Raw genomic sequence first — 60,948 nt, 5'->3', positions numbered from 1 at the left:
TAATATTTAAGGGTATATAAAGGACCTTAACATAAGTATTATAATACATGCTTAATATCTAATAATTAAAATTGGACATCTGATAACATAGCTATTTGGTGACATGAAATGCCCGTTGTAGTACTTTTAATCCTCTCATTCCAAAGGAACCTGTGGAAGATGTTAGGACCCTGTATAAGAAGTATCTCCAAGCAGAGATCTCCAACAGGAAGCAAGAAATGGCATACAGGGCCTTAAAAATGTGGAAAGAGAGAGAGTTGTTGGACGGAAACTTGGCAGTAAGTGTGACATTCTGATTGAATTGTCATTCGGAATTTGCATAGCGCCACATGGCTGGGCTGGTGGAAACTATTTGTGTCTGAAACAACAACATTAAGTGTGAATTTGTTCTTACTACAGGCTGATCCTTGTAATACGTGTAATAAAGCATTATTTTTATAAACCTATGCGTTCCTAGCAATTTTTTAAAAAGCCACATTTGTGCTTCTAGCAATTATTTGTTTATATACATGATGTGTCCTATGTCTCCAGAATGCTGTCATAATGGATTTGGCTTTTCACCTTGCTGAAACCTCTGGCATAAAGCTGACTTCAATATTTTGGAGTCATGCACTGACCCTGGCCCCCTACTCATCACTTCATTAGAAGAGTGCTGCAGCTGCTGCAGGTCCTGAACTGAGTGTCAAATATGGTAGACTCTGCATCAGACTACAGTTATGGCAACAATAGCCATTGACATTACAATTTCAAATAGTAGGATAAAGCAAGTTGGCATCTGTACATTTCAGAATTTTTTTTTTTTCTTTTTTTTAATTGCTTACAAAATAAAACCAATTGACTAGCCAGACATTCTATTATTTAAAACAAAGTTTATTTTAAGTTTCATTATTAAATTATGATTTCCCCTAATTCAATAGGGTGCTGTCATAAGAAATAAGCAGCTGTGACTGAGACAGACTTTGTGTATCAGTATTGTTAAAGATCACTCGATTCAATCTGGTAATACATTGGAAATGCGTAAATCATAAAAATAGGCTAATAATTATTTTTGATTTGTATAAAGCTATGATCTAATCCTGTTTATATTAAATAAACCTAAACGGGGTTAATCTTTAGACCTGTTGTTTTTACATCCATTCTTTTTTTTTTTTTTTTTTTTTTTCTCCCCGTTCTTCAAAGCTCAACTAAGATTGAGTCAAATATGAATAATTAAATCCAGGTAACTCCACATATAGGACCCAAGAGGAAGATGGTCCAACCAAATCCTCTTATGTACATGGCACTGACATGGAGATAGTCAAATATGGCATTCATACAGACAAACAACATTACCCAAGAAGGGCCAGAGCTGGCTGTTTTAGGAGGGTCAGGTCCTTCAACACGTGTAATTAGGTAAAATATATATTATGATATCATGAATGTTGATAATTCGTATCACCAGCTGTGGGAATGGGTGTCAAAGAGGGATTTGTCATTTTACTTCCCAGGCCAATAATGTGGCCTCTTTTGTGGTGTGACCAGACTGATAAATATATTTTTTATTTTTATTTATTTTTGGACAAATCTTCCACAATCACAGAGTTTCATTAATCATAAACACAGGTCAATAACACTCAAATACATGATACACAAAATTAATGGTCATTTACAGATAGTCAAGAAAATATAAATTATAAACATGTCCTTTAGTGGTTAATGAATGACGGCACTTTTGCTCATGTCTCTGAAACTCGTTCTGGGAGCCAAACCAATGACAAGCATGTGCAATATGCTAAAACACAGGTGTGAAAATTGTGCATTAGGCCTTTTGGAGAAGAAATTATAAAGGACTGAATTTTGGCACCCATAACTTGTCTTGAATGTTTCTTTTTCTTAGAGGTACCAATATAATAATTCAATGTAGAGGTCTGTTAGGTGGTAAAGAAAAAGATGAAACTGGGATGAAGGCATTTTTGGCTACTCACCATGCCAAAGAACTGTATGTTTCTTGCAGTCTCATCAGTTGAGAGTGTTGCACTGCCCAGGCTATTTATCTCGTACGTTCTTCAGGCTATGTAGCTTGTAATGCTTTTCTGAAAACATTTTATTTTCCTTTTTCCAGTCAACAGGAGTCATGTTTGGTTGGTTTTACAAGCCAGCTTATCTTGCTTGCTGTGCAAGATTTGTGAGTGTCAGTCTGCAATATGTATGCCCCACAGCCCCTGTGCCCCTTATGACTGGAGATAAGAGTTGCAGCTGAATCATATATTTCCCCACAATTTAACATTCCAGTCTACAGACATGCTCTTTCGAACCATATTTGGTTTATGTAGTATTTAGTATATGCTGCAAAATTAATGTACTCAGAAATCTGTTCTTGAAGCTTTAAAATATATCTGCTATTTGAATCGCCAGCTTGAACCTATGAGAAAAATAGTGCAAATATGCACTCAGCATATACAAAAGTGGAAAACCTTACCTTGCTTTCATCAACATCTGTACATTTAAGTATCTTTGTGCAAAAAAAAGAAAAGATAAACCACTATCCTTTAACCCATGTGTTTTTTTTTTTTTTTTTTAAATCAATTAGTACTAATAAATGTGAAAAATGTATTTCTTGAAAACTGTTCATAGAGGTGATGTGATTTTTTTTTTTAATACATCAGTCAATGTCATGCATAGTTACAATAGATACAACACAAATGCAAATATCACAACTTTGCTAAAATCACATACAACCTTCATGGTTGCAACACAAAAAACATTACTTTATAGAAGCTGCTGGTCTCTGAGAGTTTATGCAGAAACACACACACCGTTCCTCTCTTTGTCTCTCAGACTCAAACACACCCATTCACACTGGGTAGAGATTTGGCTCTGGAACAACGGTGAACAATCTAGACAAGAGGTAAAATATCTAAAAATCAGTCTTGTCATCTATAAATATAAGATCCTTTCAGTGCAAGGTGTCCCTCTATTATCGTTAAAGGGCTATTGAGATATTGCCCTTTATGAATTTGATACTTATACTTTTTACAAGTCCCAGCTGTAAAGTACATTTTTGGCAGTTCTCAATAATTCCAACTTAACAACACAAAGATGACAAATATATGTTTCACTTCTTTTTCATTTTTAAAAAAAATTGCCTTCTATGCCATGACATTTTCCATCTCGAAATGTCCTTTCATAGGTACAACATGTCTTGATTACTGAATTCCTCTAAACAAACACATAGCAAACACCATGGCAAAGAGCTGATGAGAGAGAAAACAAACATAAAATTAGAGGAGAGTTTAATGCAAATACTCTATTAATATATATATATATATATATATATATATATAATTCTACATTAATTTGAATGGAATAGTGAGAATCCCACAATAATAGCAATGGTACAACTACTTTGTCCACTAGATGGCAATAATAATCCATAGTTCATACAGAGTGCACTGCAAGTTCTTATCCCATCAAACTCGGCTATTTATATTAAAAAGAAAGATCATAACCTTACTTCAATAGTCAGCACCACAATAGCAAGAGCTCCAGCCATATAGATGTACGTCTCGAAATAGTCCACTACCGCTGCATAACAGCCCTGTTTCAAAGGAGTATGTTTCAATATGCGAGAACAAAGTGCTGTCGCTTGAGTGGATATAGATATTTTAATCTATGGCACAAATTATGCACAATGAAGTCCTTTCATCAATCTATGTTGGGCCCACATACAAAGAGTTATTTAGTAAGTAGGCACATGTACTACACACTATTTTCACCAATACAAGCATTTACATCCTTTAATTTTACCTTTAGTTTCTGACTTTCTCTACCCATTTAAGATTTTTTGAATTACATTTAAATGGCACTCAGTAATCTTTTTTTATTTGTCGTCTTGGACTTAAACTGACACCTAGGGGATTGAATGCAGCATCTTTCAAACACAATAGTTTTCAGTTACCAATGCCATTGTAGAAATTCACTCTTCACAGTCAGCCATAATTAATTTAATACATAAATGAAAGTGTCCAATAACAGGGTGGGTACTAAGATAAAGCGATTAGTATTTGGCTGCTCATGTGATCCTAACATGGCAGCCCCCCTGAGACATCCCTCTCCATGTAGAATAAAAGAACTTTTATAAAGTTACTGATATGACTGGAGTATCTTGTGAGAGGTCATGATTTTTACATGTTTCAAAATTACTATTCATTTCTTTAGGAGTAAAACTTCTTAAATGAGGAAAAAATGACTGAGTGCACCTTTGTATCCCTTTCCATCCATCGTTTACAAACATTCATTAATTTGTGAGGATTGCTGACCTTGTTACGGATTGGCATGATTCCCTTGAGACACTCCTCTTTGCTCATCATCAAATCATTCCTCTGGCAACAGACCTCCGGCAACAGTCTGCTGGGGTTCAGCTTTCGGAAGAGGCTCTGATCATCAAAGTCCTCTGCACTGTTCACCCCACAACAATCAAACTATGGACACACCAATACACGTTGCATCCTGAATGTCATTAGTGTGTACTAAGCATATATAGTCTAGATAGAAAGAGTTATTATGTTATCATACTGTGGTCATAACGGCATTCCATGTGGAGGTAAAGACATCAGTGCTATTGCTGCCATGGTAATATGTCTTCAGTTCCTTGGTAAAGTAATCTCTGGTGAGCTGTTGATGTACATTTAGGCAAGAGTAATGAGAGCAGAGGTATATGACAGAGAGGTGGCTTGATTATATTCATCATTATTGACACTTACATGCTCACGGAATATGAAGGCTAGAATGGCAACCGCCAGCTCAGCCAGAAATATGATGAGTATGAGCATGAAGAACTGTGGATTAGAAAAAACAGGATTCTGAGATGAAGTTCAGAGATATTTGCATCTCTATCACATGTGAAATACACTACTTTCCAAAAATGTTAGTCATTTTTATATTTAAATCATTCTTTTTAAAGTACAAATTATCAGGAGATGAATTTGTGTGAAAAGTTGGACTGAGTTTTTTAGTATTTTGTATACCCTGTTTTCTTTTAAAGGAGTGTTCAGGGTTCAAACAAGTTTAGCTTTTGTGTTTAAGATAGCATTTGTGGCAAAACGTTGATTTCAACAAAAATGTATTTAAACTCATCCCTCATTTATATATGTAAAAAACAGCAAAAGTCACAGTTACAGTGAGTCACGTACAATGGAAATAAACGGATCCAGTCCATAAACATTAAAGGAGTCATGAAATGGAAAATCGAATTTTCATTGATATTAAGACAAGTAACTGTACTATAAAAGCATACTGTAAATTTCAGAACTCAAAACTTCCTCCCCAGTCTAAAAAGAGCATTTATAGTTCCCACTCTATTGAAACATCTCATTTTGAAAACTGTGCGTTCGTAACGTTACAAGACATTGCTCTGTTGTATTTACATACCCCACAACATGTGTCATCACACACTTGGCCCCACCCACTGGCGTTCAGTTTGTATCGTAAACAGAGAGGGAGAGAGACAGGCCTAGTGTGACCAACTATTCCTGAACACCAAAAGGGGACCCGTCTGGACTATTTTGAAGTTTTTTGTGCATTACACAGACATCTTTGACCATTGTCATGTTTATCGTGCTGCTTTTAAAGACGCGGTGTCAGTTACAACTCAGAAAAGGAGACTCCATTCGGCTTCATTCAGCTGCTCTGCGTCTTGCTGTTGTTGCGCCTATCTGTGCTATTTTTAATGGTTGGTGTATGTAAACAAGCACTAGCTGGACATCTTTGACCATTTGGATGTGTTTCTGGTGATCTGCGCCTCAGTGCACTATGTGTGAGCATCAAGTTTCACCATGCTATGGACTGTGTATGTGTGAATATCAGCGTGGACTGCTTGCTAAACAGTCATAATATGATTCAAGCTTTGCAAAGGAATTGTTACTGAAGAATGGGGCAGTTAGTCAGAGCCGTAGCCTAGCGGGCTGCACTCATGGCATGTGGTGCTGATGCATCACGGGTGACCCGAGTTAGAGTCCTGGCTCGTGAGGTCCTTTCCTGATCCCATTCCCACTCTTCTCCCCTGTCATTTCCTGTCTCTTCTCCACTAACTCTGTCATTAAAAAAAAAAAAAAGAACGGGGCAATTAAAAACAATTGGACTTGTCAGCAAAACCATGAGTAAACAGTTTAATTTAGTAATTTAATAACAGAATATTTAAAGTGTTATGATAGTTATGGTGATGAGTGTTAACAGTTGTGCTTCAGAGAAGTTTAATATATTTGGATGCAATGTGCTGGACGTACGTTGTGTGTAAACCCTGAAATTTAGTTTTATAATGTTGTGGAGAGCTTGTTTATTCTCTTCCGATTGAGATTCAAATATTGCTGTATTTGAGGGGCTGCACGATGTTAGCCAATCAGAACAGTGGTCATTTACACTGAAGTTTAAAGGAGCCGCTGAGGGCAAAACTGAGCGTTTGAGTCAGAGGGCCAGAAACATACTGAACTATGACAGTTTTGGTGCAAAAAACTTTACTGACATTATCAGTGAACCTCTGGGAAGATAACACTATTAAAAAAAAATTGCATTTCATGATCCCTTTAAAATACACACTGTTTCAAAACTATAGATACAAGACATGAACATTATACATGCTAAAATGATTTTAGTGTATTAAAACTGCTTAGCAACCTTTTCTGTGTAAAGGCTATATTACAACTTCGTTGTCAAGACAACGTAATGCCGCCAAACTCTGTAATCTGGTAAATGCTGCAGCGCGGGTAAATCCCTAATTTTGTCACACTAAAATCATGTTTAAAGGTACAATCCTGTATTTACGTCTTATGGCTATAATTTTGAAACAGTGTGTATTTTAACGTTCACCTCCATTGTAAGTGCCATATTGTGACTGCATTTTTTACTCTCTTGCTTTTTAAATAAAAGAGGCATGAGTAGAAGTAATTTTTTGTGGTAATCAACATTATGCCACAAATGTTGTCGATTTAGCTTAACTTGTATTAAACCAGGAATATTTCCTTTAATGGCAATAAGAACTCAAACTGCCGGACTTTATCCCAGCATGATTTGAGAATCTGCAATTTTGTGCATCTTGCACAAAAAAAGCATCTTGTGTGCTTCAACCGAAGGAAGGAAATCAGACCTTTTAATGTCAAAGAGTTAATGTGGTCAGTGAACGTGTTAACATGCACATTCTTACAACAATTATGCTTATTAAACCGACAACGTGTGTGGTCATATAAACGCTTTAAACGGCTTTCCTTTATCAGCGTGAGGTCATAAAGGGCTTAAGAATACACAGATGGATGGATTTCGCATTGCATGTAAACAACTTTACCAGCACTCATACAGGCTTATCCAATGTGCACAAGTGTTTCACGCATTTTTCAGTTTGACGTCAAAAGCAGAGTAACCCGATGATTTGCATGTATCATGTAAACGCGGTTTTCTTACGCATGTAAATGGGCTCACTGTCAAAATGTGCTTGTTTGATTTTTTTGACTTGTGAAGAATTCTAATTTAATGTTTAGACAAAAGGTTTATTTTTAAGAATGTTTTTAAATACTTCAGAATTCTAGAGCTTTGTTTATTTCCAGGTTTATGTTATATTCTGAATTCCAGATTGTGCTCTCATGCTTTTGGACCCCACTGTGCATGCAAAGTGTTACCAATGTTACTTTTAATTATTGTAACTTAGTAATAACACATATGCAATATACAATAATACAAATACAATAACATATCAATGTGAATGGTATCTATTGGTGCTTAAGAAAGAAAATCCCATACAAACAGTAGCAGACATTTGTTTTCCCGTATGGCTCCAAAGCAGCCCAGAAAGCCCAGTAGGAAGAGCAACCCGCCCATGATCAAAATTGCATAGACTCCAGTAAACAGTAGAGGGTTGGCTGCCACAATCTCCCGGAAACCTGTTGGATCCACCAGCACCCAGATACCCACCCCTAGCAGGAATGCACCTCCAAGCTAAAAGAGGAAAAGAGGGCTTAGTATAGATCCCTCAACAATATAAACACAAGATTTGTCTTTATTTATATGGCTTAATGAGGCTGTCAAACGGTTACTAATGTTCAGCCTCTGTCGTGTTTCTCCCAGTCATGAAAATGGAATTCTTCCGATAACATTACTCTTCTATGAAACTGCAAATTTCCTCACACCACTAGTGTGGCAAAGGAAGGTCATGAGGCTGCTAAGAAAACACCTTTGAGGAACAAAGTAAGTGCAATGTGGTTCAGAAGCAAAACCAAGGAACACTGGCACAAGATCAATGCATTTGTTCATCCTGTAACTTTAAGGTTTATTCAAAGTGTTGACTTGGATTGTTCTGAAGTTTCAGTCCTTTGAACTACGTATTTTCTTCTGAAAACAAGATTCTGCACCTGCATATCATCAGACATCACTTTTTCAAATTTCAAAGGAAATAGGAGATAAAACTTAACACACTTCCAAGCAAAGCAAATCATTACTTCATTGCTCCAGCTCAGACTGTATCTTCAAAGCATCATTTAATCACTCTCATGTTGTTCCAAACCTATTTTCTTTACTCTGTGGAACACAAAAGATGTTAGGTAATATTATACTTCCAGTCACCATTCACTTTCATTGCATATTTTCTCTATACAATGAGAGTAGAGAGTAGATTCAATTCAATTCGATATCGATTCATATGGGTAAATTTAACTTATAATGTGTCGTAGTGTGTCCTGGACAGGGTCAAGCGGAGGTGATAGGAAGGCACAAGATATGCAGGAAGTTGAGATACCAATAGATATGTGCACCTGTCAATGATGAGCATACACAAACAACAACTAAGTCCAGTGAAATGAGAGTACCTTGATATAACAGTGGGTTTTGAGGGGAAGTTGGACCAAACTGACATGAATGAGCAGTAAACAGACAGGTATGGGTAACAGAGAACATAAACAGTATATGAAAACATGATGTATGGGTAAATATAGACAGTCCAGATAGCCGGCACGTTCTGTATAGTGCGGCTGTGATGATGTCACGCAGAGCCCATCATCACATAAGGTCCATTTTGATTACACATTGAAGAAATATTCTCCCAGCTAATGCTGTTATTTATACAGGGGACCTTCTAACTAGGTACTTTACGAAAATGTTATTTGTACTAATTAGATTTTATTTATTTCAATCTCACTTTAGCTTTTTTTATATTTATAAATCCATGTATTCCATCAATAAATCTAAAATTATATTGCATATATTATATTTTGTTTAAAACATAATTTTTATTATTTAAAACTTTTTAAAGTTTATTTACACTGATTTGTTGAACATGTGCAAAAAAAATGGTACTGTCTCTTTAATAAAACCGGCTGTTCTGCAAAGAGTGCCAGTCACTGAGTGCATATTAATGAGGGAGGACTCTAATGTCTTCTTTACCTCATCTTATCTCAATGATGTTTTTTTATGGTTTTGTGTTTTTTATCAACAATTGGCTGTAAATAAAAGAAAGGATATTAAAAGAGACATTAGCCTATTTAATTACATGGATCTTGCCTTTGGACACACGGAACGAGTCAAACCAAAACTTTACTCTTAACATGCAGTAAAAGGATGCTGAACTTCTCCAATCTACTACTGGTAAGTGAAATCTGAACATTTACCAGCCAGTGGTTTTTCACAGACATTTTTGGTCGCAAAGCCCTAAATTTGGTCTCATTTGCACATATAGTAAAAGATCGATCTAGGGATTTAAGAATCAGTATTGAAATTGATCAAATGAAGATTACGATGCATTGGAAAATCAGTATTTTTACCCAGTCCTAAATGAAAGTCAGTAATGATTGAGGCTAACATTCTGCCTAACTTCTTATGTGTTCCATGGAAGAAAGAAAGTCATACAGGTTTGCAACAACATGAAAGTGAGTAAATGATGACAGAATTTTTATTTTGGATGAACTATTCCTTTAACCAGTCAGGGACAAATACAATCAGCATGATGTCATAGTTGAGTCTAGGTCTGCTTAGAGCATGTAGAACAATGGTCTAAACTGAGAATGTTCCATTAGAGAAAACAGGAGTGCGCATAAAGAAAGACACTCACAAAAATTAAGAAGTTGAAGATGAACATGAGGTACTTGATGCAATTGAGACAGTCCCCCTCCATCCTTGTGCCTCTTGCTGATGCCTCTCCCTGGCCCTGAAGACACATTGTGAAAAACATAGTCATTACTGCATAGTCACATGCTCCTTTACAAATAAGTTCATGAGTCAGAACCATGAGTTGAGAGTGACTGGCAAGTTTTTGTGCTTTTAAGTTCATTTAGCAAGATCATTTTGTGTCAGTTATTAATACATCAGTGTCAGCACTGACATGCACACTTTGACAGGCATATTATGTTGTTCAGGCAATCAGGATGAATAATGTTGCATTATGTAGTTAAAAGAGTGACTAGCAGTTCCAGTAATCATATGCTTGGAAATGTAGTCACAAAGTATATTAGATATGCAATGTGACTTCACAGAAACAGAATTCACAGCTTTTTTTCTCCATAAAACCATATTCCAACTGGCTTCACACTGACTGTTCATGCATATAACATGCTGACATGTACATGATGACTTGTTTATGAAAGGAAATACAGAGGAGTTTTGAGAACGACCAGCTTGGCTTCAAAACACCATCAGGACTGATGGAGCACATTTGCGCCTTTTTACACCAGGAGCAATACTCAGAAGGCTAAATAAATATGTCCTTTCAGCGCTTCAGACCGCAAGCTGTGTGTCACAATCCTTTGAATTCATCTAACCACTCTTTTCTACTAATTTGTTCCAGGTTTTTTTTGTTTCTTTTATTTTTTTATGCTTTGAACAACAAAACATGATTACAATTCAACATATATTTTTGTGCCAGGGGAGCAAGGAAAAAAAATAAATAAAACAATTAATTTGTTCCAGGTGTAAACAGCAGACTGGACTCAGTTCTATCACCTGTGTTTCAGTAATGACTGTACCTTTCTTTATAGAAACTGTTCAACCAAAAATGAAAAGTGTGTCATTATTTTCTCACCCTCATGTCTTTCCAAAACCATATGCCTCTCTTTCATATGCAGAAATTAAAAGGAGATATTTTAAAGGATGTCCAGTTTGCTGATTTCATCACAATAGCAGTTGATAGTGACCTCACTTTAAAGCTTAAAAAGCACCCAAAAGCAGACTGATGTCACAGTGAGATCGGAAAGGGTAGGTCGACCTTTCTTTAGCTAAACCCCCCCGTGGCCAAAGCGGTAAGTGTTTTTAGTGTATGGGTGTGTGGTAAGATGTTTGGTCACGAGACAAACAAGAACCAATAAGGTTTTATGTTACTGACGTGTCACCATATTGGATTTCAGCTCTGTATACATGCGTTGATCAGTGATTTTAATTAATTTGAGAGTGAATTACTTTAATTCCGATCAAACCAATGAGATTTCATGTTATTGATGTGTTGCCATATTTAATTTGGTCTCTGATTGCAGGATTGAATAACAACTTTAATTTTGGTCTGTTCATCATACAAGTGATCATATGCCTTCAGAAGACTTGGAATATGATGCACGAGTCACATGGACTACTTTTATGACACTTGTGGGTGCAATTTAAATCTTTAAGTGAGTGACTAACTGCTATTATACTGAATATATATTGGGGTTGGAACGATATGAGGGTGAGCACATAATGACAGAATTTTCATTTTTGGGTGAACTATCCCTTTAATTATGCAAATTTCCCTCTGCTCTGATATGAGACAATAAAGAAGGTGCACACTAAAACACTATTAGAAGGTGCTGCTAATACGGCATAAAGAGTAGTTAAATTAGATTCTGGTTGACAGGAATTAATGATAATTTTTATCCTGCCCTGTATTTATCCTCTTGTCCTCAGTATCCAGCTTTTCAGGTCTGTGTGATGATAAAGAATATTTGTTTGATGGTTTTCCTGTATGGAGCCTTTTTTAGAGTATTAAGGTTGATGGTAAGTGCTCCCTCTGTGTAAAGCTAAAATGTCCCTTGCTGACAATGCACTCTATATAATTACAGGCCATTAGGGGAATTTAGGTTAATGATGGTAGGGTTCTTCATTAGTGCATTGGGACCAGGTAGCTTTGACACTCTTACTGCCTCAAAAACTAGCCCATAGGATGAGGTAAAGCAGTAGTGCATTTAATAACAGATAGACCCTCAAATTTTCTGCTGTGACCAGCCAGTGAAGTGTCACAGCTAGCCTTCTGCAGCTGCGCTCCCGGCAAAAATAGCTCCAAATAGCTGGCCAATTTCACAGGAGGCAATGGTAGATAGCTGCAACTAATTCCACCTCTCTTTTTACAGAATGGTTCTGGCATAATTCAATAATCACTCAGCCAGCTTTTCCCAAGTAATTTCCTGTGCAACACTGAACCTCAGTCAGGTGTTATAAGAGGTGGAAGGAGCTCTCTGCTAAATTTGGTTAACCTGCAGATTGGCAAACAATTTTAATTGAGTGTGTGTGGTAAGGTAGGTGGTTGGAAATTTCAGTCTTCCAATTCACCCAAATATGAAAATTCTGTCATCATATACTCACCCTCATGTCATTCCAAACCTGTATGACTTTCTTTCTTCCATGGAACACAAAAGGAGATGTTAAGCAGAAAGACAGTCTCAGACAGCATTCACTTTAAAGAGAAGCCATGAAAGTGATTGGTGACTGAGATTAACACACTGCCTAATATCTCCTTTTGTGTTCTAAAGAAGAAATAAAGTCATACAGGACTGGAACAGCATTGTGTTATAAACAGAATTTTCATTTTTGGGGATTATCCATTTAAGACCATTAGCATCAAAAGGTTAGAGAACTCAGCATTCCAGTCCAACGTCCCATTACCTTAAAGCCACAGCTGCCTTTTTAACTAAGGTCTATGAACCTCATCACCATTAATAACTACAGTGAGTTTTATTACATGCTTATCTCTAATTAATGGGCCCTGAACAATTTCTGAGCTGCATAGTAGTTTGTATCTTTCCACTCTACTTAATTTATTTACTTTGGCAATTACTGCTGCTTTCCTTAAACCTCTCTAGCATCTCTATTGGGACCTCTTTAAATATGACCTTCTGTTAAAACTCCTCAAATATCTAAATATCTGTTTTCACAGTCTTGGGAATAGTTACTCTCTGTACACAGAATTCAAAAACAGCACCCCAAAAATCTTTGTTTTTCAGGACCTCTTGAACTGGAAAGGAGGAAAAACACTTCACTGTTGGAGCAGTAGAAGAGTCATAAGCCCTTTTCACACATGCAACCAGGTAAATTACAGGAAAAATGTTGGGTTGTCTTTACTGGTATGTGCTGTTCACACATACCATCAATATTGAAATTGGACTTGTATGATGGCAGGAGGCTCCCGTCTCGCCTGCCTCCATTGAAGCAGTTCCTCCCAGCCATCTCGGCCTGTGTGGCAGAAATGAGGCGATATTGGGTTAAGCCTTTTTCTCACTGAGTGCCGGTCAAAGGGTTCTCGAGGCTCGACATCCAGGGGATGGGGACATGGGGATGCTTATCACACCACTAGTGAGCAAAGGGGGTCAGGGTCCTCTCTCTGTTCAGACGGAGCGCTGGCACACATGCACAGTTTATCCTTGGGTTCTGAATAAATTAGAAAGGGGTTACAGGCTTCAATTCGCTGTAAAACCACCCTTTTCAATGGAGTGTTAATGTCAGCGGCACAAGAGGAGACGGCTCTGATTTTAGAGGTTGAAATGTCCTCTTTACTGAGCAAGGAAGTGATAAAAATGATACTGTTGGAAGAACGCCATCAGGGTTTTTATTCCCAGTATTTTGTCATTCCAAAAAGAGGGGGAGGTTTCTGTCCAATTGTAGATTTACAGATCCTCAACAAACATCTCAGAAAGAACAAGTTCAAAAAGCTCATGCTCAGAACTTTGTCTCATTCTATTTATCATGGTGACTGGTTTATGTCAATAGATCTCCAAGACACGTATTTTCACATAGACATCTTTCCTGCTCATAGGAAATATCTCAGGTTCGCTTATCAGGACAGAGCCTACGAGTATGTGAAAATTCCTTTCGGTCTTTCTCTAGCACCTCGGGTATTTACCAAATGTGTGGAATCGGCTTTGATCAGAGTGTCAGCTTATCTAGATGATCTACTCATTTGCGTGCCGTCTCAGCAGCAAGTGGAGAGAGATCCGAACACATTAGTGACACATTTGGAGAGATTGGGATTCAGAATAAACCAAGCAAAGAGTTGTCTTATTCCCTCGCAAGAGATAACCTATATGGGGCTCAGGCTGAACTCCATTCAGCTTCGAGCATTCCTTTCAAAGGAATGCATAGAGGCGTTTCGCACCTGTACCTCCCTGCTAGAGCACTGTGTTCGAGGGCAAAACAGTGAGAGGTGTTTGGACTCCCGCACTGAGGGAAAAGCACATAAATTTTCTGGAGTTGCTGACAGTATTTCTAGCTCTCAGACATTTTGTGTTTTTTTCTCAGGAATCACCACATTTTAATCAGGACAGACAACACAACGATGATAGCCTATATACAATCAGCAAGGGGGAGTTCGCTCACGCCAGCTTCACAGCTTGGCAGAGAAACTGATTGTGTGGAGCAACGCTGTCATTGCAAGCAACGCAAATATATATACAGTGTGTGTGAAAGTTTAAGCCTGATTTGCTTGCCAAATGTTGGCTATAGATGCAGCACACTTGAAATACGTCACAGATCAATGCAATAACTAGCAATCTATCTGAATCATCATGGTAAAAGGAGCGGCGGATGTTTGATTCTCCCATATATAGCCTCTCCATGATTTGAAATTAAGTGCCCATAACTGTCACGTAACAAACACTTTTTTTATGGGTAAAAAGAAAAGGAGACTTATATTATGGTCTTAAGCCGGTGTATACCTGCATGATGGATGAAGCTGAGCTACAATCACACTGTGTGCAATCGTACTGGGAATATTGCCACTGTTTTTTATATCAGCCTCCGTGTTGTTAACCTGTCACATTTATTTGGAGCGCACCACACACATGCAGCTGATCAGATAGGGAGCGGCATTAAGACAAGCGCTTTGAATTATTTTTCTCTTCCTTATTCAGACTTTGGTGGAATTACAATGTATCTAACTTTAGCGTTTGCAATATTTTTTTGCAAAATCTCGATTTCTTGATAAAAAATACAATTAAAAAAAATGTGTCAAAACGCAAATTCAAATTAATTGGAAAAATCTGAAAAAACGCCCATCACTATCCTCAAGTGACGAGCCTCATCTGGCAGAGATTCGGAGAGGCAGTCATAGATCTCTTCGCATCGCGAGAAGACACGCAATGTCCTCTGTTCTTCTCCCTGGTGGGCGATGATGCACCGTTGGGTGTGGATGCTCTAGCCCACCCATGGCCTCACACATTACTGTATGCGTTTCCCCCACTGTGTCTGATCAGACCGATGCTCTGGAGAATGAGGTAGTTCGGTCATTATCTTATTTTAATAGCTCCGAACTGGCCAGGGAGGCTGTGGATGGCAGAGATAGTGCAGCTGCTTTACAACCACCCCTGGCCTCTCCCGCAGCGCTGAGATCGTCTCTCTCATGAACACAGGGAAATCTTCCATCCCTCTCCTCAGAAATTGGCTCTCTGGGCCTTGCCTGTGAGAGGCTAAATTTAAACAACACTGGTTTGCTCCCGAGGGCAGTGTTAGCTCAGCGGTTAAGGCTCTGGGTTACTGATCAGAAGGTCAGGGGTTCAAGCCCCAGCACCGCCAAGATGCCACTGTTGGGCCCTTGAGCAAGGCCCTTAACCCTATCTGCTCCAGGGGCGCTGTATCATGGCTGACCCTGCACTCTGACCCCAGCCTAGCTGGGATATGTGAAAAAGAAGAATTTCACCGTATATGTGCAAAAAATGTATAATGTGTGATAAATAAAGAAAATTATAAATTAATTATTATGAGAGTGATTGAAACGATTCAGAGCACGAGTGAAGCCTTGACGTGTTCGTTATATGATCTCAAATGGGGAGTATTTGAATGATGGTGTGCAGACAGACATGTTATTCCATACTTGTGTTCGGTGACAGATGTATTGTGTTTTCTGCAAGACCTTTTAGATAAGAGTAGAGCCTTTTCTATGGTCAAAGTCTATTTGGCCGCTATATCAGCATGTCATGTGGGCAATGACTCTGGCACTATGGGCAAGCACCCACTGATACAGTATGTCGTTTTATGAGAGGCGCTCAGAGATTCTGCCACCATGGGATCTGTCTGTTGTCCTGAATGAACAGCTAGAGAGTATTACATTAAAGCTGCTCTCTTTAAAGACAGCTTAGTTACTTGCTCTCATGACTGCTAAATGAGTAAGTGAATTGCATGCTATGACGAGGAGGAGGGCGTGGCCAGGCCGTGAGGACGCACACCCAGCGCTGAATTGTCCTAATCAGCCGGGAGGGGGATAAAGACGAGCCAGAGGCGCGAGTTTGTGAGAGACACACGCGGCCACTGTGTGTGTGTGTATGTGTGTGTGTGTGTGTCTGTGTGTTTATGTTTGTTTAAGTTGATTTATGTAATTACAGTTATGTTGACTATTCTGCCGGTTCCCGCCTCCTCCTTGCCCATCTTGTGAATCCCGTTACATTGTTGCCAAAACCTGGGAAGGAGGAGGGATGCACTGTCGTGGAGTCCTCACCGCTGCTGTCCGCCGGGAAGCAGAGGAGCCGCTGCCGTCTGCCAGGGGACAGAGGAGTCGCTGCCGTCCACCAGGAGACGGAGAAACCGCTGCCATCCGTCAGGAAGCGGAGGAGCCATTACCGTCCACCAGGGGTCAAAGGACTCACTGCCGTTCGCCAGGGAAGGAGCGGCTTTTGTCCGCCAGGGGGCGGAGGAGTGGCTGAGGACCAGGCGACGGCATGTCTGGGGACCGGCAAGCGAGTTTTTCTCTCTCCTATCTCTGTCTCTCCCTCTCGCTCTTTCCCTCTCCCCTCTCCCTCCCCTCGTCTCATCCAGTGTTCCAGAGAGGCGGGGAAGACCTGCCCGCAGAAGGACGGCCGGAAGGGCAACACCTCCCCTCCAGGAAGGGAGGGGAGTACCTCAAGCCAGAGGTATTCCTGGCCTGAATTGGGCAGTGGAGGAGTGTGACGAGGAGGAGGGCGTGGCCCGGGTCGTGAGAACGCACGCCCGGTGCTGAATTGTCCTAATCAGCCGGGAGGGGGATAAAGACAAGCTGGAGGCACCAGTTTGAGAGAGAGAGAGAGACACATGCGGCCGCAGTGCGTGTGTCTGTGTTTATGTTTGTTTAAGTTGATTTTTGTCATTAAAGTTATATTGACTGTTCTGCCAGTTCCCGCCTCCCCTTTGCCCATCTTGTGAACCCCGTTACACATGCTTTAACAGTTCATACCTTGTGTATGTGGTTCATTCAAAAAGTAACCCTTAGACCAAACCCGGCATTTGTGCCCAAGGTGAGCGACTCCTCGAGCGTGTGCCAGTCATTGTTTGTGCACAGTATGTGCTTTGACAGCATATGTGCAAAAGATGAGAGCCCGAAGGGAGAGTAGTCAGCTCTTTATTTCATAGTCTGACTCTCTTATGGGTAAACCTATTTCTCGCCAGCGCATCTCTCATTGGGTGGTGGACGCGATTGTGCTATGCTATAATAGCTCTAATCGGCAACCTCCAGAGGGATTACGGGCTCACTGCACTAGGGGTATGGCCTGGGCACTGTTCAAGGGCATTTCAGTTCAAGAGATTTGTGCTGGGCGAGTTGGTCATCTCCCCACACATTTCCTAGGTTTTACAGAATGGATGTTACAGAGCCTTCAGTGGCTCACACTGTCCTTAAGGCAGGATGCAGCATACTATACAATAAGCACACACATATATACAGTAGGCTATATAGTAGCAGATCCACATTCTAATGTTTCAGATTTCATTTCTTGTATAACAAAGAAAATTATTCAGTTCAATTGTTAGGTTCTGTGTTTTCTCTGCTTGTGGTGTCTGCTTGCAGTTTGCACAGAGAAGAGAAATGTGGAGAATGAGGCAGCAACAGGTAGCTGTGGTTTATATTATTGAGGTGGGGCTCCTTAAAAGCTGCAGCGATTGGTCTGCCAGTCTTGACAGATGTTGTGTCATTGGTGCTTCCACAATCAGTCATACCTGGGGCATTCCCTTAGTGAGATACTTCACTTCATGTTATCAGAGAACTGGGGTTACGCAAGTAACCTAAAGTTTTGTCACATATAATCTTTGGATTAAGTCAATTTCTTTTGGATGTGAAATATAATGAAATTATTAAATAAATTATTAAATAAACATACTGTGACTAGTATTACACATATTATATAACTAGATTATCTGGCATAGGTATATTTATGTAAATATATGCCTTACGAAAAGAAGATGGCTCCCCTAGCTTAGTCTGGATCCTACCAGGGTTTCCTTCAACTTCTACCTTCACATTTCCAACACTGTCGCATATGAAATCGATATGTTGCTTCCGAATGTTCATGTACCCCTGAAATCGACCCCATTAGCCATTTCTGTCTGCCTTGTTGTCCAGTCATTCAATGACTTGACAATGACTTAGCAGCATTTTAGGAGGTTCCTCCTAGTAAGAAAACATTTTCTCCATGAATTGCATCCTAATTCAATCTATTGCAATAGTGATGCTATATATATATATATATATATATATATATATATATATATATATATATATACATACATACATATACATATATATATATATATATATATATATATATATATATATATATAGATAGATAGATAGATAGATAGATAGATACGTGTGTGTATCAGTCTACATGCATATAGTGTATGCATATATATATATATATATATAGATAGATAGATAGATAGTATATATATATATATATATATATATATATATATATATAGATAGATAGATAGATAGATAGATAGATAGATAGATAGATTGATAGTGTGTGTTCAGTCTATTGCAATAGTGATGCTATACATTATATATATATATATATATATATATATATATCGTGTGTGTGAAAGTTTAAGCCTGATTTGTGTGTGTGTGTGTGTGTGTGTGTGTGTGTGTGTGTGTGTGTGTGTGTGAAAGTTTAAGCCTGATTTAAATGTAGCCAAACTCCTTTATATTTTAAGTTAAAAATCCACTTTACAATTTTGCCTTCATAAACAGTGTTGATAGATAGTGCTTATAGATGTCAAACAACATGCTATACATTTGTGGAATTCTCCCCTTCATGAAACCAAGTTGTTAAGTTGATATTTTTGGCACATATCTCTGCACTGAGACTGACCTAGTAAAAATTGTATCTTACCCCCTTGGGAAGCACTGTTCTTTTCCAGACCTAAATCCGGCATCACACTTACAGACTCCAGTCGACTCGATTTTGGCTGAGGGTGTCACACTTGCAGACCGTTTTACAGAGATCTCACACTTTTCAATCTTAGACTGTGGTCAAATGGCTATTGCTGTTGCCTTTGATGATTAGTCACTTCAGTGAATAACTTCAAATGTATCTATGGCATGGTATTAAATACATTTATATACGATTTATAATGCATTGTTTTCTTGCTATGGCTCTCAATTGATAGGAGAGAGATAAGGCTCAATGCTCAACTGTGGCAGAGGAAAGATCCACATTAAAGAGCAGAAGCCAATGACTGATGTGTGAGGTGAGCTGAATGCTAAGCAGCCACATAAAGTGGATTTATAGTACTTATTACTCTTTAGACAGTTACTAAAGCCCTTGGGAAACCACTGTGTCTGAAATGCAATCTCACGTGGCATCAGCACATACATCATAACCTCAGTATTAATGAACTGCTCTCTGGTGCAGACCTAGAGAGTCAATGAATGCTCCTCTGTTTCTGAAAGGAGTATATAAATCAAAATTATCACTCAAAGGCAATAATTTATAATACAATCTGGTCTTTCAAGAGTTGTTTTTCATGAGAGAGCATTTTGGTAAACACATGCTATAACATATTACAATACCCAGACATTTTCAGAGCATGTATCAGTAAACACTGCTATTATTTATGCCTTTCCCTTTCCAGCCCAGCACATTCAATCATGCATGGCTCTCTGCATTCTAGAGCATGTGGTAGCTGAGGATGATATTTCTGTAGACATGCCAATCTAATTATGTCAGCACATCAATCTACCCAGGAGAGACGCTTACACCAGTGCTAGAGGCAATCGATGCATTTAGGCTGAGGACTGATCTTTGATTAGTTGCTACACCATCTTCTCACTCCCTCTCCTTGGAGATAAGGATTGTATTTTTTAAGCTCATGCCAAATACAAAGAAGAAACAGGGATACATTTAGCAGTTTAGATCTAGGCCAATTAATCATGTATACACTGAAATAAGTGGTAACCTGCAACTGGTACCTAAAGGATCTATTTCTTCTTGATCTAACCCATAAAAATACTCTCATTGGTGTTACCTAATTGGTCAGGTTGATTTAGTTAGAATTTGTTTAGATGTTACCACATGAAGCACATTTTAAAGTGAGGAGTCTCAAAACCACGCAAAAAGCAAAGCACACGAACATTAACATCCTCTGGGTGTTACCATAATTTTCCCAGCTCTAATTATTCTAAAAGGAAATGAGATTGTTCGACTTGGAGGGCAACAGAGTGTTGATATTGGAGAGTTTTTGAGATCTGGCTTATCTGTTAGACATGTAACTATGCTGTTTCTCAGGGCCTGGGTAGCTCAGCAAGTAAAGACGCTGACTACCACACCTGGAGTCACAAGGGTGGGTAGAGTCACTTTGGGTTAACCTCCTCGTGGTCACTATAATGTGGTTCTTGCTCTCAGTGGGGCATGTGGTAAGTTGTGTGTGGATGCCGTGGAGAATAGCGTGAAGCCTCCACACGCGCTATGTCTCCGTCGTAACGCGCTCAACAAGCCACATAATAAGATGCGCAGATTGACGGTCTCATACGTGGAGGCAACTGAGATTCGTCCTCTATGCTGTTTCTCGGTGGGGCCTGGGTATCTCAGCGAGTATTGACGCTGACTACCACCCCTGGAGTCGTGAGTTCGAATCCAGGGTGTGCTGAGTGACTCCAGCCAGGTCTCCTAAGCAACCAAATTGGCCCGGTTGCTAGGGAGGGTAGAGTCACATGGGGTAACCTCCTCGTGGTCGTGATTAATGGTTCTCACTCTCAATGGGGCACGTGGTAAGTTGTGCATGGATTGCGGAGAATAGCATGAGCCTCCACATGCTGTGAGTCTCTGCGGTGTCATGCGCAGCGAGCCATGTGATAAGATGCGCGAATTGACTCTCTCAGAAGCGGAGGCAACTGAGACTTGTCCTCCGCCACCCGGACTGAGGTGAGTAACAGTGCTACCACGTGGACCTAGTAAGTAGTGGGAATTGGGCATGCCAAATTGGGGAGAAAAGGGGAGAAAAAATAAATAAAAATAAAAAATAAAAAAAATATGCTGTTTCTCTGTCTCTGGAGGATACCAGTCACATTTTGAGAGCAGCCAGAGCAAAGCAAGACATCTGTCAGCCAGGAGACATCTATTACTTTCGATGACATGCTGAGAATGATACGAACATGTCAGGAGGTGCAGGTCTGTTTCCCTCAAATCAAAAAGAGGATGGTTGTCTCGAAAATGGAATGTCAGGTTTATTTCTGCAGCATCACTATTTCAGCAAAACTGCTGCTGTGAAATCTCAATGTACATCCTTTTCAGGAAGGAAATCCATGAACATGGTGGAATGGTTGAAAACCTTCCGCATTAGTTAAATCAGATGTCTATTAACACTGTGTTGTGATATGGTTTGATAAGCGGCACTACCGAGCCAGACTCAGGAAAAAAGAGCCAGGCTGGTGGGAAAAGTATTACATATACAGTATACAAAAACCCCATCAGAGAGTACAGCTACAGGAGGGGAGGCAGCACGAAACCCTCTTGCACAAAAACCCTTTACTCTTACGCCATCTGCACTAAACAGATACAATAACATGAATGAAGCAATACAGCAGAATACCGTGCTAAAACATTTCAGAGTGAGCCTCTGGTCTGAGAAAGTTTAGTACACTGGTTGAAAGTTCAGGCTGCAGCACCATCTTGCACTTACAAAGGAAGGAAGAGAAAAGAACTAGACAAAACAAGTGTTAACAATGGAAAATTTTCTGGCATGCAAATCCAGACGTACATTTTTGTTTATTCTTTTTCATTCTGAGAGCTGCTGAATGTAGTTAGAAGAAGCCACAATGTACTCTGTATGAGAACAATATATTTTTTCAGTGTGGGAATGTTCAAAATTACTGATAAGGGAAATAGATAAATTAAGACACTTGCTGCTGCACTTTCAAATGGAAAGTTCAGTCTGTTCTCTAATATTTGTACTTTTCTTTTTTGCTGAAGGTAACTGACAAATCTTGTAATGTATGCAAACTGTACAATATTTAATAGATATATAAAGATATACAGTACAGTACTAGGAAATATTGCATGTAAAAACTTCTGGTCCAAAAACATTTTAAATCATGAATAAATAAAAAATGTAATCTAAAATATCAGGAGAAGCATTTTTACATTATTTTGTCAATATGGACAAGCATTAGAGGGGGGAAAAAATTATTTTCCAATAAATTGTTGAGGGGATGGAAAGTTTACTAAATTATACTGGAAAACACTGCAAAAAACTAAATCACTATAATAACCAATGGAAGAAGGTTTTACAGAGATGAAAGCTTAGATGGGTGGTTACCACTAGCGGTTTGTGATAAACAAGCAGACTGCATTCCCAGGATTAAATGTGAGGTGAAAAGAACCAAGTGAATATAAAATTTCAAGCTGACAATGTTAAACTTAGTGACAAAGAGCCAACAGGTTGTGATGGCATGATTAAAAATTATCAAAAATCACCATACCATATGTACCTGTAAATGTCTCTCCCTTCCAGCTAATGCCAAATGTGACACTTTTCAGAAGTCTGCTTCACACTTCTTCTCTGAGGCTGTGGAAAAAAAAGATGTATAAAAAAAAAAGATGGTCATTGATTCTTTCATACGACATACTCTTTGGAGTCATTTGTCACTTATAATTATCATGCAAACTCTTTTATTGAGATCTCATTAAAAACACTTATTCCCTAAACTCTTGGCTCTCTTTTAACCACACCATTTGTTTGGAGTCTACGTGCTTGCAACCATCTTGTTTGCTTGACTTTTAGTGTGAACTGTTAGAGGTCTGCTCGGATCCTTTCTGCAGAAGCTAAAGCATCCAGTTGGGACAGAGGTCTCCTGCTTGACAATTATCTGAACACTGACCTTGAAATGATTGTTTGCAATTATCATAGAACAATGTGTGCACTCACAGAAAGAGGAATTTCTCAAGAGGCTCCCTCAGTAGTCAAAAGTTTACTCGGTTTAACCCTCAAGTCTGAGGGCGCTTCACACACACAATTCTTCTGAGAAATTAATATAATTAACGCACTGATTATCAGCCAGGATGCCACATAACTGAAAAAATATGTAACACTGTCGAGAAAACTCTATGTCAGCCTCTGGACTCAAGCACAGAGCATCAAGAACAGATTAGCAATTGTTGGGAGTTTGTATAGGGCATGCCTCTACGGGACTGAAATTTTCATCTGTTTCCATGGAAACAAACAAAGGTAAATGCAGTACCAATAAATGTCGCTGGAAACCGTCTGAGGTACACAGAGCCAACCAGATCACATAAAAGTGTTACAATGAAATGTTCAGGAGGACTGAAGCTGATCAGAGTGACAGAAAATCAGAATGTGACTTATTTGCATGAACACAGAATGCCTGCAATTACCTCATCTATTACCTTCTAGCTGTTTCTGCTTTGGTCAAAACCAGACAAAACAAAAAAATAAGCAAAATTAAAACAGCTATAGGCTACAGCGACCGGAAGTAAAATTATCAACCATCATAGCCAAGACATACAAAAATCACTAAGCAACAATATTGAGCACGGCATAACAGAGCAATCATTCATTCACGAATGAAAAGTCATTTACAACAGTGCAAGAAGGGTTGCTTTTATCATTAAGGCCCCGGCATACTTCGACAGACGAATGAGTGTGATGTCATTTAGAACACAATCTGGCCAAAATAAAGTTGTTGTTTTTTTTGTTCATTTTGGTGGTTCATAACAGCTCACCATTGCAAACTTTCAGGAAAACTTCATACTGGCTGCTAAACACCTTACTGCCATTGGTCTACATCATTGGTAGGTGTGGCCTTGAGCTCAATCAACACAGAGTTTGAAGAGTTATTAGCTAGCAGCTGCAAACTTACCTACATCTGTACAATCGTTTGAGTGAAGACATTTTCCGAGAATATGTCAGGCGATTTATTTTTTTTATTCGTCAACAAAAGGAATCAAATCTATTCAAATACTCTAAGTGCCCTTTCACTGTTGTTTGATATGCTGCTTCACTCATGTGCCATCTGCAGCCAAAAGCCAGTCACACATCTGCCCAAAGTAAGATATGCCTCTCTTATTATCATTCTTTTGTCTGTATTATGCCCATTAACACTGTTTTACACACCCATCTTTGCAGCACTATCAGTGTCATCACCAAATACTATCACCGAGGGTAACTGGCGCACATTATGGCGGCATATAGTGTGTTAGCGCATTAGCACCAGGAATGCAGAATGTAAACATGACAAATTCTACTCATAGAACGAGACATTTTAATGTCATATTAGTTAATGTTTCACTTGTAGTCTTGTGCATCCTCATATATATATGACCAAGGGCTCCACCTACCTTAAAGTCGACAGCTAATTCTGCTTACGTTCTTCAGTCAGTCAAAATCAGTCAACATCAACACACTGGCGTGTAGAGTTACTAGTGAGCTGGTGCAAATTTACCTACATCTGTACAATCGTTCACGTAGAGACATTGTACAAGAACATGTCATGTGATTTGTTTTTTGATTATTTAGTCAAATCTACTCAAATCTTCTCTCAAGTGCCCATTCACTCATGTGCCATCTGCAGCGAAAGCCATTCACATATCTGCCCAAAGTAAGATATGCCTCTCATATCATCATTGTTTTGTCTGTTTTTCCCCACTAACACTCTTCTATGCACCCACTTTGCAGTAGTGTCACCATAAATTACAATAACAGAGTTTAACTGGTACATATTATGACTGTGTATAGCGTGTTGTCAGCTCAGTAGCACCATGAATTCAGAATCTAAACATCCATCTTCTATAGCCATTTGTCCAATGCAGGGTCACAGGTAGCACTGGAGCCTATCCCAGCTGTCTCAGGCCAAAGGCAGGGAAACACCCTGGACAGGTGGCCAGTCATCACAGGGCAACACACACATTCACACTCTCACTCACACCTATGGGAAATTTAGGGTCTCCAATTAACTTAACCTTCATTTCTTTTTGGACTGTGAGGGAAACCAGAGCACCCAAAGGAAACCCACACAAGTACGGGGTACTTTCGTAACATGCAAACTCCACACAGAAAGGCCCAGTTGAGCCGAGACTAAAACACAGGACCTTCTTGCTGTGAGGCAACAGCGCTACCCACTGAGCCACCATGCCGCCAAACCTAAACATGACAAATAAAACATTTCTACTGCATATATATATTACTTTAAATCATCATAGAGTGGTTAAAACAGTTTCTTTTACTGACCTCATGTGAATTCTACTAATAAAACAAGGCATAAAGTCATTGATAACACATTTTATTGTCACATTAGTTAAGGCTTTACATGTCTTGAGCGTCCTCATATTTAAATGTACTGTACCTCTGTATGCCGTCCCACAGTGGTGTGATGGGTGTCTTATACCATTGCTCGGTTGTTTCTAACTTATTTGTACAGCCGAAAGAAGAACGAATAAGAACTTCTACGGAAGTATATCGAGGCCTCAAGTGGTTGTCTCTTCATCGGACGATGAAGGGGGTGTCAGAAGTTTATGGGTTGGCACAAGAAAATTCTAGGGGGGAAATAGGCCCCTCTAACACCCCCCCCCCCTTCTGATTGTCAACCTCACTGTAAAAACACCAGATATGGTAACACCAGGCATTTAAAAAAAGGCCATAGTATTACCATGGTTTTCAGGACATGTACCATACCTACCATGGTATTTGTAGTAACTTTGAAAGCCACGGCAAAAAAAAAAAAAACATGATATATCACTAAATAATCACTAAACAGAATATCTGGTCCTTGTATATACAGTACTTTCTATTTTATTGTTTTATCATTTCCTGTTATTATTCTATTTGTTATTCTATTCATTCTGCATGATTTTTTGTGTGATGTTATACTGTATTTTGTGTGTAACACCTGCACTTTATGTGTGTGTAACACCTGCACTTTACGTGTTTACTGTAACAAATACATTTCCCCTGTGGGGATTAATAAAGTATTTTCTAATCATCTGATACCTTCTCTACACCATGTTACCACTACAGTCCTTATTCGTAAGGGTTCACTCTTCCATGCAAGTCCCTCTGAGCTACACATGGTATAATGCAGATCAGGCATTGCACAAGCTCTGTTTCTGCTGTTTCAGAAGACAAGTATCAGGGGAAAACGTATGCATGAAATGAGCGCACTAAGAGCCAGGCTCTATACCCCTGAGACACAATTACGTGCAGTACCTTCAAAGAACAAGGCAAAACACAGAGCAGCCATGGTCTCTGGTGTCCGTTCCAGCAGGGCTGGGGCAAGAGGAATCAATCACAACCCATATCCTTCCACTTACTATGCACAAGGCTATTCTGCCACTATACCTGGTGTTCCTGTACACAACTAAATCTCACTCTTTGAGAAACACTTCCAACAGCTTTGCTGTAGCAATGTGCTAGACCTGGACTCAAGATGGCACCGAGTTTGGCTGCTGCGTTGCGAGCTCCGATACAACATGGTAGTGTTTTGTTTGTTTTGTTCACAATTCTTATGTTTTTTGTCTTGGATGTTGTCTGCCTTATTGTCTACGACAGACAAACACTTTTGGACATTGGTTCAGCAATTTCACACCGTAAACCGGACTTCAAATTCCTCAATGCTGACGCAAGCGGAGCCCTTTGTCTGGGCAGTCCGGACACGGAAACGCAGGAGGAAAAGGGGAAACAGAGCCGGCGTTCTCATCAGAGTAAGACGCCGCGCAAATCGACCCCCGATACCCAGTATTCTACTGGCAAATGTTCAGTCTCTGGATAACAAGCTCTGCGAGCTGAAAGCACGGATCTCTTTCCAACGAGAGACAAGGGACTGCTGCATTATCTGCCTTACGGAAACTTGGATGTCTGCGGAGATTCCAGACTCAGCCATTGAACCCGCGGAGTTCTCCGTGCACCGAGCGGACAGAGCGAAAGACCTCTCAGGTAAAAGCAGAGGTGGTGGTGTATGTTTTATGATCAACAAATCCTGGTGTGATCAGAGGAACGTACATTTTATCAAGTCTTTCTGCTCTCCTGATCTGGAATTTCTCATGCTTCTGTGTCGACCATTCTGGCTACCGAGGGAATTCACAGCGGTCATTATCACTGCTGTGTACATCCCGCCACAAGCCGACACAGACCGGGCACTCAAGGAACTGTATGGGAGTATAAGTGAGCAGGAAACCGCGCACCCTGAGGCCACGTTCATTGTGACCGGGGATTTTAATAAAGCCAGTTTCAAATCAGTCACACCAAAATACCACCAGCACATTAGTTTCAACACATGAGGGGACCGGGTTTTGGACCATTGCTACTCTCCCTACCGGGATGGCTACAAATCCCTCCCCCGCCCACCATTTGGCAAATCGGACCACTCTTCCATTCTGCTTCTGCACGCTTACAGGCAAAAACTGAAACAGGAAGCACCCACCCTCAGAACGATCCAGTGCTGGTCGGACCAATCAGACTCTACGCTACAGGACTATTTTGATCACACGGACTGGGAGATGTTCCGGTCCGCTTTACACTGATAGCATAATGTGTTTCATCAGAAAGTGCGTGGAGGATGTCGTTCCGACCAGAACAACACGGATCTATACGAACCAGAAGCCATGGATAAATAGCGATGTTCGCACGGCACTTAATCTGCGGACATCCGCTTTCAATTCCGGGAACGCGGAGGAGCATAAACAAGCCAGTTATGCCAGAACAGCAAAACGCCAGTACAGGAACAAGATTGAAAGACAGTTTAACATCACCAATTCTAGAAGCATGTGGCAGGGAATTAACATCACCATGGACTTTAAAGGGAATAAAAACTCCGCCATGAACACCGCTGCCTCTCTCCCGGATGAGCTAAATACTTTTTATGCTCATTTTGAGGGAAATAACACTGCCCTCACGGAGAGAGCTCTCGCGGCCGAAGATACAGAGGTTAGTTCACTCTCCGTCTCTGTAGCGAATGTAACCCGATCCTTCCGACGGGCGAATATCAGCAAAGCTGCGGGCCCAGACGGCATTCCAGGCCGCGTCATCAGAGCATGCGCGAACCAGCTGGCTGGTGTTTTTACAGACATTTTCAACCTTTCCCTCTCTTTGTCTGTAGTCCCCACATGCTTTAAAACATCCACAATTGTGCCTGTTCCAAAGCAATCAAAAATAACTTGCTTAAATAACTGGCGTCCTGTTGCTCTGACCCCCCTCATCAGCAAATGCTTTGAGAGACTAATCAGAGATTACATCTGCTCTGTGCTGCCTCTCTCTCTAGACCCATTGCAGTTTGCTTACCGCAACAACCGCTCCACTGATGATGCCATTGCATCTACAATACACACTGCTCTCTCCCACCTGGAAAAAAAGAACACTTTTGTGAGAATGCTGTTTGTAGACTACAGCTCAGCATTCAACACCATAGTGCCCTCCAAGCTAGATGAGAAACTCCGGGCTCTGGGCTTAAACAGCTCGCTGTGCAGCTGGATCCTGGACTTCCGGTCAAGCAGACGCCAGGTGGTTAGAATAGGCAGCAACATCTCCTCATCACTGACCCTCAACACTGGAGCCCCACAGGGATGTGTTCTCAGCCCACTCTTGTATTCCTTGTACACACATGACTGTGTGGCAACACATAGCTCCAATGCCATCAAGTTTGCTGATGACAAAACGGTGGTAGGTCTGATTACTGACAATGATGAAACAGCCTACAGTGAGGAGGTGCACACTCTCCCTCAATGTCAGTAAGACAAAGGAGCTTGTGGTGGACTTCAGAAGAAAAGACAGAGAACACAGTCCCATCACCATCAATGGAGCACCAGTGGAGAGAGTCAGCAGCTTCAAGTTCCTGGGTGTCCACATCACTGAGGAACTCACATGGTCCATCCACACTGAAGTCGTTGTGAAGAAGGCTCATCAGCGCCTCTTCTTCCTGAGACGTCTGAGGACGTTTGGAATGAACTGCCACATCCTCACACGGTTCTACACCTGCACTGTAGAGAGCATCCTGACTGGCTGCATCTCCGCCTGGTATGGCAATAGCACCGCCCACAACCGCAAAGCACTGCAAAGGGTGGTGCGAACTGCCAGACACATCATCGGAGGTGAGCTTCCCTCCCTCCAGGACATATATACCAGGTGGTGTGTGAAAAAATCTCAGAGGATCATCAGAGACTCCAGCCACCCGAGCCATGGGCTGTTCTCACTGCTACCATCAGGCAGGCGGTATCGCAGCATCAGGACCCGCACCAGCCGACTCCATGATAGCTTCTTCCCCCAAGCAATCAGACTTTTGAACTCTTGATCTCCCATGATCAAAATACATCAGCACTGCACTTTATTACTCTTACTCTTATATCTCACACCGGACTGTCATAAATTATATTATTATTATATTATATTCTCTCTGAACAACTTACTATCAACCGACAGCCTGAATGTCAATACAGTACAATACAACCTACTGTACATTCTATATATACTACTATATATATATACTACTATATATATATATATATATATATATATATATATATATATATATATATATATATATATATTTTTTTTTTTTTTAATAATGTGTATCTATATTGTGTGTATTGTATACTGTACAGTGTCTGTTATTATTTATATATTGTGTTGTGTGTAATTATGTGTATATTAGACTTTAAATTGTGTTGTGTTAATTTGACGTTATTGTAAATTGGTATATGTCTCATCACTGTCACGACTGCTATGTTGATCGGAACTGCACCCAAGAATTTCACACACCATTGCACTTGTGTATATGGCTGTGTGACAATAAAAGTGATTTGATTTGACCTCTGCATTTCTTTTTGACTCAATGATAGAACTGTAAACCATAAGTCCTCTCAGCTTTTTAATGTGTTTTTGGTGTGGGCTTATCCTGTGATCTTATTCCTCAAACTGCATGATTGAAATAGTTTTCAAACCTTTCTACCTCTAAGACATCCAGTTTAGTTTATAACCAGTTTGTTGGCTCATTACAGGCACACCTGCAAGGACACAATAGACACAATGCTTCTCTCTTAATCCCCCCAGACACAATACCCCTACGATGCTCTTGATATATAGCACTTTTAGATTACAATCAGTGATCCATTGATCTCCATCATCCAGTCAACAACATGTTTGATCAAATGTGAACTTTTGCTTGAGTTCATTAGTCTTTTTTTACATTTCAATAACAATGGCAGGCTCAATGATTCCTTCGACATAAAGTCATCGAATACTGCAACTGTTCAGTGTTGGTGGTATGCTTATAATAAAGATAAGGGATGGACATCCTGGGACTTTTTCCGGTGGGCCTTTCAACGGCAGTCGTTCTCTAGGACAGCACAGGGATCCCCCTAAATTTAATTAAATGAAGGTATTACAGCTGGAAAGTTTGTATGTGTTAGTCCTCCTGTAAGCAAAAGCTGATCTCTAGCAAATGTTGTATTTTGAATGCTGGTTCAAAACACGTGATGCGGGTGTGCAGGTGTTATTACAAAGCTTTTTGATTAGCTTAACCAACAAGATTTTATTAGTTAACCTGCCTTACTAGAACAGGCACACACTGGTCGACCAGGCTCACCAGAAAAGTATTGCTGTTGAACAACATGACTGTGCTGGTCAACCAGCTACACCAACAACAAACCACCACTAATCAGCATAAACCAGCCTAGACCAGCATGTCAACCTCATGCTGTTTAATCTGGTCCTTTCATCCCTAGTGGGTTGTGATTGAATGGTATAAGTTCTGGGGTGTTTTCTTGTACAAGTTCACCTGTGGAAACATCAACACCAGAGCTGAGTGGTCCAGCAAGCCCTCAGAGTGTAGGATTACCTTCCTGTACCGGCACATGGATATTCACACATGCATTACACACATATCACAAGGGTATGCACAATGCAAAACACAATGAAATGGTCAAAGGATTCAGAACAGCACTGAAGGAGAAAAAGTATGACAATTTTGTCATTCTTAGACTTTTTATTTTATAGTTCTTTTCCAAGTAACATCATGCAAGTATAAAAGATTGGCAGAACAAGCAACCATGAAACACCAGGACAAAGAGGAGATACACCTAAAGATACACCTAGATACATGCACATAAATGGACACCTCCACCTAAAGCACAGACAGCAGACACGCTCATGTCTGAGCGATTCCCATACCTATCTACTGCATGAACTGTAAAAAAGTCTGCAATCTGGGTCCGTCAGATTTCTAGTGATTACACCCAACACAATCAAGCCATCTGAGCCTCAAAATCATTACAAAGAGTTTCCCTTCAAACCAACATCAAGCTTAGGTTCCATCACTGCACAGTAGTACACAGTGAACAGCAGGTAAAGCAGCATGCCTAATGAACTGTGAAGTTCCTCAACCTTAATCCTCTCCTTTCGGCTTGTATTTGAACCGTATGTAGCTTGGATTTTTTTAATCACACAACACAGGTGTAGTCCACAAAGATTACCAGACTGGAATAAAAGATGACTACAGAAGACAAAAAAAAAAGAGGCATTTAATTTAATTGGAGAGATAAACAACAGGGTAATGCATACTGAGTGTGTTTACATGCACTTAAAAAGTCTGATTTCAGTCAGACTAAAGTAATAATTCTTCTTTTTAAAATGTAAATGCGTAAGTCCGACCAAAATCGTACCTGTCCAGTTTTTGCAAAGTCAAACTAACAGACTTAGATAATGCAGTTGTAGATCAGCTCCGTAGCATGTACTGTATATACTTCAATTAGTAAGCAATAGGCTTCAGTGTCATGCGCATGCTCCAAAAAACAGAGGGGCCGCGTGATGTGTATTTAACCCCGAAGTCAAACGCAACACAAAGCAGAGAAGAAGAAGAGCAACAACATGTGTGCGTTTCATTCATATGTGATCTTCCCTATGCCCTGTTACCTTCGCAGACTTTACCATCCACTGTGAGAGCTTTAGATGGCTGAAAGAGGTGGGGCTCAAACATAAAGTTTATTTGGAACTAGAGTTGCCAACTTTCTATCAGCCAAATACGGCACAACCCGTATTTCTATGATCTTACGTGGACTACTATTTTTACACATTCTATCATAAAATACAATAAAAAAGCATGCTAGCTGCTATGAATTTGGATGTAAACATTACAAATAACACATTATTTACTGCACATATCTTACTTTCATTTATCATGGAGAGGTTATAATAGCTTCTATTACTGATCTTATGTGGATTCCATTCATAGAATGAGGAAGAAAGCATGATTTATATTGAATATGCAGCCTAAAGCAAATGACAGATCAAATACTGTTTAAGTAGACATACAACAAATGCCAGCGATCACTAGGAAAATACAGACAAACCATACATTTTTTTAATCATCTATTTATTATCTCTCCTCAGTCTAAACAATATAATTAAGATTTACATGGAGATAATAAGGATAAAAGAGAAGCAAAGCAGAGCTTGTATATTTATAACAATCCAGGAGCAAATAGCATCATATTCTGCTTTCGGACAATCACCACAAGCACAACAGATAACGTATATCTGATCTGCACCAAAATCAACACATAAAGAATGTAAGAAATGCACGTGGCTGTAAAGTTGTCCATGTTGTTGTTGTGACTGTTGAGTGGGTCTGCTTTAGCTGACTTCTTCGACACGTTACTATGATACAAAATGTCAACCGGAAAACATCTATGTCTCCTCATCAACTGACATTTTTCTTCACCTATTCGATTGAGTATGGTATCATGAATACTTAGACAGAGATAAAAGTTGCCTTTTCACTGTCTGTCATACAGTTTCTGTCGTGTTTCTCCCCCTAATGGCAGTTGGGATGAACAGTAATTTTGCTATCAATGGAATTTATTCATCGAGAGAGTAGCTACCAGATGTTTAGCTCAGAATGGCATTAGCACATGTTTGTGTGTGATTTTTTTGAGCAGATGCATGAAGCTAATCTCATTAGGAAAGGCAACAAAAATATTTTACTGTTGCACATTTATAGCTCCAAACTTGGAGATTATGTTCTGTACAATTCAATTCAAATGAACCACTGGTTCTCTTTCTACAACATGTTCAAATAGGCCTATGAGGCTTTATTTTTTTATGCTTTAGAACTGAACTACTACCAAATACTATGAAGAGACAATGAACACAGTTTTTGTTCCCAGAGATAAATATTTGGATTTATCTGGAATAATACTATTTATTGAAATCACAAAATATAAATCATGAAAAAAATGGTTTGGCTTGAATACAATGATGAGAATGAGAACCAAGGTGAAGAAAAAAGCCTGTGCTGCTGAAGAATTCTCATGGGATAAAAGTAGGGTGACCAGACGTCCAGTTCTTCCTGGGACAGTCCCGTATTCAAGCACTTTTTCTAGTGTCCCGACTTATTCAGAAAAATATCGTGTTCTGTTCCGTATTTCCACTCTCCTAAAATTTCTCTATCACCTATGCGGATTTCTCAGTCACATGAGTATTCTAATCAAAGGTAGCCAAGGATATGGCATGTAAAACCAATAAAATCACACCGTGTTATATGAAGTACATGATTGGATTAAACTATCCAATCACAATTCCCTATCAATAGACGTCCAGCTAATGAACTGATTGAAGAGTCAGTTTGAAAAAGCACAATGAAATTGCGGCTGGAAAAATGTCAAGGAAGCGTGCATGTACATTTAATGAGGATCTTCAAAAAGAGTACATTTCTAAAAAAGGAGTCGCAGACAGAGCCTAGTAAAGTGAGGTGTGAGATTTGTGAAACTCGCGTTTCCATCGCCCATCGAGGCCGCACCGACATCACGTAGCATGTTCATACAAAAAAGCATGATGTTGCTAAAAGTAAGTCTGCCACACCAAGTGTTACCGATTATTTTTGTAAAGCGAAGTTCAGAATCTGACAAGGTGCACGCAAGTGAAGGACTTTTTGCTTATCATTCGGTTGTGCACATTCATGACCTGAGAAAAGTCTTGCAGGCCAAGCTGGAGGAATCATTCATACTCTCTGACATTAAAAAGCAGTTGGATGCCCTGATTGAAGCTGGTGACATGCGAGCGGATGATTTCTTTTGTGCAGAAAATCATCAAAGTTGAAAACTTTTATTCAGCATCGGTGGATTACCTCCAAAATTGGAGCCGCTCATTGGAGAACACAGAAAAACTTGAGTGGGCCCTACTGAGAGACCCCAGATCCCAGAATGGAAAGACATTCAGAGCAGCCTCGAACACTTCTACTCCTGAATCCCCGCTCTCAGTTTGATTGACAAAACCATGCTCTTTGATGAGTGGACTTGTGCGAAAATCATTGTCACTCGTCGCATCACTGAGTGGAACATGAACAAGACGGCCGTGTGTGAGAGATGGTGAGATGTTTTTCATGAACTGGAGAGCAAAACCATCAACTTCGGAGTCTTAGCCAAGGTCGTGGAGTTTGTTTTATGCCTGCCTGGGACATCTGCAACTGTGAAGCGTGTGTTCTCATTAATGAACGCAGCATGGACACCAGATAAATCTCAACTCAGTGTAACAATCATGAAGGCAATGCTTTTCGTACATCTTAATTTTGGACTGGACTGCTCTGCATTTTACGATAAACTCTTGAAAGACACTGAGAAAACGCACACTCAGAGAAAAACTGCTGCCAGCGGAATGCACAAGGTGACAACAGTTACAGATGCGGATGCACCCTCTGCTTCGCATTGATCTGCGCCTAGGTAAGGATACATCAATTTCATTTTTGCTGGGAGGGGGCTGTCCCATTTTCCACAAGCAGGAATATGGTCACCCTAGATAAAAAGGACCAGATAAATGCAAGTTCTGCCACTTTCCAATTCCAGTTTACATTAACACAGACATTTTTGGAAGCCTGAGCCAAAACTTCACTGAGCCAAACTATGCAGAGTTTTGTGGAGAGACTCAGCGGACCAACAGATGACTGATAGAGACAAAAGTATAAAAAAATCCACTGGGAGTCAGAATAGCCATTGCCGTGGACAATAATAATTAAAAAGAAGTTAGGGATCTGCTCAAGGTGTAAAGAGAACATGTGTATACTTAAGATTTAGATTTAAGGTGTTTTCACACCAAGAGCAAAACAAAGTGAAGTGAATCACTGACAGAAAAATTCAGTGATTTGATTTCCGATAAATAGCACCAAGCATAACAGGAATTTTGTCAACAAGAATTCTGCATACCTGAACAGTAGGGCAGGTCTTGTCACAGACTTCCTTGCTAATTCAATATGTATTGCGATTTTTTAAGTATTGCGATTCAATAAATATTGCGATTTGATGTTTTGATATATTTAGCTGTGTTAACTCCTTTTTCCGGCGTAACCTGTTTACAGGTGATTATCTTAAGAAATTTTGCACCCTACCCTCAATAAATAAATAAAGGAAGAAAAATATGGATATTTGAAAAATATGTCTTTTTAGCAGGTAAGTAGCAAATCTCGTGCCACGAGATCTCGCGATATTAAACCGTGACGATATTTCTCGTTGAGGTGAAAAGCTGTCTCACGATATCAGCATGATGGAGTGTGAGGGTGAAATTAGCATAGAAGATGCCCCCACCACTTTTAAATCGTTTGTGTGGCAGCATTTTAGGTATCCGGTGGAAACAATAAATGGCGACAGAGTGACAGACAAGACACGAACAAAGGCTGTGTCTCGTTTGGAAGGCTGCGTCCTCCGGAGGTCACATTTATCGGCCGCATACGTCATCGAGGCTGTCTCGTTTCATTTTTTTCAATGACGTATGCGGCCGACAAATGCGACCTTCAGAGGACGCAGCCTTCCAAACGAGACACAGCCAATATGTAAGCACTGTAAGAAAATAGTGCTGTACACCGCGGCTAACACAAGCACTATGCAAAGACACCTACAGAACCACCGCAGCTCTCTAAAATCAACCAGGTCTGAAGTGACTCATGTGAAATCATACAGGAGAGAAGCCAGTCAGTTGAGTTTGTGGCAAAACCTTTTACAGTGCTTGCATGTTGTTCTGTCTTTTACTGCATATGATAAGTCATACTCAGAAAGTAGAACTGAAGTGACATTCATTACAAGATGATTAGTTAAAACATTTCAAAATGCACCTGCATTGTTTTGCATTTTGTGACTTTCAGTCGAATAAAAGACAATTTTTCCAGTCATATACACTACCGGTCAAAAGTTTTGAAACACTTGCCTGAAATGTTTCTCATGATCTTAAAAATCTTTTGATCTGAAGGCGTATGCTTAAATGTTTGAAATTAGTTTTGTAGACAAAAAATATAATTGTGCCACCATATTAATTTATTTCATTACAAAACTAAAATGTATTTTAAAAAAAAGTTTTTGAAATTGATGACTTGGGCCAAATAATAAAGAAAAGAAGCCAATAAGTGCCCAACATAGATGGGAACTCCTTCAATACTGTTTAAAAATCATCCCAGGGTGATACCTCAAGAAGTTGGTTGAGAAAATGTCAAGAGTACATGTCTGCAAATTCTAGGCAAAGGGTGACTACTTTGAAGATGCTAAAATATAAAACAGTTTTTATTTATTTTGGATTTTGTTTAGTCACAACATAATTCCCATAGTTCCATTTATGTTATTCATTAACTTGTATAGCAAGTTGTTTTTAGTTGTAAATGATGTAATACAGTCAACAAGAATGCATATTGTTAGCTCTACCTCCAAACCCAAACCCCAACCTTAAACCTAACCATAAGTGAAAAATGCAATCTAAGAGGGAAAATGGAACCTCCTTCTCAATTATGCCAATGCAAATACTTCCAGGTTTCATCATAGGACAAGAACACGACTTGTCAAAGCTCTATCAGTAGCGCCACAGAAAAAGACAGACATGCTTCAACTGATGCAAATATGCCTGATAGTAGATGCCACTTGTCAGAAAATCGGCATATTGAGGCTGGTGTTTGGGTACTGGGTAACATTTGGGTAACATTCTGCTATCTGAAAAGCTGGTGACAAACACATGACTCAAAAACGTACATCTTATTGGTGGAAGATTTGTGTGTGTGTGTGTGTGTGTGTGTCACAATCCTGCCACTTCTTTTGGTAATGTTTATAGTTTTTGGGGTTGGATCCTGACACCTTGTTGTGTTTCTCTTGTTGCGTGTTAGCACATGGCTTTGAAGTGTTTTTTTCATTGCCATATGCTCTGGTGTCAGTTCTTGAGTGATAGCCCCACAAAGCCATTGGATGATGCATCTGGTGGAAATGAATGCTCCTATACAGCCCAAAATGTTTTTTACAACCTCGGAATGGCACGGGGAGTTTCTTTACTTATGGCAGTGTTCAAAATGGATAATTCACGTCACAGGAGCGCATGCACTAACTTAGTGCATGCGCTCCTCCATTTAGAATAATCTGGATTCATAAACATTAGAATGAGGGTAAGAGCAAATTGATGTACTTACACACCTGTTGTGAATCAGGTGGAAAATGTTCGTGAAAACTATTCCTGTGCATACAAATCCACACAATTATTAGTGAATGAGGCTCAATGTTTTGATTTGTCAATATTTTTGTTGATTTAAATACATTTTGCATAGAAAACTGAACCACTGAAAACTGACACTTTGTGAGCATTATCATCAAAATACACACATCTTGACAGCACGCATCTATTACAGTATGGGGTCCATCTCGATCATTTTAGTCAACCCCCCCCCCCCCCCTTGATTGTTTTCGTGTTCTGAGTTCTTGAACGTTTGGTCAGCCAGCATTGACTTTCTGATGAAACTTGTTGACAAAGGACATCTTGCTGGTTAAAGTTACTGTAAACCCTTCTGGAACTTCCATCAGACCAGCTGTTGAATTAGCCATGGTCATTCTTTCCATAACCCTACACTCCAAACATACGCGTATACACAGACACACTAGAGACTGTTGTGTTGGAGCAGATGAAGGGTGATGGGTCCCCTGGGCATTTCGTTGTCCGACCCTGAGCGTTTCGTGGGTGCAGAAAACCGTACCGGTACTTATACGAGCATATATGGACTGCCCTGTGAACACGCACAATGATTGACAGGCAGAAAGTCTTCTGATTGGACATCTTTTAACTGCTGTTTACTGAGCCTACGCATGGTACAGAGACAGCTGTGATATTTCATGGCACCCATTTCAGTGTTAACTAACAAGTAATACCAGGGCTATTTCTAGGCATAAGCAAACTAAGTGTACATGATAAGATCGCTCAGGCAGACGGAATGACGAGGTCATTGCTCAAGCCACCAAACATGATGGTAACATGAAGCCACGAAACCTGCTCATTGTCTAACAAGCATAAAGCATGTTGTAATTCCAAGTTAATTACTTCTAAGCTTTGGGAGATTTCAAGCATAGATGTACAATATGTATTGTCACTTGGAAATTAATTTTGTGCATACTGAAACAGAACTGATAGAGAAACAAATTAGGCAGAGACATTCTCCATAGCTTTTAGATAGCAGATGCTAACAATTCTCTCCATCAAAGTGTTTTTGAAAGAAGGCTTTCTGGCACCACCCAGACACTGTTCAATACGCTGCAGACTTATCAACAAGAGGAAGCTGTCAAACATAAAAATTTACTTCAGAATGTGGATTTAATGGTCCTTTTCCCTTTTAAAATAATAAAACAAGGAGTTGAGGCAAGTCAGTAATAGGAATTAGTTCAGGAGTTTTATGAATTTGAGCTAAGCTTGATTGACAAGTGGAATAGACCACAGCAGATGCAAATATCAGAGACAATTCATGACATTATCATATATTTTTTACTTTCCTTAAAGGAATAATGACATGATGTCATGACGTTATGTCACGATGAGAGCCAATGAGTTCGCATTGAGTTCTAGATGTAGCCGCCTTATTTGATTGAAGCAAATTTTTAAGTGATTTAATTAGATCAGTACTCAAAGTGGGAAATGCTCAGGGGCACAGATTTCTTCCCACTTTGAGCACTGGAGTTTATTTGAAAGTGAATAATGACTTAAATTTCATAAAGTGATCGTATCACTTCAGACAACAAGGAATATAGTTTATGAGTGATTTCGATTACTTTTACTGTCGTTTTAATTCACCTTTTGAGTTCCACAGAAGTATGAAAGACATACAGGTTTGGAGCAACAAGGTGAGTAAATAATGACAGAATTGTTTTATTTTTGGGTGAATTATTCCTCTAAATAAAAAGTTATATGTAGTATAACAATACACATTTTAAATGTATAATACATTTTACATGACCATAATAAAGCTCTGAGATTGCCTGAAAGATGGGACACTGTGCAGAGGAACAAGAGGAACACCTGAATGCAGTCAAACACTCCCCAGACCAGTTCCCTTGGCTGAGCCCTTTGAGAAGGCAGCAAGGTTCACACATTGCAGATGAAAAACAGGAACAGATGGAACTTCTGCATGTCCCTGGACATTTCACCGTGACTCCCAACAAAGACATCCGTCCAAACCTACATGCAGTCTGGAACGATAGAACTCGATAGAATAAAATGTGGTCTCCTCCTTTTTCATCCTAATTAGCCCATGCGATGCATGGTGCAGTTCCCTGACTGCAATGAACACAGACACCTGTGAGCTTTCCCCACATTTTCAGCCACATTTATATCTTTCAAAAGCTTTTCAGATGTGCCCGGGCGGCCTTTTCAATGCACTGCCCAGGCCTTTACAAGCTCAAATCTCCGATCTCCTGGGTTGCCATTGATCATGGCTGGGGAAGAAACATCCCAAACCCAAATGCTCACAGGTGGAGCTCTGGACAAAGGAGCTGTTTGTTGTCAGAGATGTGGTCTGGTGGGCCATGCACATGCCCTGGCATGTTCTGCCGTGGAGCTTATGTGCAGGCGACCCCAGTTTGAATCTGGCTTGGGTCACATTCTGATCTCACCTCCCTCTCTACTCTACTCTACTCCCCTTTGAATCCTGGCTTCAAAATATCTTTGATAAATAGTTTATGATATCTTTAGTTTGTCATCATATAAATAAAAAAACTAATAAACCCTAGCATAATAGTTCATGAATTCCACAATATTTAGTTTGTCATCATATAAATAAAAAAAACTAATAAACCCTTGCATTGTAATGGGATAATGTTTTGTTCTTCACCATACATTTTAACCTCAACTGAACATTTCATGTGGTGTAAAACCTTCAAACTAGTATTAACTACGTTTCCATCCAAGGATTTTTTGCCAAAAAAGTTTTAGTGCATCAAAATAAAGCTGATGGAAACGATTCAATTTTTCTTGTGATAAAATTTCACAAGGGTCGACATTATATTTTTCTGTTTAAATTTAGCTCATAAATCCTATGTCGACACGTCAGTTGTAGTGAAAAACTGGTTTGGAAAGAGTTTTTGTCAAGAAAAATGGCATAAATGCAAAAATGTAGTCACATGACAGAATTTACATTACATTTGACCTTACAACATACAGCATAATGAGAGGTAGCCTACACTTGGACTGATGAGGAGACTAAAGTTTTCCTCAATTTCTTTCATATGTAAAGTCACACATATGTTACGGTTAATAACTGGGCCCCGCAGAGTAGCATCACACATATGTGTTTCTGCAATAGCCAGTTATGTTACAAGCTTCCAGATTCAAATCGGCTTTCGTGCCTACACAGGCTGCGCTGGTCAAGCGCCTGTAATTTATATTCGCCCAAACAGTTACTCATACAGTCTTTTAAATCAGAATAAGTTTATTTTATATACATACATCCAACTCTTCACAAAAGTACCACAATATAAATTTTACAGCTCTTATACGCACAATTAATACATCAAATGCAATCTTCCTCCGATGCATGCTACCATTTGTTTACAATAGTAGCGGTTGTCATTCATCAAACAAACAGCTCCTCAAAGAGTCTTTTCAAGCACATAATATGTTTATTTTATGTAACAAACAGCCAAATTGTTAGTTTAAAACTCGTATATTCAGTGAAAACATGCTGATCGAGCACGATCATCCATGCATGCAGCCAAGTCTGTTTACATTAGCGCTTGTCACACACACACACACACACACACACACACACAATATCTGAGATATCAAACAGTGCATATAGACAAACCGAACTGCTGATATTATTTGTTCATTTGTTTTTTACAGCTATAAAAATTAAATAAATAAAACAAAAACAGTACAGCAGACATAACCCATTTGTTCACATGTTTACTATATTATATTCAGTATTTTTTTATGACAAGAAATAAACAAAATTTGTTTTTATGTTCTGAAAACTCATGTATGTTATTGCAATACAATAAAAAAAGAAGTGCATCTTCTCATTGGCCAACATCCACTTCAGACACTGGGAGAACTTAACCATAAATAAGGCTTACAGGCTGGACAGTGCAGATTCACATGTTTTTTATTTATTTATTTATTTTTTACCAACATGTTGTCAATCTCTTGGGATTGGCTGTAGTTCCTAATAAACCTCCGATAAAAATGTGTGAACCCCAGAAACCTCTGCCATACCTTGTGAGAATCTGGGGTTGGCCAATCGGAGACGGCTCTAACCTTAGCCGGGTCCATGCGCACCCCCTCAGACAAAACAATGAACCAAAGGAACGGAACTGACTGTGCATGAAAAGTGCACTTCTTCACCTTGAAGTGAACAGCCGATTCTTTAGCAGTCACTGAAGCACCTGCCTGATGTGCTGAACATGGTCCTGGATATTCTGGGAGAAGATCAGAATATCATCAAGATAGACAAACACAAAATGATCAACCATGTCTCTAAGCACATCATTTACGAGCCCCTGAAAGATGGTGGTTATGGGTGTTAAAAGCCATCTTCCTCTCATCCCCCTTCCTAATCTGGACAAGGTGATAAGCGTTGTGTAAGTCCAACTTCATAAAGAGGGATGCTCCCTGCAAGAGTTCGAAGGCTGAGGACATCAACGGTAAAGGATAGTGATTCTTCACCGTGATGTCATTCAGCCCCCGATAATCTATACAGGATCTAAGCAAGCCATTCTTCTTCTCCACGAAGATGAACACTGCCCCTGCCGGCGAGGAAGGGCGGATGAGACCGGCTGCCAGGGAATCATTGATATACACGTTCATGGCCTCCCTCTTGGGAGCCGAGAGCGAATACAGGCGGCAAAGTACCAGGAAGCAGTTCAATCGCACAGTCGTACGGGTGAAGAGGACGCACAGTCGTACGGGTGAAGAGGAGGAAGGGTCATGGCGAGGGACCGGCTAAATACTGCCCTCAACAAATGGTATGTCAACAGTACTGCGGATAAGTCTGCCAGTTCATCCTGCAACGAAACACAAGACTGGACAGGTGAAACAGCAGAGTTAAGACAGTGTGATAAACAATAAAGACTCCAAGCAAGAACAGTGTTGGTTGACCAGTCCATGTGTGGGTTGTGCATTACCAACCAAGGATGCCCTGACATTACCAGTGCTGATGGAGATTGGATCATATAAAAGGACATCTGCTCCGTATGATTCCCAGAGACGAAGGTGACCGGCTTTGTGGATTGAGTGATGATGGAAAGCGGCTTGCTACTGAGGGTCTGGGCGGTGATGGGATTATCCAACTGGACCATAGAAAGCCGCTATTTAGAAGCCATGTCGAAATCCATAAAGTTCCCTTCAGCTCCAGAATCAACCAAGGCAAAAACCGTGTGACTGGCAGATCCGTACTGCAGCTGGGCCGGGAGAAATGTCCAAAGTCCAGGGGTTTTGTCCAATGGTGTTGCCATCGTAACCCCTTTCCTATTGACAAGCGGTGTCTTTTACCAGACAGGAAGCAGAGAGATGATCAGAACGAGCACAATAAAAACATAGTCCATTAATGAGGCTTCGCTGTTTCTCCCTACGTGAGATTTGAGTTCTTCCGACTTGCATCAGCTCAGTGTAAGGCCGTGATACTGGTGAGTTGACTGAAGACACAGACCAGGTAGGAGGATCAACTGCCCGGGTAGGTGGAAAACGGCGTTGATGGAGTAGGGTCAGGCGATGATCAACTCAGATAGCCAGATCCACCAAATCATCGAAGCGCGAAGGCAAATCCAAAGAGTAAATCTCGTCCAGGATGTTGTTGGAAAGCCCATGCAGAAATCGATTCCACATGGCGTGGTCATTCCACTCAGAAGAAGCAGCCAGGGTGCGAAACTCGATCGCATAATCTGAGACTCAACGATTTCCTTGAGACATTCCAGATATGACCCTTGCTGCCTACCGACCTTGAGCCGAGTGATCAAAAACTTGGTGGAGCTCCGTGAAAAAGGCGTGATAGGAAGCGCAGCAAGGATGTCTGTTGTCCCACATGGCAGTGCCCCATTCACCAGCCCTTGAACAGGGAACACTGTGAAAGGAATGCGCTACAGGATTCAGCCTCAACCTGAATATGGGGCTGGAGGGGGAATGAGGGCTTCAAAGCATCCAGAAACCAGGGGAACCGCAGAGCCGGTAAGGATGCTTCCTGAGAGGGGCCAGCATCGGGAGAGGGCAGAGCGAAGAGTGGATTCCTCCATTTGAATGAAAACCAGCAGGAGGCAGCAATTTTCGACCCCCCTAATCAAGGCTTGATACCCCCCGAAGGATGACAAAACAAAATATTGGGTGGGTTGTAGAATGTACGTAGAATGAGTTAGTTAAATTCAGTTAACTAAATTAAATTTAGGTTCAGTTAAATATATGGGAAAAACCTCTCTCATTCAAGGACGTGCATTCATTCCGTGCATGAACAGAGCGTAATGTAACATAAGTGTGCACAGTTCACTTGGATTCTGAAGTTTACCCTCTTTAACTTAATGCTGTTGATCCAAATGTATTAATGAAGCAAGCTAAATAACCACAAAATTAACAACAAAACTGAAATGAGAGCGCGCGTTTTACCTGTCAATCAGACACGCTTGGAACTTGCATTCCTTACTGTTGCGAAACAGTGACCTCCTACTTTTTCAGCCGTCTGGGTTCCGGAAATATTTTCCCCGTTCATTTCTTCCATAGACTTTTAATGAAATCCTTCATAAAAGAATTGTGAGCCATGAACCAAACCAACCAGCTCCGAAGTGAATCATAAGATCACGAACTTTGTTTTAAGGTAAAAAAGTCTTTGAAAATCGGACATAAAGACAAAGTTAAAAGGCTGCGTACTTATCGTGTTTCATGAGGGCACAGACTACAATCCCATGAAGCATTGCGAATGATGTCATTGAATAAAAAATGATGGGAATATATAAAACTATTGATTTTAGGTTGTTTATTATAAGTATAGAAGCAATATATTTTATGTTTATTGCAAAATATCCCAATATGTTCAAATATATAAGTAATTTAAGGGCGAAGGGGGACCGACTCTATTATGTCATTCACAGTGCATCATGGGAGCGTGTGGTCGCTCCAAGCCACGTTTTGCGGGTTTCGTTTGGTGATTGGTGGATCTTTCTCTGCTGTACCATGGGTAATGTAGTTGTTTACCATGAATTCCGCTATCAAACACGATTGTTAAACAATGAATTTGAGATAACACAGATGGTTGGCTTCAACGGAAGCATATACCATTGATGAACAACCTCAGAGCTCATGGTAGGTATGTCTTTAAAGGTTTATAAGTTATCATTGAAAATCAATTTGTCTATGGGATAAATTAATGGGATTTTTACTTCCGGAACCAGACTGTTGCACTCTATAGGCTGCGGGCGCGTTTTCTCTCAGAATCATCATTGGCTGGTAGTAAGAAAAAGAAAGAAACAATAGCATTTAATTTGAAATGAAAATAAGATAAATTCAAATTTTTTTTATTTCTTTTTTTTTTTTACTTATTCAGTGAAGAAAAGTTAGTTTAGGAGTAGCTGAGAAAGGGCATGATAAAATGTATGTCTATCAATGGAAGCATTGTTTGATTGCTGTTTATTCAATGTATCGCTAACACATTGCAAAAAGGTTGTGTGTACAGTAACATTACACAATGAATTAACAAGAACTAAAAATGTAAAATACTTTTACAGCATTTACAATCTTGGTGTTATGTATAATTTCTTCATGTACAAATACATATTAATATACAAAAATTTGAAATGTAACATCATTAAGAACTAACAAGAACTAAAAATGAACAATATTACTTGTTACATGCGTTAATGTACAAACTTTTCGTAAAGTGTTATCAGTGTTGGGGGGGTTAATTTTGAAATGTATTCCACTACAGATTACAGAATACAGTTGTGCTCAAAAGATTGCAGACCCTGGCAGGAATTGTGACATTTTGGAATTGATTTTGAAAATATGACTGATCATGCAAAAAAATATTTTATTTAAGGATAGTGATCATATGAAGCCATTTATTATCACATAGTTGTTTGGCTCCTTTTTAAATCATAATGATTACAGAAATCACCCAAATGGCTCTGATCAAAAGTTTACATACCCTTGAATATTTGGCCTTGTTACAGACACACAAGGTGACACACACAGGTTTAAATGGCAATTAAAGGTTAATTTCCCACACCTGTGGCTTTTAAAATCGCAATTAGTGTCTGTGTATAAATAGTCAATGAGTTTGTTAGCTCTCACGTGGATGCACTGAGCAGGCTAGATACTGAGCCATGGGGAGCAGAAAAGAACTGTCAAAAGACCTGTGTAACAAGGTAATGGAACTTTATAAAGATGGAAAAGGATATAAAAAGATATCCAAAGCCTTGAAAATGCCAGTCAGTACTGTTCAATCACTTATTAAGAAGTGGAAAATTCGGGGATCTCTTGATACCAAGCCAAGGTCAGGTAGACCAAGAAAGATTTCAGCCACAACTGCCAGAAGAATTGTTCGGGATACAAAGAAAAACCCACAGGTAACCTCAGGAGAAATACAAGATGCTCTGGAAAAAGATGGTGTGGTTGTTTCAAGGAGCACAATACGAAGATACTTGAACAAAAATGAGCTGCATAGTCGAGTTGCCAGAAAGAAGCCTATGCCACAAAAAAGCCTGGTTACAATATGCCCGACAACACCTTGACACGCCTCACAGCTTCTGGCACACTGTAATTTGGAGTGACGAGATCAAAATAGAGCTTTATGGTCACAACCATAAGCGCTATGTTTGGAGAGGGGTCAACAAGGCCTATAGTGAAAAGAATACCATCCCCACTGTGAAGCATGGTGGTGGCTCACTGATGTTTTGGGGGTGTGTGAGCTCTAAAGGCATGGGGAATCTTATGAAAATTGATGGCAAGATGAATGCAGCATGTTATAAGAAAATATTGGCAGACACTTTGCATTCTTCTGCGCGAAAGCTGCGCATGGGACGCTCTTGGACTTTCCAGCAAGACAATGACCCTAAGCACAAGGCCAAGTTGACCCTCCAGTGGTTACAGCAGAAAAAGGCGAAGGTTCTGGAGTGGCCATCACAGTCTCCTGACCTTAATATCATCGAGCCACTCTGGGGAGATCTCAAACGTGCGGTTCATGCAAGACGACCAAAGACTTTGCATGACCTGGAGGCATTTTGCCAAGACAACTATTACAAAAGACTGCACGCTGTCATTGATGGTAAAGGGGGCAATACACAGTATTAAGAACTAAGGGTATTCAGACTTTTGAATGGGGTCATTTCATTTTTTAATTTGTTGCCATGTTTTGTTTTATGATTGTGGCATTCTGTTATAACCTACAGTTGAATATGAATCCCATAAGAAAAAAAATTGTTTTGCCTGCTCACTCATGTTTTCTTTAAAAATGGTACATACAGTATATTACCAGTTCTCCAAGGGTATGCAAACTTTTGAGCACAACTGTACATGCTGTAAAATGTAATTTGTAATGTATTCTGTTAGATTACTCAAGGTCAGTAACGTATTCTAAATACTTTGGATTACTTCTTCAGCACTGGTAGATTTTTTCACTTGTTTTGACAATAAAAACTCTGCCAGTACAGTAAGACAAAATACACATGTTAAAAATACATTCTCTGAAAAACCTAAATATCTTATGCAGTGTTGTTTCTAAAACAAGATCAATCAAATTGATCTTGTTTTAAGGATTTTTAGATATTTTTACAGGAAAACAATACAAAAATGATCAAGAATATGATTTTTGCCCTAAAAGGTCTTACTCGAAAAAAAAAATTATGATCCAACGTGAATTTTCTTGATAAAAAAATATGATCGTGCCTGGTAACATGTGCATGTAAAATGGCTAGAAATAGCATTTTAGCTTAGCGTAAAGCTGACAATTCACACAAGGTTTATTTCTATTTCTTCTGCTCCAAATTTACTTCAAACTTACTTCTCTGTCTGCTCGTATGAATGTAACACATCATAAGAAAGTGTTTCACTGCTGTTCAAATGCGCTTTGGATCGCATCATTTATATGTATAAATGTTTTCCATCTGAAAGGACTAAATATTAAAAGAAACAAATGACAATAAAATGCAAAGTAATCTCTTCAGTAATCAAAATATTTTTGAATGTAACTGTATTCTAATTACCAATGATTTAAATTGTAACTGTAGTGGAATACAGTTAATTATATTTTGTATTTTAAATATGTATTCCGTTACATGTATTCCATTACTCCCCAACCCTGAGTGTTACCAATTTAAAAAAATCTAAATCCCAAACACCAGCATCACCACCCCCACGAAGCATGCGTAAACCCGCAGCTTTCGACATTGATGGGTTGTATAATGGACCTAAACCGTCTTATCCAATTTTAAAGAGCCACTGTTCCGGATAAAGATGCATACACGCAAAATCTGTTTTTAGGTGTAAACAGCAAAAGCACTGCAAGAAAGTCTTGGTGCTGGCACGTCATCCCTTCCTCTGCCCTCTTTTTCTCCACCCAGTAAATACACTTCGATGTAATCACTGAAGGGGAATCAGGTCCTCTCTGAGCCTGTTTTTCAGACACATCACTAATCCTACTGCCTCCAAATCAGCCCTTCACCTGCCAATCAGCTCCTCCCCAGTGTGACTGCTTCTTTATGTGGCTTTGTCTGTCTTAACCAAAGCCTGAGGTTGAATAGCAATAGATATCAGGGGATAACGGCTCTTACTGACTTAAAAGGGATTTTTCCTGGCATCTTTCTTAAATGTATATGGCTAGCAGATCTCTGGAAGCAGGGATTAGTGCCAGAAGTTTCATGAATGACAGTGCTCAGAGGTATTACTGAAGAACATGTGTCTGAAGGTTGTATATTTGGTTCCATAAGCTTGAATATTATTTCAACATTCTGATTTTATTGCATTGTTGATGCATGGTGTTCTCTCAGACTTTTAATAAAACAGATAAAGAAGTAGATTAAAAAAGTTCCTAACATACAGTACATCAAAGAGATGTTTTTGTATGTGAAAAAAAGGCAAGAATGCAAAAGGCCAGAATTCAGATCCCAAGGAGCATGTGCGAGGGTAGGCAGCTGCCAAGTGAGATGCCATTGTACAAATTAACCTACTACAAAAGTGTTTGGAATTCACAGCTCTCTATATGATTGCAAGTAATTTCAGTCACAAACATAGGTTTCCTTCCAACAAACAAACTAGACTTCCTTCTTCAAAACACATTGTAAATGAGTTTTCCTTTTTGATAGGACTTCCAAGTACTGTACCACGTAGGGTTGCCACTTGAATTTTTAAAATAAGGGACATCCTCCACAGTTTTAGCAATAAATGCGTTGTTATGCGTTATTAATAAAAATTGTATACCCTTTCTTATATGCTGATATTAGAACTTTCCTGACCCCTGACATCTTTTTATTACACAATATTTTTATCTTTTCGATTATTTGTCTCCTTTATCTTATTTATGTATACATTTTGGTTGGTTTATACATATATTTTTTCCCTTCCTTCACCTGTACTTGTCTTTATGACTCAGTGATTGTATTCATACATTGTTTGATCTTACTGAACATTTATATAGAAAAAAAATCCACAGTTTTAGCACCATTTGTGGACTTTTCGTACGGGTTTACCCACCATAGGCACATTTCCCAACTTACATCAATGTTAAATTAGCGATCTGGAACGATTTCCCCATCTGACCAGTTTAAATACGGGATAAATCGCGTCCCGTATTGATTCGACACCGGACGCATAATTTTATCTTTAAATACGGGACGATCCCTTATTTTACAGGACCGGTGGCAATCCTAGTACCACGTGTGAGCTTCCAATTTGTTCAATGCAAACTCATTGCAATGATGATTAAACCTGCAAAAGTCCTTAAGTCATCTCTAAACAACAGACATTCATTTACCTGTGTGGATGTGACATGCTAATAATAAATTATATTAAATGCACAAAAAAGTAAATCCTACAACTTTGTCAGCGCTTGAACTGAAGAAAGAAAAAACCTACGCATTCAATAAAATGTAGGCAGGAAAGTAAACTTATGCTATGGGTTTTCCAAACAAATTATTCTTGTAGAATAATAGCCTATTATTATCATCAGCTTAGTGAAATATAATTTACAAACGCTTTGTGAAATTTCTCACTGCACGGTAGACATATGGGTTAATTTATGTTCTGTTTCATTTGTCATATGTCATAACATAAGCATTACTGCTGAGAAACTTTCAGATCCTCAGTAAAATATGCGTCTCTACAGCGTTTTCAGTCTCTGGTGATGACGGTTTTGATGCACCTACCTTGTTTCGCGCTCTCCTCTCGTTTAACTACAGACGAACTCAGCGAAAGCTCTGCTATCCAAAGAGATGAACACGTCCTTAAGGTTCATTCACTTGCTGTGTGAATTCCTGTACCGTTTATTCATTCCTTTTATCGGAGTAACGCATTCATCCGCACTGACTGACTGTGCTCAATACTTCACTGTGCTGCTCGTGCGCCAGACATTGGCAAAGGGGGGGAGACTACACAATCACGCCTCTTTCATTATTTGTTCAAATTTCCCAGGTAACGAACTGCCCTACATTTGCGATAAAATCTAAATGCCAATACATATTTTTAATTATAATAAATAAATACCTACTAACCCTGATGAAAAAAATAATAAAACAAGGCTGGTTTTAGAGGGGTTTTGGGGACTGCTCACCTGCACCAGCTTGGCCATGCTAGGACACCAGCTAGAACAGCTTTGCCAGGCTGGATGCCCAGTTTTAACCATCTAAGAGCATATCTTAAAGCGATAGGTCACCCAAAAATTTAAATTCTCTTATCATTTAAGGGGCGTCGAACAATGCAGTGAACCAGGATATGATGTCACGCAGGAGAGCTTCTGGTGTAAGTAAATAATGAATCACAAATAACAAATAATATTATACGCTGACTACCACCCCTGGATTCGCGAGTACGAATCCAGGGCATGCTGAGTGACTCCAGCCAGGTCTCCTAAGCAACCAAATTGGCCTGGTTGCTAGAGAGGGTAGAGTCACATGGGGTAACCTCCTTGTGGTGGATATAATGTGGTTCTCTCTCGGTGGGGCGCGTGGTGAGTTGTGCGTGGATGCCGCAGAGAATAGCGTGAAGCCTCCACAAACGCTACATCTCTATGGTAACACACTCAACAAGCCACGTGATAAGATGTGCGGATTGACGGTATCAGACGCGGAGGCAACTGAGATTCGTCCTCCACCACCCAGATTGAGGCGTGTCACTACGCCACCACCAGGACTTAGAGTGCATTGGGAATTGGGCATTCCAAATTTGGGAGAGAAAGGGGAGAGAAAAAAAAAGTTAAAATATACTATCTACTCACTTTCCTGCAACAATAAATCTTGCAGCTTTAAAATATGTATCCTTTGAATTGAGCCAAGAGGTCGGTCAGCATGTGACATTTCGCTCTCCTATTGGTCGCGCTTCCTCTTGTCGTACAAATTCACGGTTCAGAGTTCACCAAGCTTGAACTTTGGTGCGCAGCGTTGTATGAAATTTTTTTCGCATGAGCTTACGTTTCTGCTCTGCTGCATTCAAATGCATTTGAATGAGAGTGAATGGAGCACAAAGTGTAGTGTGACCGCCCCTTTATTCACCCTCATGCCATCCCAGAAGTGTATGACTTTCTTTCTTCTGTAGAACACAAACAAAGATTTTAAGATGAAAAATCTCTGTAGGTCATTTCAATGTAATTGAATGGTGGCCTGACCTTTGAAGCTCCAAAAAGCAGATAAAGGCAACATTAAAGTAATCCATATGACTTCGGTAGTTTAATCAGTGTCTTCTGAAGTGATCAAGTTGGTTTTGGGTGAGAACAGACCATCACTGTACATCTTGCCGTTGCACTCTCTAGGCATGATCATGAATTCAAGCTTGATTACACTAGTGCTTGACGCATGCGTAAAATGCAAAATTGCGCTATAGGAAGTGTAATCGAGCTTGAAATTATGATCGCCAAGGAGACTGCTGTCAAGATTTATAGTGAAAAAGGAGTTATATTTTGGCGTGTTTTCACTCACTCAAACCAAACTGGATCGCTTCAGATGACATTGATTGACCCACTGGAGTCTTATTGATTAATGCTGCCTTTATCTGTCTTTTTGAGCTTCAAAGGTCTGGCCACCATTCACTTGAATTGCATGGACGTACAGAGTTGAGATTTTCTTCTAAAAATCTTTGTTTTTTGCCAAAAAAGAATATTATACACATCTTAGATGGCATTAGGGTGGGCAAATGAGAGAATTTTCACTTTTGGGTGAACTAACGCTTTAAGACCAGCCAACCAGCTTAGGCTGGTTCTATCTGGGGGTTGTTTTTAGCAGGGAATTTACAACTCAACTGGTAAGAAATAAATCTTGCTGATTTGTTCAACTCACTCACATCATTCTCTCTAGGATACTGTTGAATACAGTCAAATCAATATACTGCTCAAAATCAATAATAATTGTTATACCGCTTAGGCATTATTTACAGGTGGGATGGGTGGGACATGTCCCTACCACTTTTTGCCTTGGCTAATTTTGTCAGAGGGTGAGGGGAGACAAAGGGACCCAAACACAGAGGGAAACAGTTCAATGAATTTATTAATGGCATCACTCAAATAAGGACAGGCACATCCGGCACCAGCTGCAGAGAGCAGAGTCAAACATTAGCCACTCAATGGGCTAAGGAAAGAGTGTATGAGTGTTTGCATTGTGGAAGTCAGGAGCAATCCGAAGAGAGTCTGTTGAAGCTGGTGTGGTGCAAAGCAAAGCCCAGACGAGATGCTCCCCTGAGATGTGGGCATAGACCGAAGAATCCTCCTCCACAGGAATTGGGCAACAGTACAGGCGAAGGTAACGGCAAATGGGAAGGTAACCACACCTCTAGAGACAGGCAACCAACAGACACACGAGCAAGCTCCAGCTAAACAAGAGAACAGGGTTAACACTTGACAGCGAACAATAAACTGGCAAAGAAAGAGAGGCAACACAAGGAATAATTAGGGAGAGCATTCAGAGATAAGCAGGTGGAATGGGCAAGGAAATCATTGCCGTGATCAGCGCCTCCCCGGGAACGATCAGCATTCCCATGGAAACGCTGATCACACGTGCCGGCTCCACCTGTGAGACACGAGGGAGATAGAAAAGCAAACAACAGTATGAGCCAGCACAAATGCCGTAACCGTGACAAATTTTATCCATTACCACTTTCTGAAATATGCTTTCCTCAGGTGAGTGTCTGATGCAGAAGAAACATTGGCAGCTCTTGAGCAGGAGAATCTATTTTTTGTATGTGTGTTATAATAAGTGGTGATCCGGCGCTGGAATGTGTTATTCTGAATGTAATGATGAGTGCTTGTTGCGGCTGTTATCAGTGGCCTTATCAGTGGCAATGTTCTCTTGTGCACATACACTATATGGCCAAAAGTTTGTGGACACCCCCTTCTAATTAACAGATTTGGTTACTCCATTAAATCCAATAAAGAAAAAACTTAATGTTTCTTTATGTAATGGCTTGGGCTTTGTGTGCTTCCAAATTTGTAGCAACTGTTTGGGGATAGCCCTTTTCTGTTTCAGCATGTCAATGCCCCTGTGAACAAAGTGAGGTCCATAAAGAAATGGTTTACTGTGTCTAGCATGGAAGAAATTGACTGGCCGGCACAAAGCCCAGACCTGAACCCCACTGATCACTGTTGGGGTGAACTGGAACAGCAACTGTAAGTCAGGCCCCATTGACCAACATCAGTTCCTGACCTCACTGATAGTCTTGTGTCTGAATGAGAGCAAATCCCTGCAGCCATATTACTACATACAGTAAAGTGGAAAGCCTGCTCAGATAGATGCACGTTCAGATCTCTCCACTGTTCCGCAGCTCAAGCTCTTGTCCAGTTAAATTGCAACGCAAAATGCAAACAAATGCATCCCGAATCATAATATACACCTACTGACAAACAGATGTATTCTTTGTTTATTAAAATAAGTACTAGGGCAGATTGGAACACGGAATTCCTTTTATAAGAGGCCAAAACTTTACGACAAGATCAATCAACTAATTGTTGATCCACATATTTATTTACATTGGCTTCAAAATCCCATGAGCAACAGTTGCAAATACAAGGATAAAGTCATCAAATTAATTATGAAAATATTTATTGGAGGGCTTGAATTGGGCATCAGTAATGACTATTTATCAAAGCAGTAAAAGATTATTTGAAATGGTCTGTGCATAACCTCATATAATAATATTCACAAGTTTCGTGACTCACCCTGAGTATTAGGAGGCACATTAGCATCTGTTTTTTTTTTTTTTTTCAGAAACATTCAGTATCTTAACAGTGATGGTCTCTAAAGTAGCCTGTGGTTAAGTGCTTTGCATAAGGGCACAATACTGGTAGCTCTTGGCTCACTCTTTATTGGGCTCTAACCAGCAACCTTCTGGTTACTGTCTATAAAGTCTATACAGTATCTACAGCCAGGAGCGGTGTCCAGTAATGGAGGTGGGGACGCTGGTCCGGATCCCCAACGCTCCACAGGCTGCCCCCGATCGGGCAGGGGCATATCGGATACCGGTAAGAGTAAAAAGGGATACACATCAAGCTTTGGTGGATACAGGTTGTTCCCAAACCTCGATCCACCAACGCTTGGTGTAGTGCGGGGCATTGGATAAAAATGAACTGGTGAGAGTGAGGTGTGTGCATGGTGACATTCACAAGTATCCAGTGGTTACCATTGAGTTACGATTCAGGGGAAAAAGGCATAGAGTCGAGGCTGCGGTTAATCCCCACCTCACCCATCCACTAATTCTGGGAACAAATTGGCCTGGCTTTAAAAATCTATTGAGGGTAATGTGTGTGGATGGGTTCTGCAAAATAGTGGGGCGGGGTGTGATGTGCGATACAATGACTGGTGAGGCGGTGCCTGGGCCATCAACGTCAGCTCTGCGTCGGGATGACGCAGACAGGGGAATTCCCGTTCTCAGGGGCTTCCCTGAGGGGGATTTCCCTCTGGAGCAGTCGTGTGACGAGTCCCTTAAGCACGCCTTTGACCAAGTGAAAGTAATTGATGGTCAACAGCTCCAGCCTGGTGTTGCGCTCACATACCCGTACTTTTCTATTATCAAAGAGCAGTTGTATCAAGTGATGCAGGACACTCAAGCCAAATAATATACAACTCAGCTGTTGGTACCAAAAAGCCGTTGGGAAACACTTTTCCAGGCGGCTCATTATAATCCAATGGCTGGCCACTTAGGTCGCAAAAAGACATTGAACCATATAATGGCCCGTTAATTTTGGCCGGGCATTCACGGGGACGTCCGCAAGTGGTGTGCGGCGTGCCATGATTATCAGTTGGTAAATCCACCGGCCACCCCAAAAGCGCAATTGCGCCCGCTGCCACTGATCGAGATCCCCTTCAAGAGAATTGGCATGGATCTCATCGGGCCATTAGAACGGACTGCACGCGGCCATCGCGTTGTATTGGTTCTGGTGGACTATGCAATGTGATATCCGTAAGCAGTGCCTCTAAGCAACATCTCAGCACGTAGTGTTGCGGAGGCACTCTTCAAAATTCTCTCCCGAGTGGGGATTCCAAAGGAAATTCTCACTGACCAAGGCACAACATTCATGTCACGTACACTTCGCGAACTGTATGAATTATTAGTTAAGTCGATTCGCACCAGCGTTTATCACCCTCAAACCGATGGGTTGGTCGAATGATTTAATAAGACCTTAAAAAATATGATTCATAAGATCGTATATGAAGACGCTAAAAACTGGGATAAGTGGCTTGAACCCCTGCTGTTTGCAGTATGAGAGGTCCCGCAAGCCTCCACCGGGTTTTCCCGCTTTGAGCTACATGTCTCGCGGCGTGCTTGACGTCATACGGGAAGCTTGGGAGGAAGGACCTTCGAATAGCAAACAACAAATTCAATACGTTCCTGATCTTAGAGCAAAACTCCACACTTTGGGGCGGGTAACACAGGAGAATTTACTCCAAGCGCAAGAACAGCAATGCCGACTGTACGACAGGGGCACTCGACTACGGAAATTCACACAGGGAGATAAGGTGCTTGTATTGCTGCCCACCTCGAGCTCCAAATCACCTGCCAAGTGGCAAGGACCCTTTGAGGTCACACGACGAGTCGGAGATCTCGATTATGAGGTTAGGCGAATGGATAGGGGAGGGGCACGTCAAATCTACCACCTCAACCTCCTCAAACCATGGAGGGAGGTGGTACTTGTAGCCTTGGCGACGGTAGTTATGGAGAGGGGGAGCTCAGGCCAGAGGTATTTCCCAAATCAAGTTCATTCAACCCGGTCCCTTGTGGAGACCACCTCTCACTGTCGCAGCTTACAGAGATTTCCAGGTTGCAAGCGGAATTCACGGATGTGTTTTCACCCGAACCTCATAGAGCACCATATCGAGACCACCCCAGGGGTGGTGGTTCGTAGCCGCCCCATCGTCTTCCTGAACACAAGAAAAAGATTGTTCAGGAAGAATTAGAGGCAATGCTCGAAATGGGCGTAATACAAGAGTCGCAGAGTGATTGGGCCAGCCCGGTAGTTCTGGTACCAAAGAGCAACAGCTCGGTCTGCTTCTGTGTCGACTACCGGAAAGTGAACACGGTGTCCAAATTTGACACTTATCCAATGCCGCGAATTGACAAGTTACTCGATAGGTTGGGCGCGGCTCAATTTAACTCAATGCTGGACTTAACAAAAGGGTTATTGGCAGATCCCTTTAACTCCAGTGTCCCAAGTAAAGACGGCTTTTTCCACACCGTTCGGATTACACTAATTTGTGACTCTTCCGTTCGGTTTGTTCGGAACCGAATAACGCACACAGCATATGCCGCCGCATATCTGGACGACATCATCATTTACAGTAATGATTGGCAGCGGCATATGCAACATCTGAGGGCTGTCCTGAGAACACTGAGACAGGCAGGACTCACGGCCAACCCGAAGAAGTGTGCAATTGGGCGGGTGGAAGTTAGGTATCTGGGGTTCCACTTGGGTCACGGGCAGGTGTGTCCACAGGTTGATAAAACCACAGCGATTGCAGCCTGTCCGGCGCCCAAGACCAAAAAGTGGTTAAGGCAGTTTTTGGGGCTGGCTGGCTACTACCGAAGGTTTGTGCCTAGTTATTCTTATGTCACCAGCCCACTAACTGACATTACTAAAGAGGGGACTCCCGATCCAGTCCAGTGAAAAGAGTTGTGCTAACAGGCCTTCCTTAAGGTAAAATCCGCACTGTGTGGGGGGCTGCTTTTACATGCAACTGACTTCTCTCTCCCCTTTATTTTGCATCTGACAGGGGGCTGGGCATGGTGCTCTCGCAGGGGGTGGGGGGGAGGATCGGCCAGTGCTGTTTATTAGTCGCAAGCTCTCCTTCAGGGAGACAAAATATAGTACCATCGAGAAGGAATGTCTTGCGATTAAGTGGGCTTTTCTGACCCTCCGCTACTACCTGCTGGTGCGGGCCTTTGCCCTCTGTTCTGATCACGTTCCTCTGCAGTGGCTCCACTGCATGAAGGATACTAATGCATGGATCACCCATTGGTATCTGGCTCTCCAGCCCTTTAAGTTCAAGGTGATCCACAGACCGGGGGCGCAGATGGTTGTGGCTGACTTTCTCTCCGGATGTTGCCCCGGCCTGAGTCAGCAGTGGGGGCATGTGGCATGGGGGGCGTGGTCATGTGTCGGTCTGTGGGAGAGGGAGAGTGGTAAGGTTCATCACCTGGCTCATAATTATTACTAACACCTGTCTCTCATTATAGTGATAGCGGAGGAAGGCTTAAAAGGATGCCGAAGCATCAGAGTGGGTGTTTGTCAAGCACGACAGCCCGTACCCAGAGAGAGAGAGATTGTGTTTATGTTTAGAGTGTTTTCATTTATTTACGTTTTCTCTTTTATCGACGGTTACCGTCGATTGTGTGGTTCCAAATAAAAGGACTGACTTTGAACCTGCTTCGTTGTCTTCTGACTCCTCCATTGCCCCGATCTAAGAACTTGTTACAGTGTTGCACTTGCATTGCATACAACACATTCGGCTCCTGTTCTCACAATCAGACTACTATATGGGGATTTAAGAGGATAAAAACAGAAGTAGCAGAAGTAGGTTCTCTTCCAAAAGATAACAGGTGAACTTTCCAATTCTTTTCATATTTTACATTATCGCAAATAATAAAACAATATAAATTATCTAGGCTAGGACCTACTATTCAGCCTTTTTTTAAAAGTCAGAGAGCTGGACATGTTTTTGGCATAATAGTACTGAAAGTCTGAAAGCTATGTTCCCATTCTTCCTTCCTGTGTAAAGAACAACAAAAGTATTAGCTCACTTCCATCTCATCACGCCCTTTATGGACTGGCCATATCAAAGTTGGTCAGTACAACATGCAGTTTGTGTATTTGCAGACTGGTATTGAGTGTTCTTTATATGAATGTAAATGCAATGGGTGTTTATAAATCTACTTTTTTTCACCTTTCATCACAGAAGAGTGTATCTATAGAACAATGGTGGTTTTTGCTTACACAATTGAATGTAACCCTTCTGTAAGAGTTGCAGTATCTCTTATAATCTGATTTTTTTAGTTTTTTTTAAAGATTTTTATTAACAGTATATAACTGTTATAATATTAACTTATATAACTGTTTTAAGCCCAACTACACCTGGTATATGTTCAGCAGACCAATTTCGTGTTTCATTATTTTCTAATTCCCTGGGAGTCCCATTGTCTCCGTTGACCTCTGCAGTCAATCGAAAAAGTATCAGGCTGTTCATTCTGTAATAATAAATGCCATATTTGAAAAAGAAGTAATACCTCAATTTAGCAATAAAAAGGTATATACAGTACACTGTAGCATTTAAGGCCAGTCTTTGCTGGTTGCATGCTGAACAGTAATGGCAACTTGATCACACAGGAACTAAACTGACTGATGTTATATTCTGATTTTTATATACTGTATACTATATATATAGAAGTGTAATCAGGGTTATGTCTGTTGTTCTCAGGTTGTGGGAATTCTGATGAGTTAAAATGGTCATTAGTGAAATGTGGATTAAAAAGGTCCCCTCTCAACTCCCATAGCAGGCTTTTAAATAGTTTTCCAAATGTCTTCCTTCTATTCTCCCACACTCTCAAGTGTACTAATACTATGTTTCCTCCTATTATGCCTATGACCGTCCATGTCCTGTTGCGACAGCCACATGACAGGAAAAGAGGGAGATCTTTCATAATAGGAAGATCCCAGTGTTGTGACCCATCATTTTGATCATATAGAGTAGACTGACTTGCAGGACAACATAAAACTGTGTATTACAATTAGTCTTATCTGGGTAAGCACCAAGGCTAACCTACAGTACATGGTCTGCCCACATAATATATGATAACTGACATTATCTTACCTTAGCAAGACACTATATTCTCACTATGTAATTTAATTCCTGTTTCAATAATATATTTGAGTCAGAATTTCACAATGTATTTCAGTAATGACACTGTAGACTTGTTTGAAAGAGTGTTTTGTCCCTCCAGGGCCTCAGTAAGTCACTTGGAAATCACTGACTTATGCTTCCGTTGCTGAATGAAAATTATTGTGTGGTCTAGTTCTGTGCAATGACTCGTTTATAATGTGTTGCCGGTTGCTATGCGAATAGGACGTACCAAATTTCAACCTATTGATGTTCTTGTTAACTGTTGCTCGAGCATAACATTTTAAAATGCGCCTCCATAACATTACAACCACCTAGACAGGTCCAGACTGCTGTGCTGTACAATAAGCCGCATAGAATTTTAAGACAGGAAGCCCTCACAACAGGTGGACTAAAGCTCAGACCAGCCAATAGCACCTCAACCGTAAAACATAAAGGTATGCAGTACAATGTATTTCATCATAAAATAAATCATTATTTCTAAAAGGGAAAACTAATAAATCCATCACATCTTGCTTACATGGGGTGGACTACAGCTGCACACTGCCAGTGGCTTGATTTTAAACTACTTACCCAGTGGACAAAACCGATGAATTCCAGAGCTGTCGTGACTGCTGCCATAGGTCACTATTAAATAATGTACAATTTTCCCTGTCGCCCGAGGGGAGAATGACAGATCACAGTGAGAGAAGTAAAGTTATTTATAGCTCTGATGTCATTATAAGACTGGCATGTTTATTCTGAGTTTCAGCAACCATATTTCAACAAGATGGACTTGTGTGGAGTGTAATTGATGTTATTTGTTATTAGTTGTGTGACCTGTGTCCATCCTGCGGTATGAAATTAAGCATGCTGATTTTAGTGTAAATCAGTTGGCTGTTGTGCAAATTACAAACTCCAACCATGTGGCTTCAACTTCATACTTTAGACTATGTATATAGCTTTACATTATCCATCTTTATTTGATGTTTTTCTCTTTTTGGATATAATACTTACACATACGGTATAACAATACATGTTTCCCTTTTCCTTCACTTTTTGCAAATGCAAAGGTTGAGAGCACCTGCATACATGAATTAAGTCTGTGATTCATCAGCTCCAGTGAGTCAGAAATTATCTTTCACTGTTGAAGAAAAAGTGCGCCGTTTAATCTCTGATAGACCTTAATACAAATGAGCAACATCCAGATTTAAGCAGCTTTACCCAAGCAATAACAATGTCAAATGCAAATGACTGAAAATTCTCTTTTTCCAAAATTCTGGCAAGTGCAATAATTGACTAGGGTTTTAGGAATAATATTAGGTGCTTGGCATTTCTGAAAAATTGCAAATGTTTTCAGAATATTTCAATCAAAACCTAGGGAGAATCAAAGAGAGCAGTGTGTGTATAAACTGTTCACATTTACCTCTTCTTTTATTTTCACAGAGCTCCTGGTTATCAGCACTCTTCTTTCCTGTCTTTTGTTACTACTTTGTATTGCAGTTTCATCTGGAATCCTCCAGCTCTGATATCATTCCTGTCAAGAGCTATTAAAAAGGCAACAAAGTAAAGGGCTTCAGGAAAGGTCAAGCTCTGGGGGTGGGGAGTGGGGTATGGAAATGTTAACTGACATTATTAATTGATGTCCATATGCTTTGTGGATCGTACCAGGTATATTGCTTCCCCCTCCTCCCTGAGGAAGAAGCAGGTAATGTGCATTGGAATGCTGATACACGATGCAGTAGATTCGAGAAATGCA

The 60,948-nt window shown here is 40.3% G+C and overlaps 1 protein-coding gene across 3 annotated transcripts; it reads right to left on the bottom strand.

The window, feature by feature from the left end:
* Positions 1–1,343: 1,343 nt before the first annotated feature.
* Positions 1,344–50,245, bottom strand: LOC127446375 (tetraspanin-18-like). 3 transcript variants are annotated; one of them, XM_051707268.1, is made up of 9 exons: positions 50,049–50,245; positions 22,916–23,001; positions 10,067–10,162; positions 7,768–7,962; positions 4,743–4,817; positions 4,555–4,653; positions 4,299–4,460; positions 3,494–3,577; positions 1,344–3,233 (listed from the first exon to the last, which is right to left on the bottom strand). In XM_051707268.1, the coding sequence occupies exons 2-9, from the start codon at positions 22,916–22,918 to the stop codon at positions 3,186–3,188; spliced, it is 762 nt and encodes a 253-aa protein (XP_051563228.1). In that variant the 5' UTR covers positions 22,919–23,001; positions 50,049–50,245; the 3' UTR covers positions 1,344–3,185. The 3 variants fall into 3 exon arrangements, with proteins under 3 accessions (XP_051563228.1, XP_051563247.1, XP_051563239.1); XM_051707279.1 differs by having other exon boundaries at positions 1,345–3,233; positions 22,925–23,001; XM_051707287.1 differs by lacking the exon at positions 22,916–23,001.
* Between the last annotated feature and the right edge of the window lie 10,703 nt (positions 50,246–60,948).

Source organism: Myxocyprinus asiaticus, chromosome 1 (assembly GCF_019703515.2).
Source record: "Myxocyprinus asiaticus isolate MX2 ecotype Aquarium Trade chromosome 1, UBuf_Myxa_2, whole genome shotgun sequence".
Lineage (NCBI taxonomy): Eukaryota > Metazoa > Chordata > Actinopteri > Cypriniformes > Catostomidae > Myxocyprinus > Myxocyprinus asiaticus.
The sequence above is the reverse complement of the archived record's forward strand: the minus strand, read 5'-3'. Positions and strand labels throughout refer to the sequence as shown.

What these genes read in the sequence shown, in the direction of transcription:
- LOC127446375 (XM_051707268.1), bottom strand. An exon ending in ACAAATGTCTGCTACTGTTT is followed by an intron (nt 4,818 to 7,767) that starts GTATGGGATTTT and finishes TCTAATCCACAG; the next exon opens with TTCTTCATGCTCATACTCAT. An exon ending in TTGTGGTGCTGACTATTGAA is followed by an intron (nt 3,234 to 3,493) that starts GTAAGGTTATGA and finishes CTCTCTCATCAG; the next exon opens with CTCTTTGCCATGGTGTTTGC.